Source organism: Leguminivora glycinivorella, unplaced genomic scaffold, assembly GCF_023078275.1.
Source record: "Leguminivora glycinivorella isolate SPB_JAAS2020 unplaced genomic scaffold, LegGlyc_1.1 Scaffold6, whole genome shotgun sequence".
In the NCBI taxonomy this organism is placed as follows: Eukaryota; Metazoa; Arthropoda; class Insecta; order Lepidoptera; family Tortricidae; genus Leguminivora; species Leguminivora glycinivorella.
In genome coordinates, this window is record NW_025952831.1 from 1,961,016 (window position 1) to 2,033,104 (window position 72,089).

The 72,089-nt window shown below is 37.8% G+C and overlaps 1 protein-coding gene across 1 annotated transcript; it reads right to left on the reverse strand.

Annotated features, from left to right (window-relative positions):
- Positions 1-724: 724 nt before the first annotated feature.
- Positions 725-60,229, reverse strand: LOC125242105 (orexin/Hypocretin receptor type 1-like). Its single transcript, XM_048150816.1, has 7 exons — positions 59,490-60,229; positions 41,869-42,016; positions 37,403-37,553; positions 35,684-35,808; positions 34,854-35,010; positions 26,825-26,937; positions 725-1,075 (listed from the first exon to the last, which is right to left on the reverse strand). The coding sequence occupies exons 1-7, from the start codon at positions 60,168-60,170 to the stop codon at positions 747-749; spliced, it is 1,704 nt and encodes a 567-aa protein (XP_048006773.1). The 5' UTR covers positions 60,171-60,229; the 3' UTR covers positions 725-746.
- Positions 60,230-72,089: the final 11,860 nt, after the last annotated feature.

The window sequence follows — 72,089 nt, forward strand, 5'->3', positions numbered from 1 at the left end:
AAAACTAAACGAAATAAACTATTTCGATATTGTTTATATAGCCAACCCATCATAATTATCCAGAAACGATTTTCGGTTATAATTATTCTGCATATTTAATTTTCCAATTTAAGTTTCAAATTGAAATTTACTTTTGGGTACGTAATTGGTCTCCCAATAATGCAGCAAGGAACACGATTAATCACTTTCTTTTTTTTGTGAAATTCTTGTATATTGGTACGGTTTGGATTAAAATATAAATTGTTCACACCCTTTTTTTGTTATAATAAAATGAGGTGAAGCAAATTATAATTGTAATATTTGTAATAAAAATAAGTAAAACTGTTAATATTTAATCAAGAATGGAATCACCTGTTATGTTATTTTGTGACTGGATTACTTATTTACGTTGTGAATATATAATATGTACAGAACGCTACAGAGATCTCGATAAACACTAGTATTTAAAAGCTAGAAAACTTACTTTAACATACCGTGTTGATTTTCCTCTTATTCTTAATCTGACAGCTATTAAGACTACGGTTAAATTTAAAGGTAAACCCGTTTTTGTTATCTTTAACAGTGAAAAGTTCCTTCCACTCATTATCATCTTCGCGATAATCAGTATATGTATCGCTATGCCTCTCCTCACTGAGGTAACATTTCTTATCTTTGAAACAATCGTAGTACGGCTTGCAATCGATGCTGTTGGTGCTTCTAGCGATGTAGGTTTCTATTCCATCCTCCTTGCAGAATAGATTCGGTCGTCAATCTCTGCAAGCGTCTGTGGTTAGTGTAAATCTGGTGGCTTCGCTGATGGAGTCATCTCTTAGCTTCGGTCTTCTGCCGTTGATTTGTTCTATGAAGGAGGTGGTGTTTCTTAAGTCCCTGTTGATGCTGTTGTGGTTGGAAGGGGAGAGGTGTGTGAGGCGGTAGGACGCGCATGAGTCGTTTCGACGGACGACAGTGCGGGTTGTGCCAGCACGGGAGCTACCGATGGGGGCGAAGGATGTTCCGTTTCGGTCTGGGGAGAGCGGGGCGTGACAGCAGCAGAAGCATTTGAAGTACGACCGGTGGAACTCGCGACGGAACTTGCCTGCAACAAGGGAGATACATATCAATGTCTGGGAGACCACGATTTGAATGAGGCAGTTGAATATTATGCGTTTTCCTGAAGATAAGACGTCTTTGACCTTGGAATTTATATCGGATTAATTAGAACGATTTCCGAGATCCGAAAAATTCCACCGAAATTCAACGGGGAATTTTGCGTGTTAGGTAATAACTCATGGGACCTTATTTGATAACTAGGGTTGATATTATATGGTTTAATGATATTACTGTTTGATATATGGTTTAATTTACTCTTTATATTTATTAATTGTTACTGGATTATTATATGCAATGGTGTATTTTTTTACGTAATCCCATCATGTCCATAAAATATGGCCAGTTATAAAAATTACAGTCTGTATTGTTACAGTAGCTAGTTTTTTTTTGACATCCTAATTATTCATTGAGCCAAGAGTGTTAGTTAATTCAGTGGCGGAGCGTCGATACAACTCGATTCCCAACGGGTTCCCTAAAATTCTCTAGTATCTATAGAAGTCCATACAAAACAGATTCCAAAAACCCCTCCGGCTTTACCAACGAAAATTTTCACGCCCCGTCACTGTTAGTTATTGATACGTGAAATGTATATTCCTCAATGATAATTAAATAAATAAATCGTAAGTTTAGTGTGTGTTAGAATAGGTACCTTTTTAGATAACCTGGCTCGTTTGTATTCTGAGCTTTTACACCCGTTAATATCTTTAGAAAAGTTATGAGATATATTTTTGTTATTACGTAATTTGTTTTGCACCATCTGTTATATTTAATATAACTTAACACATGAAGCGTACAAAGCATAAAGTAATAAAAAAGCAAGTTGTAAACAGTTGAGAAAACTAGTAGCTTTTATTTTAGAAAATATAAAAATAACATATACAGGGTGGGGCCTGTAACAAAAGCAAAAAATCAAACTGTAGGCTACACTCCTTTAACTGACCAACATTAGTTCAGTGACTTTTAAAAATTATGAAGTCTTTAAATTTTTAATTTTTCATACGAAATAAATATTAGCTTCAATGTACGCCATTATTGTTGTCATTGACGTTGTCTGTCACACTTTAGACTTAACAGAATTTGCAATACATTACCTCTTAGAAAAAACTTTCAAGGGTGATAAAATTCAAAATACAAGTTATTTTTAAAAGTCGCTGAACAAATGTTGATCAGTATAAGGAGAATAGCCTACAGTTAAATTTTTTGCTTTTGTTACAGGCCCCACTCTGTATATTATGCTTATATAAATATTATGGATGTAACAAAAAAATGTTGATTTGTGAAATCCTCGTACAAAGTTCACGACATATGAGATATTATTAATTTAAAAGTTTTTTTTTAATAAAAAACACTATTACAATTTCACTTAGATATTATAATTTCAAATGACATAAATATTTCATAAAATACAGGATGCAATAAAAAGGACCGTCCAAACCTTGCATGGTGACTTTTGATTTCATAATCATCATAATCATCATCATATCAGCCGAAAGACGTCCACTGCTGGACATAGGCCTCCCCCAAAGATTGCCACAATTACCTGTCCTGCGCCACCCGCATCCAGCGGACTCCTGCGACCTTCACCAGGTCATCAGTCCACCTTGTTGGGGGCCTACCCACGCTAATGAACAACGGATTTCATAATGAACAACTTTTTATATAGGACTAATGCTGAAATAGCGAAAAAAATTTGGCTGTTCTATAAAAATGAGCGGCATTACGACAGTCGAAGTGTATGAAACAGCCATTTTTTGTGATTTCAGCATTGGTCCCATAATAAAAGTTGTTCATTATGACCTCTGCACTCACAAAAGTCAAAGTCACTATGCAAAGTTTAAACGGCCCTTTTTTCATCGTGTTATATTGCTTACAGTGACTAAACACTGATTTTTCGCCGTAAATTTGTAATAAAATCGTGTCTTCAAATAATTAAGAGAAAAAATATTTTTTATTCGTCTTCCTCATTAAAAGATTAGGTGAAAGACATGATTACGTACTTAAAAGTTTGTTTTATAACTTTTCTGTAACAATTTGGATCATCCAATTCAGAGTTTGGATCCCTTAAAGCCGGTCATCCACTTCATAATGCAATACTGCTAAAAATCAAAATTTTGAAAAAAAAAACCGACATAGTAGACAGATTTTCATGAAACTTGGCTAAGAACACTCCGGAATAATTTTGCTTTCAAACAAAAAAAAAACTAAATCTAAATCGGTTCATCCGTTTGGTAGCTACGATGCCACAGACAGGCACACACGCAAACAGACAGACACGTCAAACATATAACACCCCGTCGTTTTTGCGTCGGGGGTGATCCACGACGCTGTCTGAACATAACTCGTCTTGCTTTAACACGTTCGACACCAAGAACCCGCCTAGTGGGCACTCGTGAAAGTTCAGTCAGATGCCGGTGAACCCGCCGGGCGGGTTCTCGTCATACAAGCGGGCGGTTATAAATAACGACCGATTTACGACGTAGTGCGCCATTTTTTGTCTGTTAGTTGGGACTGTAGTTAGTCTAGTAATGTGAACGAATTAAAAACACTAACTATAGGTGACCGAAGACACTAAATAGGCTACCTAGACTTATCGAATTTGGCACAAGAAATGATTGTTTCCTGTAGTATTTGACATAAGAAACCAACTTTTATAGATTTTGGGTATTAAAAGTGTATGGTGGCTACGTATTTTCGATAAAAAATGTGTGTTATATTTATTTCAACTTTGGCAACCGAAACCGCTGTCAGACGTGTAGTGACGTCATAGAACCTAACTTAACTTCATGCCGAGTCAATCACAGACATGATGAACTTTATGCCTCATAACTTAAATGTCAGAAAATTTTGTGCTCAATTCGATTTGCGTCATGCGTAGACAATCTATAGATTAACATGACTAATGATGTTTTTGCCTAATTAAGTTAAAGTAAACTTAATAAATGTTTTTTGTGGTTTTCAAGTCGTAATAAAATATGGTAGTATTTTTTTTTTTGGTTCATTGGATAGTAATAAATAATTTATAATAGACTTCAAAAAAAGGGTCAAGTAGCCTATTATGAACCATTTAATAATAAAAATTAGTGATTTGACATATCGCTTTATAAAAAGAAATATAGCTCTTTAGCGATAAGACCGCCTGTTGTCTGCCTCTATTTATAATCATTTGTTTTGTCTCCGCTGTATCTTTTTTCTGTATCTCTTGCTGAGGTGTGCCAATAAAGAGTATTCTATCTATCTATCTATCTATCTATAGCATAAGAATAAATTTACAATAGTTAACAGATTAATTCAACTGAAAATAATTTTTAATCGCATTTTCCCTACGCACGCTTTACAGTTCTAATTTGTAACAATAAAAATTAGGACAAAAGGACCCAAAGCGCTTAGAACATTTCTCACTAAGCTCTTTACAGATTAGCTCTGGGCACTTCCATTCTTTAAATCTTTTTGCAGTTTTTATGACGCCTTTAATCTGTAATTTTATTCGGCACGCGACGAAAAGATATTGCGTATTGTAATAAAATAAGCTTAAAATGAAATATTATTATTGCATTTACAAAATCATTGTAAAAATAATTCTATTTCGGAATAGCATTTCTTCCGCAACTTCAATTCTATACCTGTATAAAAAATCTACTTGTTTTACTAGCTTTTCACGCGCGCCTTCGTCTACCTAGAATTAGTAACATAATAAGCGCCTGATGAAAAATAAAAGGCAATAATAATTAGGTTTGACAGAATGCTTTCATCAATTACCAGGCGTTGCCTCAATTATCTCTTTTTCGAGGAGGAAGTGAGATAATTATTATTACCGTCTTAAGGGATGATATATTGAATAAAAATATCCTCATTTTGAAATTTTTGTAATATCTGGTTAGCGGTTTAAGCAAATCTATAGACAGACAGACTTATGCTTTTATAAGTAGTGCTGTATGTAAAAATATTATGTGTTTAACTTGTGCGTATGTTTAATGGAAAGTATAATATGTACATTAAAATACGAACTTTTCAAGATTACAAACATAAAAGAAATAAACGTTTTCAAATAAAAAGTGTCTCACGAAATCAGAAAAAGAATCTTCGTGCGTTCAAAGCACAATGAAATTGAAACAAGGTTGTTGTTTATACACAAACAAAGCTGCTCTAGGGAGAACATGGTCCATAGACTACACAGACACCGTATTTACATAGAGCCCGTGGTTACCAGATAGATATTAGTAAGGGCATTTAGTTGTGTGATGAGCACAGATACAATTTTTTTTATGTACAATTTTACTGGAAAAATACTAGAATTTTACACCATTACATAGTACCTAAGTATATTGACATCCCAGCACGGCTAAGATGGACGGTTGTCTATCATTGGTCATCATATCTGTCACGTTCTAATAATTATGTAAGTGCGAAAGTGACGCATGCTGTAACAAGTGATAAAAACACGATCATGATAGGCACTGTACTGGTTCAACCCTAAAACTTACTTCTTATACCTACCTAAATATTCCTTATATATAAATATTAATATTATACCAAAATTACAGGAGTGCGAAGTATAATTAAATACACGGTGTAAATAAAAAGACCGTTCAAACCTTGCATAGTAGCTTTTGAGGTCATAATGGACAACTTTCATTATGGGACCATTGCCGAAATCGGAAAAAAAATTTGGCCGTTCCATACATGCCAAATTTTTTTTGCGATCTCAGCATTGGTCCCATAATGAAAGTTGTCCATTATGACCTTAAGGACCCATTTAGATGGTACGAGAACTCACATACGAGTTTTATTACATTGCGGTATTTGATGGCTGTGCAAAATTGTATGTCAACCTCAACAGCCCGCAATGTAACTGAAATCGCATGCGAGTTCGCACACCGTCTAAATCAGGCGGATCAGGCCTAAAAGTCACTATGCAAAGTTTGAATTGGTCCTTTTTATTTCACCCTGTATATGCATGTTGGCCTGAATGCTCCGTCTAGTAGTTGAAATGGTCTGTGGCATGCTCTCGAACCAGGAATGTTAAATTACAAAGCGTGCAGAGCCTTTGAGCTAATATAATGGAATATTTATACTTGTCTTCGTTTTATTTTTATATTTAGTTGCAACCTCAGCCATGCCTTCAAAATAATATAGATTTTTGGGCAGATTTTACTCGAAATCGTTTGTTTTTTTTTTATCTTGATGACAGGTTGCACTTCAGGGAGTGTGCTCAAGAGCTCCACGAGCTTATTCCACCACCCCATTCTACCATCAGCCTCTTAGACGCACGGCCGGTTTCCATCCTTACTTGGTAGATATTCCGCGAATTCGCACGAAGCGCTTTGCTTCTTCTTTTCTTATGCGCACTGCCAAGAAGTGGAATTCCTTGCCGGCGGCTATATTTCCGAGCTGATATAACCCGGCAACCTTCAAATCAAGAGTGAACAGGTATCTTCTGGGCGAGTTCACTCCATCGTAAGCCACGTCTTTGCTTTCGGCTAGTCAAGAGTAAGCCCATTTATAATATTAATAAAAAAAACATAATATGTATCCTGTCTAGTGCCACGTTCATGTAAGTAAAATACTTCCATACAAAAAAAGATGATTTGGAAAAAAAATTGGGACCTACTTTAACATGTTTAATGGTTTGACGTAAAAATATACTGTATTCTCTATATGCTGTATACTGTCAGGGGCGGCTCACTCCGCGACTTTATCGCCGCGCTACAAGTACATGCTGGCGGCCGCGAGTTCGCGGCCTAATCAGGGGTGGCGCGCGTTCTCATAGAACGCACGTTCGCACTTTCTATTGTTACTTTACGTCGCGAGTTTTTTTAAAGTTTTATATGCGATGTCCAGTCCACGTGTGAATGGCTAATAATACTTAGTTAAATAGACATCATGAATAAAATAGGACAATCTTACACAGATTTACTATTGATTAAGTCCCACGGAAAAGTTCAATAAGGCTTGTGATGTTGGGACTTACACAAAAATATATAAATACTGTATATATACTCAGAAAGTACCCAAGACTGGAATATAATAGTATAACATTTTATCTGAGTAATAATTGGTTTTAATAGGCAACCCTATCGTCCGAGGCTGCGCACGTGCGGCTCGTTTCTTTGTTAGGATTTTGTAGGCATTTAAAAGGCGGCATTTCGTGAACATCAAAGCAGTGGGCCTTCTGTACTTGTACTATTATATATTCTGTGATACTGTACATATACTAGAGATGGGCCGAATACGGACTTTGCCGAACCGAACATTCGGCCGAATATTCGGTTCCACTGTATTTAATACCTGGCTTAGAGTTAAAAAAAATTTCAATGGTTGGTAATGGGTACTAACTAAGGCTCTTAATGTTCCTATAATTTAGTGCATAAGATCATTTTGATTTTTGTTTCTTAAGCTACGTTATTTTTACTTTTTTACATAATTATTGTAGGTACTTATATTTAACGCATTTTAACCCCCTTTGGTCCTTAGAATCCTGAAATAGGATGTTATTATCCCATGAATTACGAAACAAGTTGCGCTATTTATTTATTTTTTTATTCGGTAAATATTCGGCAATGTAACCGAACTATTCGGCTGAATACGAACATTGAAAAATTTGCCGAATATACCGATATTAGGGATAATACCAGGTTGATGATGAAAACTATTACTTGTGGCAACACTTCTACTTTATTCGTTTATAACAAAGATAATAACAACCAATTTCCAATAGATAATTCAAGACTTCTTCACTACAACTCGTTTGTACACGAACTGGCCAGCCGACACTGCATTTCCCGTGTTTTATAACGATCCAAGATGGCGGGAACCAGTGACTACACTGAGAGAAATTTGCATTGTGAATTTAAAAAGTTCGACTTGTTACGGTTTATCCATTTGAATCAGCCAAACGTATGTTTAAAACAATATGTGTCAGGTTGTTTTTATAAAATCGACTTGTTGGTTCAAATATATTGCCGATTCAAATGACAAGTAGCTTGTTGTTTGAACCAAAGAGCACGTAGGCGCTATTTTAACCAAAAAACTTGTTGAACGAACATGAAAACTGGTTGTATTTTCTCTCAGTGTAGTATGAGTCAATTGATATTCTTTAATACTTCCTCATATATAACAGTAAGATAAATCAAAATATAAGGCACATTAATAAACAAATACTCTTACACCGAATACCGAATATTTACCGAATGTTCGGCTCATCTCTACTGTATACTGTATTCTCTGTATTGTCAATTATCATGCATATTATGCGGTCAATTAAATACAAGGCAAAAATTAAGTAGGTCTGTTTTGAAATCAATTTATTATAAAACAAAAAAAAGACTGTCCATAATTTTTTATAGTGTAAATTAAGGTGAACTGATTTATTTTAGAAGCTAGTGAAAACATAGAAAACTAAGGAACATTCACACGCACAAGATTATGAAATTTTGAAGGTTCTTTTCAACTGGGCCATCTTAGTCGCTAGTATAGTTATCATCAAAAGTACAGATTTAGTGCGAAATAGGTTTCCTTCGTGTTTTTCCGGAAATGTTTGTCATGCTAGTTCGGTCAATGTCAGTACATCTTGTACTGAGACTGACTGAAATAGCATGACACGTTCGTACTTCTCTGTGATAATAAGAAGGCAAATCTTTTCGCACATCTGTACACTGAGAGAAAATACAACCAGTTTTCATGTTCGTTCAACAAGTTTTTTGGTTAAAATAGCGCCTACGTGCTCTTTGGTTCAAACAACAAGTTACTTGTCATTTGAGTCGGAAATATATTTGAATCAACAAGTCGATTTTATAAAAACAACCTGACACATATTGTTTTAAACATACGTTTGGCTGATTCAAACGGATAAACCGCAACAAGTCGAACTTGTTAAATTCACAATGCAAATTTCTCTCAGTGTAGGGGATCACAAACGCTTCAGAATTCAGAAGTATCTACACATTCATAACCGCTAATGATAAAGAGATGTGTGCCTTTATATGGAAAGAACAATTAAAGTTTCACATCTCTGAGCGCTAACTCCGATTTATCTACAACGTTTTTTTATTGAATTCCGTTAACTTTAAGGGAAGGTTCTTTTGATCAAATAAAATTAATTTCTTTAAGAAACAAACGACTTAACTCGTAGGGATATCGAGTTATTAAAAAATAAAGATAATTACTGAACACTTGTGTGACAGCCTTTACCAATTCCTAATAATATATTATTTTGTGTGGACATGTGCCGTCAATCACTTGACACTAACTTGAATGTTATTCTTAAGGGTCTCTCACACTAATGAATTCGTTTATTATTTACGAAAATGATGATTTTTTTCGGGAATTTAACTAAAAGTGATATACATGGGTGGTTCCTGATAATGAACCTATACGTGTCGAATTTAACGGAAAACAAAAAAAAAACACGGTGTAGGTATATTTAATTAGAAAAAAAATCAGGATCACAAGTACTTTTGGTGCGTTGTTTCCAACTACTGATACTGACTGTACTTTAAATTGTGTAATAACTATAAATATTTTTGTTTCGAAACGCTTTTTATTTGTTTTAAAAATTGTTTCTCAAAAAGTGTAGGTATGGTATTACGAATTTAAGAAAAATCGTTCAGAAACCGTGTTTTGAAACAAAAATGTTTATATTATTATAGTGTCCATGCACCCACTTCTAAAGTTAAAGTGAAATAGGGCGCATTGAGGTAATTTGGAAGCACAAAAATGCTCGGGTAATTTCGAAAGGTGATTTTTATGTAACTTTCAAAATTACCCCAAACTGGGGTGGAAGTAGACCTCGCTGAGCTCAGCATCGGCGAAAGCTGTCGCGATACCGCTCAAGACCAAGCAAAGTGGCGTGCTCTTGTGGCGGAGGCCAAAACTCATTTTGGGTTATCGCGCCAGCGAAGTAAGTAAGGTGAAAACTGAAAAGTCTAATCTACAGGTGCAAAGCAAAATACTGACCTGAAAAGCCAGGGAAGCCTGTAAGCAAAATGGTTTATGATGCATTTGTATGAATGGCCCATTTAAACAACTTTTCTTTTTCCGAATGTTGACTAAGAAATGGGTCCAGTCTGACCAAAAGACTAGAAAGTAAAAAGTGGCAACATTGCAGTGTCATTCCTTTGAAATCAGTATGTGTGAGAAAACGAGACGACACTATACGATGTTGCCACTTTTTTTACTACTATTTTTGGCCAGACTGTACTTCTATTAAAGTTACTGGGTGTTTTTTTCAATTTGATTGATTGATTAAGCAACTATAAACTAGTTCAACACATTACGATAAAAGTGTGGAAAAGAGGAAATTCGAACCGAGTGGCGACACGTTAAAACACGACAGAAAGGATTTAAGTGTTTTATTTCAATCGACGCGAGTTAAGATTTGCTTCTTCGCACGTGACGTTTTTCAATATAAATAAGGTCAAATACGGATAAATTTTTATCAGTTTATTTTGGGCTATTTGTATTTATCTAAAATACAAATAGCCCAAAATAAACTGATAAAAACCCTGTTTAACTACAATTTCCGAACACAGACTAAAAAAATTTATAAAACTCTTAAAATTATGAACATTCAGCAGTCATATATCTACCATACATGCATATTGATCCGTAAAATACTTCAAAAACATATACACTCACAAATAAATTTTACAAAAAAACACCAAGTACAAAAAATGAAATTACGAAATGCGGACAATTTAATACTGCGGCCGCCACGGACAAGTTACGGAAGAAAGAGCATCATTTATGAAGGCGCGCAAATATATAACAAGCTGCCGAAAGATATTAACACGTTCGCGGACGCGTATTCTATAGCATACGTTTTTGTACTCCTTCTGGTGACGCGTATGCTATAGAATACGTTATTTGGTTTGAATTTCTGCGTCTGTTTGCTTAGTAATCTGCTTGTTCACAGTATAATATTATTCACCAACATTTCCTCTACCATTCACTAGAATCATAGTATGCATACTGCAACATTACATAGTTTTATCGCAGTTAAAAAATATGCTGTGGCGTCACAGATCGAGTTCACCTTTTTGTGACGCGTATGCTATAGAATACCTCTTTGTATGGAAATTTGCGCAGTAGCCCCGCGAGTGTCACCGGGAGTTGGCCCGTGAAATGTGGCCAAATTTAGAGCGCAAACGTAATTTACGGATTGTTTAAAAAATCATAAGTAATTATATTTACAGTTTATATATATTTTTGTGTTGCGGTTTTGTTAACAAACATGTCCACTGTCGTTTTATAATGATACACCGTGATTTTGGTTACGATAAATTAAGAAAACCGAGGCATGTTTATACCTATTATTTGAGTAATTTCCTTCGTACTTACTCATTGCTTTGCTCATATAATTGTGAATAAACCCTATTTCTGGTTGATACTGACTGTTTACGTTAAATTATGTCTTTTAGAGTGAATTTTGTTGGTGTTTAACTACTTGAACTTGGTTTAGATGCTTGTAAAATAGTATATAAAGCTGGGCGAATCATCGCGTAGTGAGAGGTAGTGGATAAGTTCTACCCAGAAATCATCGCACCAAACGAAGGCCTTTAGCACCTATACAACAGCAGGTTTGAACAAACATTATTCTAGTCTCAATGACGAAACGGGTGACTACAGTTCTGACGAAAGTTAGGTACTCCAAAAGAGTCTGTAGGAGATACACATTTAGACAATTATTCTTGTACCAAAAAACTCTGTATTCGTGAACAAGCTTTATACTTTTATTTGTGGGCATCATCCCCGCAGCCAGAAACACTAAATGTTTTATTTGATATGATTTTACAGAATGAATCTGCTGTATCACCATCTACGGATCGTATGCTATAGCATACGGTGTCATATAAGATCACATTTTGACTCAGTATTGTGTCACGGTATGCTATAGCATCGTATGCTATAGCATACGGTGTCACATAAGATCACATTTTACCTCTGTATTTTGTCAGGTATGCTATAGCATCCGAATGCTATAGCGTTCCTCGTCACATAATAACCCTAATATAAGCTGTCTAAGGACAGGTATGCTATAGCAGTCGAAAAATTCCCATACAAAATATTGGTGTCCCAGAGGGGTGACTGAGCGTCCGCGAACGTGTTAAGGAGGCCAAATCTATAATGACATTCAAAAAACTCCTTAAATTCCATATATTCAATAATCTACGTCTAGAATAGGTAATAATATCAATTTAATTGTTATATTAAGTATAATAATTAACTAATTTATATTAATTTATTATTAAAAAAAAAACTAGTAAAAAAAAAGGCCACCAGAACCTTTAAAATTATAAAAATAAAAATTATAATTCTGTAAAATAAATAAAAACATTAAAAGTATATATTATAAAACTAGTAAAAAAGCCCACCAGATCGCGAAATATTTCATTTATAAGAATACCTACTTATATGTAAATATAAAAAATATCTATTATAATTATGTGCAATATATAAAAACATTTAAAAAACTTATAATATATAAATAACTATAATAATCTTAATAAATAATTAAACAAATAAAATTGTAATAAAATCATGTTAATAATATAAATAAATGCTTAAATACATATATTAAACATATATTATAACAAACGAAATTACTACAAATAAAACCATCTAAACAATCAACAAATAACATCTGTAGTGTGCACAGCTATGCCGCATCCACTGACATCGCATTCATTATAACTCGTCAACATTCGTATTCTTGCTTGTTTGTTATCTACGCTGCGACGAATCTGAACAGAACGGTCAAAATAATGTGAATTTAACAAGTTCGACTTGTTGCGGTTTATTCGTTTGAATCAGCCAAACGTATGCTTAAAACAATATAATATGTCAGGTTGTTTTTATAAAATCGACTTGTTGATTCAAATATATTGCCGATTCAAATGACAAGTAGCTTGTTGTTTGAACCAAAGAGCACGTAGGCGCTATTTTAACCAAAAAACTTGTTGAACGAACATGAAAACTGGTTGTATTTTCTCTCAGTGTACGTTTACCACTAATCATGAGTAGCAACTGTAGCAAGTAACTAGCAAAAGCATGAATTCGCCAAAAAACACGTATGACAATGAGTACAATGGTCAAATGTCACATTTCTCCTCATAACACACTTTCCCATATTGACCTTAGTTTTTTTAAGTTTCGATCTGACTGACTGTGAATGTTGGTAAAAACGTCGAAAAGTCGATAAAAAAGTAAAATAATGTCAATCAATTGCGTTCGTACCACAAATGACTTCCAAGATTTATGTTTAGAAAACTTCCTCCGTACCTATGACATATTTAATTATCGTATTAGGTTAATAACACTATTTTTCATTAAGTATACTTTAGGTGCATTAATTTCAGGGTTGTCTATTGTTTGCCCGACAGTCATTTAACATAATATTCATTTGCCCGAATCTAACTTGCCTGAATTTCATTTGCCCGAATGATTTGTTTACCATAAAAATCATATGACATACTCGTTGTTTATCCGAATATTACCTTCCATAATCATACAATGCCATACTATTTGTTAGCCATATTATTAAGTGCAATAATTATTGTAACCTATTGTTATTTACCGGTTATACGGGGTTAGGCAGAGTGTGGATACCAATGGAAATACTAGTTTACGTGGCGAGCAATATATTTAGAGTGACATATTTACAAACACAACGTACAAAACATAAATATTCAAACTGCTGTCACATAAGTAATGGTTTACTTTATGCCAGTATAATGCATACATATGCAACCTCCAATACACCCTCTTAAACTATTACGTATAATGGACATAAGTATTTTATATTATCAGTTTTGTACACGTTTGAACTCGGTACATAAAATAAAAAATTAAATTTCTAACTTTCGTACCTGACTGTACACAGACATAGAAAAAACCGTTGTAACCTATTGTTATTTACCGGTTATACGGGGTTAGGCAGAGTGTGGATACCAATGGAAATACTAGTTTACGTGGCGAGCAATATATTTTGAGTGACGTATTTACAAACACAACGTACAAAACATAAATATTCAAACTGCTGTCACATAAGTAATGGTTTACTTTATGCCAGTATAATGCATACATATGCAACCTCCAATAATAATATGGTTTCATAGAATATTCAGACGCCATAAGCAATTATTGCCATATTTATTGTTGCCCATATTATTACCTAACCTAACCTACTTTCTGATAGCAGTTTCATTTTCCAGGGGTCACAGTTCTAACCTAACCTAACCTACTTTTCCAGCAGTTTCATTCTCCAGGGGGTCACAGTTCTAACCTTTTTTTTTTTTTTTTTTTTTCTCGGAGGGGAAAAATGCTGTTACGCATACCACTCGGGTACGGGGATGAACCCGAGTGGTTATGTGGGACTCCTTTACCCAAGTTTACCCACTAAACAACCCCCCCGTCTTACACCTCAGTGCTGTATTAGAGGACATGGGAAATACAGCTGTACGCTACCATGCCCCCCAGCAAACGGCTGTTAAGCCCCGACATAAGATATATAGATTATCCGCCAGTAAAGGGGCATCGAAGAATACCCTCACCACGAGAACCTTCATTTTATCAGGTGACAGTCGTCCCCGTGACTGCCACCCAGAGGTCCTCGTTAAGGCGGCAAGCGACGGTCATGGGCGACCCGCCTCCGCCCAGCTCGTTTACGCCGCAACGGGTGAGCATCGATGTCTTCTTCCCGTGCGCGCTCTGCCAATTCTTTTTCGGCCATGACAGCTTCGCAAAATGAGATCATGGCCTTAAAACATGTTTTATTTTGGGTCATTGCCTTAATGGTGGCTTGCAACGACAAATCTCCTCCAACCACCGCAACCAATTCATTCCGGTGCTCCTCCCAGCCTGGGCATTCCGCCAGCGTGTGCTGCGCCGTATCTTCTATACTATTGCAGTGATGACACGCTGGCGTGGGCTCCCTCTTAGATCGCTCACATAGGTATTTGCCGAAACACCCGTGACCCGAAAGCACCTGTGTGAGATGGAACGATACGACCCCGAATTGTCTCCCAACCCATTCTTTAATAACAGGCTGAATCGCGTTCACAGTCCAGTGGCCAGCAGTGGGAAATTCCAGCCTGTCACTCCATTCACGAAGAACAGCATCGCGAGCATCCATTCTCCAACGTTTTACTTCCTCGAACATAGGCTCTTGATTACTAGCTCTTGACTCTGAGATTCGCCAATATATATCTGCTAGAGCTTCAGCCTCTAAGTCCCAGGGTGGGGTCCCAGCCAATGCACATGCCGCCTCACAAGAGATGGTGCGATACCCCCTGATTACTCTTACCGCCATGATCCTTTGGGGTCTCCGGAGAAGCCTTTTATTGTCGCCATTAAGGGCATCTACCCATATGGGCGCTCCGTATAGCGCCATTGATCGCACCACCATCGTATAAAGGCGACGGCAACCAACGTTTGGCCCTCCCACATTTGGTAAAAGACGACTTAAAGCTCCAGCTGCGCCCAGAAGTTTTGGAGCCAGGCGCTTGAAGTGCTCTTTGAAGTTCCACCGGCTATCAAGAAAGAGCCCCAGATATTTCATCGTTGGCTGAATATCGATGGTAACTCCGCCTACCATAATTTGAGCACCAGCTGGAGGTGATTTACGAGGACCGGGTCACAGTTCTAACCTAACCTAACCTACTTTCTGATAGCAGTTTCATTTTCCAGGGGGTCGCAGTTCTAACCTAACCTAACCTACTGTCTGATAGTATTTTCATTTTCCGGGGGGTCACAGTTCTAACCTAACCTAACCTAACCTACTTTTCAAGCAGTTTCCTTTTCCAGAGGTTCACAGTTCTAACCTAACCTACTTTCTGATAGCAGTTTCATTTTCCAGGGGGTCACAGTTCTAACCTAACCTAACCTACTTTCTGATAGCAGTTTCATTCTCTAGTCCTTCTAGTACCTATTATAGTAGTTTTCCATTCTGCCAAAGCACATTATGGAAATTGACTTTTCTGGACGCTAATTTGTATGACAAATGATGGTATGGAATGTGGTAATTACGGATTTCGATGATTCTGACAAATGACATTATGGAAACTGACTTTATGGGAAACAAAGTTTCTGGCACTAGATTAATATAGTAAACAATGATTATGGCATAAGATGTTATGAGAAACAATATTATGATTGTTGAATAGGATGGCAAATAAAATTATGGCAAATGAAATTCTGGCAAATGGGGGTATCCCTAATTTCAGAAATAGAAAAGTTGTTTCTATTTTCAATTCTATGTTCAACATCAAACAAAATAGCAACGCAACGCCATGAAATTTTATTCTGACACAGAAAAATAATAAGACTGTCATTGTCACAGAAAATGCTAAGTACAAAATATATTGTCCTTACGATAAGGAGCAGCAAATAATAGCGAAGTATTGCGAAAAAAGAAATAGGTTTTTGTATTAGACTTTTGGCTTAAGGCATTGGTATCACCACAAGCGACGAAGTGATGAGCTTTTGGCGATAGAAAGGGACAAATTATAGTCCCTCCCGTGTAAATAAAGGAGACACGATGATAGCACGAGCGAGTTAAGACGATACGGTAGGGGTCAATTTTCCATACATACGGTCTCGACTATTTCCTCCCTGGTTTTTGAAGATAGAGCAATGTTTTTTTAAACACAGATTGTTATTATTTTTATCTGTGTCAGACAGTTTTGATTGTTTTGATATTCTACTTTTGAAAGACTCTATAGCCAATCAAAAATTTCCGAAAACGGCCTTTTCCATTGTGGCGCAAAAAAAGGTGTGATTCTCAAAATTGGTAACAATTAACCAAAAAAGCTAAACGGTCCGACATAAATTATTGGTAACCTATCGATGTTTCGAAAATCTTTTGTCCGATTATCACTTGTCCGAAAACGGTTGACAGAATTTTTATAATCCAAATACATTGTTTACCATACTTTCAATATGTCGCTAGTTTGCTATCCCACATTATCGTTTTCCCGAAATTCAATATCCAGAAGAACGGTTGCCAACTTTATCATTTGACAACCGATTTGTTAACCACCTTTTTATAAATCCCATGCCACGTAACATCGAAATGTCATTTTCCCTAATACCATTTTATAGAAACTCAATAACCAGAAGAACGGTTGCCAATCTTATCATTCGACAACCGTTTCGTTAACCACCTTTTCATAAATCCGATGCTAACGCGACATCGAAATGTCATGTTCCCAAATATCATTGTAAAAAAAATTGGTTAGGTTACGTCACGGAAACAAACATTTGCTAGAAAAGTGGGTTAGGTTAGGTTAGAACTGCGGCCATACAGAAACAAACTTGTGCTAGAAAAGTGGGTTAGGTTAGGTTAGAACTGCGACCATACAGAAACAAACTTGTGCTAGAAAAGTGGGTTTGGTTAGGTTAGAACTGCGACCATATAGAAACAAACTTGTGCTAGAAAAGTGGGTTAGGTTAGGTTAGAACTGCGACCATACAGAAACAAACTTGTGCTAGAAAAGTGGGTTAGGTTAGGTTAGAACTGCGACTATACAGAAACAAACTTGTGCTAGAAAAGTGGGTTAGGTTAGGTTAGAACTGCGACCATACAGAAACAAACTTGTGCTAGAAAAGTGGGTTAGGTTAGGTTAGAACTGCGATCATACAGAAACAAACCTTTGCCATAAACCCTTATGGCAAGGATTCTTAAGTCAAGTAAGAACTGCGACCGTGAGGGTCGGCAACAAACTTTTGTTAGAAAATTAAGGATTTACTGAACTTTTGATATAGCGGCTTAATAATATTTCGAATTATAAAACTATACTCCATACAAAATAGCTGTCAAATGATACTTAGGAATTTTAACAAGTGTTAATTCGAATTTCGAAGTTTTGATATAGCGGCTAAATAATATTTCGGATTAAAAACTTTACGCGACAAAAAGTAGTTGTCAAATGATTCTTAGGCATTTTAATAAGTGTTGATTCGAATCATAAGCGAAACAAAATTACAGCGAAATAAGAATGGGGAAAATAATAATAGGGGAAAAGTACTTTCGGGGAAACAAAACTTAGGGCAATTAATAAAATGGGAAGCGTTTTCGGGCTATTAATATTCGACATTACAATTTTCGACTTTTTGATAGGTAACCAAATTATTTCATTGTTATTCAGATTCTCAAAATTCGTTCCGATTGATTAAGTTTTGAAGGAGGAAAGAGTCGAGTGCGGAACTTTGATTTTAAAGATTTTTTTTGCAATATCTTTTGACTGAGTTGTTTTTAATGGACAATTTTTTTTCGATAAATCTAGTTAATAACACTTGTATTTTTAACTAAAATTCCCAAGTTGAAAGGGGGCTCATTTCCATTTTATCATTTTCACTACCGTATCCTCTTAATATCGCTTTCGTAAACCCAGTGGCTACGCCAAATCTTGGGATTAGTTGTCAAAGCGGACCCCAGGCTCCCATGAGCCGTGGAAAATGCCGGGATAACGTAAGGAGGATGATGATGATCCTCTTAATATCATGCGCGGATATTAAGGCGTCATGGACCCCCCCCCCCCCCCCCCCCGCCTGAAGTCTAAGTTGGCTGGTAACGAAGCTGAATCCGCGCTTGGTTAATATTTCGACGCCGACAGTGGCGGATTTGCCATAAGGCCCAGTAGGCCCGGGCCTAGGACGGCCAGATTTTAAGGGCGGCAAATCGTGAAAAATAAAAATCACTGAAGATAACAAGATTAACAACAAAGAACTCGAATGCAAAGTATCTTAATATTAAATAGGCTCGCGTAAATATCGTATCCATTTTTGCGTATCAAAGTATAAATATTTAATTCGTACATCATACATATAATATGTCGGCACAAGGCACCTGTAACCTTATAGTGTCTGAGGCCCGTGGAGGCGGCCTACATTCCTGATCCAATGTTTACGTTAACAGCATTAGCGAAATTGTCACAGTGATGTCTTTGTACTTTGAGACGGGGCGGATATTGTAAACACCGCCGAATGTAGCCGTGGGTCCGATGTGGTACTGTAATGAAATTAATTATTTGTTGTAAGCATTCCTTAAGGTGCCGAGAGGGCATTAAGATTTGGGACATGGATGAATAGAGACACGCGACCGCGCGCTATCCCATAACCGTGCCGTGAGATTACGTGTGCGCTTTAAGTACCTAGTAGTGTACCACTTGTCCCACGGATTCGTTTCCGGTTCTGATAACTTAGTGATGCTAAAGCTTTGAGTTGGTGTGATTTTTTTGTGTTTTGGAACTTAAGTGATTGTGTTTCCCATATAACCATAATCGGTCGCCGTTCCTACGCAAATCCTCCTATTTTGTGTACACACAGGTCTTCGGGTCTCAATGCTTAGTCGCAGTACGGTCGACGTTTAGTCGCGGCGACCCAAATGGGGACGATTGGTAACAGGCACAAATGGTCACAGAAGTGACAGAAGTGTGCATTCGTTCATTTCATTCTTTTCAAATGGCGACTGTCAGAGACGTCAAAGTAAAAAAGAAATAAAATCATTTGACATTAAAATGTAATGGCGTAAGAATGTGTTAAAGATAAAATATTGTTTGCATTTGTAATATAATGTGGGCTAATTACCATGGCCAATTAAATTGCTCGAGTGATTTCATAAAATAAGTCTAAATTTATCAACGCGCCATCAATTTACCTCAGTTTAACCAGTAATAATATTATTGACTACTCGGTGTTTGCGTGTTATGTATATTGATTGGTGAAGTTTTAGTGCTCCGGTGCATATACTATACTGAAATAATAAAAATAATGCCTAGAAAACCAATAAAGTTGTTAAAATATGGATTAAGACGGTAATATTCCATGTAAAAAACAGTCGCCAAACGGTCACCAAACGGTCGACAAACGGTCGCAAAATGGTCGCAGCGTACACGCGTGACCGAAAGCAGTGAATATTTATTATATTTTCAAAATGGCTTCATGTATAATTTTTTCCAGGTATCCTCAAACTTTATAAACAATTAAATATGCCGTCGTACTCAGTTGCCCTCACTAAAGAAGATTAAAAAAAAATTGTAACGTGCGTATCGAGCTGCTGGGTTGTAAAGGATCGGGGATCATATTATTATGGTCTTCTATAGAGCAACTAGTATTTTGCGGCATTTCACAATTGACACTTGTTGAAGTAGTCATCGTTAATATTACTATCAACATTAATTTCAGCGATCTGTACTTCTTAAGTCAAGATTTTTGTATAGATAAGTGTCTACAAATTTGTAATGTTAAAGAGACATAAATAAAACGTAGTAGAGTAAATAATGTGTTTTTTTTTGTAACCCAAACAAAATACTTGTAGATACGAGTGCGGAAAAGAGGAAAATCGATACGAGTAGCGATAAATTAATACACGAACGAAGGGAGTGTTTTACTTCGACACGAGTTGTGAATGTCCTTTTCGCACGTGTATCGTACGACGATTTTTAGTACCTAAATCTAAGCTAAGATTTTCGACCAGACAAGAAATGAATCATTGCTTGATTTGCTCGCACTACTGCGTTAGAAAAAGCAGCATCTGTACTGAAAGAAAACTATCATTGCGCAACAGAAATTCTATTAATATCACAGTAAATACTCTATTTCATTTGATTCCTACTTTTATTGTGTAAAGCAACACTACACTTCATTTTTATCAATAAGAATTAAAAATTATATATTTAATACATTAAGTAACTATAAAGTGCTTATCTATTTGTATTATCATTCTGCACTTTTCTTAACTTTCCCACATTTCTATAAAATGTCGAAGAGTGCTTAAATGGTCGTCGTCGTTTATTATTATTTAATTCGCTCATATTTAAATGATTCAAAGCAACCAGTCCACAACTTCACAAGACAGTTTGAGAAACCTTCGTATTTCAGATTGTCATTTGCGGATACAGTGGTTTAGGAGCAGTTCGGTAATCAGACCTACACATGTGTGTACAAATTCTGTCAATGTCACTGTCAGAAACCGTTCTGACAGTGACAATGACAGCCACAAATTCGTCCACATGTTGTTACCGTTATGTGTGCAAACGTCGACTAATAAAGTGTCGTTAAAAGTCATTCTGACAGTGACATTGACAGCCACAAATTCGTACACATTTTGTTACCGTAACGAGTGCACACGACGACTACATTTTGTTATTGTATCAATACGGTCGCATTGTTTGCACGACGTTACCACGCGTTATGTCACATTTGACAGTTAGTTACTGATTTGAAGATTTTGCGACTGAAATGGTTGTATGGGTTGTTTTGATATTAGTAATATTCGTTACCAGTTGCATAAACATTTTTTGTTGGACTTGTGTGCGTGATATGCCCACCGTTTCCGCCCACCATGGAGCTGGTGCCTGCCCCTTGATGTCGTAGAGCTACCGGCTCCGACATATAAAAGTTAAGTAGTTTTAGTTAAATATATAGGATGGTACAGTCAACCAATTGGAACCCTAGGCCACTGTAGAACTATGTCACAGCGACGTTATAAATCAGATTGTAAGAAATCTCTTACTGCTTGTCATTTTGACATGGTTGTAGAGTGGCCTAGGGTTCCAATTGGTTGACTGTACCTACCTATTGTTATCTATTACGCGTGTGTCTGCGATTTGCGATTGTTTTGTCAGCAGTGTGCGTAAAGTAATTACAGTGAGCGGATTAAGTGTTTTAACTTATTTGCAGTGATTGGGGATTTGAATGGCATAAGGGGTGAATGACAGCAATCATTATGTTAGTATGAATCTGCCGCGGGATTCCAGGCTTAATGTGGTTAGATAAAGGACAGGTTTTTATAACAATATCGCCTTTATAAGTTAATTGTCAGTATATTGCTATTACGGGTTAATGTTTTAAATGCGACATCCAATCATCAATTACTTACTGCTGAATAATGCAGAGTTATTACTTCTGAATTCATTTTGTTTATTAAATTAGTTTAGTATCTAAGGCCTCACTTACAATAAAATATGTAATTTATATAAAAATTACTTAATTATCAATATCATAACCTACACTTGCTTATTTAAGGGTGCTTTCAAGAAAAACGTCAAAATAATGTAAAATTGATAGTTTTAGTCGGTGAAATGTTACACTTTCCGTTATCTAATTGATATAGGTATTTAGTTCAAGTTTCAATTGGAGCATCTTATTATCTTGATTCTTATCAGACTGGATTTTTGAAAATTAGCTCACTAAATTAATTATGATTTTTTCTCTGATGCACGTTTAGGAAAACCCGCGTATAGCGCTGAATTAGTCGATCTTATTTGTAAAATGTGGACAATTCGTAATACTGAAACTGGTAAATTTATAATACGTATATCCTGTACTAGAATCATCTCAGACTACATTTTTATTATAAGATTTTGAAAAAGAGTAAACGAGGCAAATTACCTAAAATTAACTGACAATTTCTTTGAAAATCTACATCACATCGAAGTTATTTTCGTACTAAAATAATCTGCAACGTTTACTTAAATTGCTCTTACGCCTTAGCGATTATAAATTTCTATTATCTAATTTTGGCTATTTTTTTTGAAAACGAGTCTTCACCGTCACAATTATTACCACTTCTGGACATTTTCTCATATTTTGTCAGACTAATTTGAAAAAGTCCCATAATATGTCATATATTTGTAAACTACTCGCAAAGCCCTATAATTTGATACCACACACGGTATGATTAAGCGTTCGGTTACGATTTCACAATTTTTCACGTGAAAGCCCTCTTAATATCGTTTATTTTATAAATATAATACCTACACGGGTTAGCGTTTATTTTTCGAGCAGTTTAATTCACAGTTTACTTGTAACCTCATTGTTCATGGGCGATGGTGGTTGCTTACTATCAAGCGATCTGACTGATCATTTGTCTACTACTTATGACATTAAAAAAAATTACCACGGGCCAGACGACGTATCCATATCACTGTTTCTACTTGACATCCCGCAGTGTAGCATCCAAATCCCCGATCACTGCCAATTTGGAAACGACATTCGCAAATCGCAACGCAACGTGTACGCATCTAGTTTATAATTATGGGTGTTGAGAAAGGGGCGGCACATGGCCTGGGGCCTAGAGCGGCTAGGACTGCAAATCCGCCACTGGACGCCGACCTACTATAAATTGCTCGCTCTCACTTTATTTACACTTGTTCGTTTTACCGCTGATGATGATGGCTCATTGCTTACTCGTTTTTGCTGTGGCCGTCTTAATTTTCCTGTGTAACAGCACCTTTAGAGCTACGTAGGCGGTTGTGACGTCGGCGAGGGAGGTATTCTGTACCCAATTAACTAAGCCCGAAAAGATTCAGATGGATAAACTTTTCGTACACTTAACAAGCCCCTTTTATGTACGGATTGGCCACTCAAGTCATTTCCAATTAAGAAGATGATAATCTGAAGTTTTATACTTGACCTCTTATATTCAATACTAATTGTCAGCACAAAGGTCAAAGTATAATGGTTATTACAAGCGAATCATACTCTTGAATGGATTGATTGCCTAAGATTAGATATTGACAGCTTGTCACATTGCTAATCAAAAAGGCTGCCAATTAAAAAATTTGGTAGTTCCAAGAAAATCGTCTTCCAAGATTTTAAGCTCTAACTATGGCAAATTAAAACTTGTAAAAAGCGAATGATATTCCGCTTTCTGTGGTAGGGCACAGCACAGCGGATAATAATATCATCTCGCTCGAATCTATTTGAGCAGGGCTCTGCTAGGCTGCAGGGCTGCAGTTAGGCTTAACTGGGGAAGTACTTCCGCCTTAGAGAAGACCGCAGCCAAATAGCGCTAGGCCCTACTAGTAGCGTTGTGTTCCAGTCCTGCCAGTGAGTATGACTGCAAGAGCTCATCAAGTAGGGTGCAGTCTGCTGACGACTGGAGGACCTTTTTTTTTGTTAGCCTATTTGAGTGTCCCACTGCTGGGCAAAGGCCTCTCCCCAGGCTCTCCATGACTCCCTGTTCTCTGTTTCCTCCGACCAGTTCTTCAGAAAGCCGTCAAGATCGTTTCGCCATCTTTGCCTGGGCCTGCCCGGCCCACGCTTCTTCGTCGGAATCCACTTGGTGGCTATGTTAGCCCACCTATCCGGATGCATGCGATAGACGTGGCCGGCCCAGTCCCATAGGACCTACGGAACTAATTTGTTTCGTCTATTATAATTGTCCTTTGAGTCGTCGGCAACCCGAACCCTTAGAGCTTGTACTTGTACACTTCTTTTTGCTGTGTAACTTGTACACTACTTAATATAGATTCGCTTAAATTGGAACGAATACAAAAGGACCAGTGTGTGTAGCCGAAAATGCTCACGACACGCTCACGATAATATCTCTTTCGTAGCTATCTATCTCTGTCGCTCTTGCGTATTGGTGTGACAGAACCAGACTACCTTTCGCGGCGTTTCGTTTTCGTTTCGCGTCGTAGAAATGCCATTCGGCGACAGGGCCTGTTGAGATACTGAAATATAAACTAGCGAACCACCTTGTGACCTTTCGCGTTGGCGCAGTTTTTCTAAGTGCGAGAAGGACGCACTGACGTTAAAGGCTACATCAGAGTCGTGTGCTAAGCCTAGTAGTGAACTAGTGAACTCAAAGAGTTAAAAATGTACGAAATATCTCTTTTCTTTTCGGTGACACATTTTGTGAAAGTCCATTGAAAACCTTCCACCTTCTTTTTTGTCCATTGGAAAGATAAGACTGAGGTTTATCAATAATTATTATAAATACATTTTTCCATAATGTTTTCTAATTACTGGTGGCCTAGCGGTAAGAGCGTGTAACTTTAGATCCGGAGGTCGTGGGTTTGAACCCCGGCTGGCTTACCAATAAGTTTTTCGGTACTTGTACGAAATGTCATCTGATATTTGCCAATCGCTTTTCGGTGAAGGAAAACATCGTGAGGAAACCGGACTAATTCTAATAAGGCCTAGTTACCCTTTGGGTTGGAAGGTCCGATGGCAGTCGCTTTTTTAAAACTAGTGCCTAAACCAAATCTTGGGATTAGTTGTCAAAGCGGATCCCAGGCTCCCATGAGCCGTGGCAAATACTGGGATAACGCAAGGAGGATGATGATGTTTTCTAAAGATTACTATGTTATTGAATACAATTTTAGCTCAAATCCAGCATACTTATTATATTTAACGGCCTAACAATGAACCTTACTAGTTCAATCCCGACTATCCCGAGCCTATATTTTAATAAATTAAATTTTCGTTCCGGGTCAGAAATTCACAGATAAAGTCACCCCTTCAAATAGTTTGATTTACATTTGAAAAGAACGCATAAAAGAAACGTGGAAAAAGATTACTGAGCTTGGTCGGTCGCATGATTCATTTCTATAGTATCTGTATGAATAAATGCGCGACTTTCTATTTGTGTAATGTATGAAATGTATCAGTTATATAATTTAGTTATTTGTTTCACAAGGGGCTAAGTTTTTGTTTAACCGCACGTGCCAGTATTGATACCCAAGCTAGCGAAATAGTCTTGAGCGATGCGAGGGTTTCAAGGCACGAAGGTTAAACAAACTTTGCCGCCGAGTGAAACACAACATTTTTCACAACACCAAAACGAACAAAATAATGACAATAAGACATCGAATTAAATCAAATATATCAATTTATTCAATATCATTATTTATAGGTGAATTCTACCAGCCAGCTCAAGATATCAAGTTACAATTTGTATGAAATTACTTTGCACACAAGTCTTGTGGATAAAATGCAATTTTTCTACCTGTTTTCGAATAGCAAAGTAAGTCTTCAACAGTTGGTGTGGTGAAAAAGTATTTTGATTGACTCTAGCTACCTTCGGGATTTGACTATGCTAGCTTCTTTTCTAATTTTTGATTAGACGAAGGTTAAACAAACTTTGCCGCCGAGTGCAACACAAAATTTTTCACCACACCAAAACGAACAAAATAATGACTGGACGAAAATTGGATACCGTTTTATTAGGCAGGCGTCCGGTTTTTTATCCATAGCCCAGTATTTAGTCCATTACTTTCATCAAAATAGACCAGTTCATTTTAGATTCCATTAACTCTCAAATAGTCCTTACACCTTGGCGGGTGTTGCCTCTGCGTGTGTCCCATGATACGGGCAAGGGCAACATCCCCTCGGTGCACCCCTAACATTTCATTAAAGTGTCGAAAGGGCCTCTACGCGGTGGCTTCGGCCCCGCGCACGCCTCCCAAAGGTCCGGAACACCATTGTTCCGTGATGGGAGAATACTGAATAATAATTAAGCGACTCTAGCTACCTTCGGGATTTGACTATGCTAGTTTTACGAATATATCTACTACCTACATAATATCGGTATGTTTCTTTTCAAATTTTTAATTTAATTATATAAGAACTCTGATACAATTTTTATATACAAAATTATATATGGCATATGTGGTTTCAAACTGTTATAGTTATTGGCAAAAAAAAAAATTTAGAATGACTTGAATATTAGAATTTTTAATTCATGTTGTTTATTATGCTGCTCAGCTGGCGTTGAGACTCAAGGTCCATGATGGGGTCCCAGCCCGAACAAGTTTTTCACAGATATCGCGAAGCATTTGAAATAGGGAACTGGTGACCAAAGAGCTGGCGAATTCCTTACACAACGTATCAGCATTGCGATAAAGCGAGGAAACGTCGCCAGCGTTCTTGTAACAATTGTCTCAAGGGCCTATTTTAGAGCTAAATTTAAGTTTAGTCTTAGGTTCCTAAATATTATGTTGTCACTACTTACCACTCATGAAGTTGTATATGAGGGGGTTGACCGCCGAGTTGGCATAGCACATGACGTGTGAGATGAGCGCTATGCACGTGATGACGTCACTCTGTTGCACGTTGAACGCCACTCTGTGGACGAAAACAGCATTCTATACCACAGTATAATAAATAGTTATTTGTTATACAAGGGGGCAAAGTTGTATTTTAACACACGAGAAGACCCGAGTGTAACACAAAACTTTTCCCCTCACTATAGCGAGGAAACTACAACGCAAAAAAAATAAAACCGCCTTCAAAAATAAGCGCGTTACAAAACACGGAGAAACTAAAAAGCAAAAAATAATAAACCTTTGAATTCAGATTTCTTATCGTATTGCAATAATAATCTAAACATCCAAATTATAAACAAATCAATTATTTTTGTGGTCGGTACCAGACCTGTTCGTCGCCTTGCTATTGCCTGTTTGCCCCACCCAACCATACGCAGGCTGGTACCGATTTATTATTTTTTGCTTTTTAGTTTCTCCGTGTTTTGTAACGCGCTTATTTTTGAAGGCGGTTTTATTTTTTGTTAAAAAGTTTATTTATTTGTTGATTTTTAGTGGTTCCTATTGATATTATATGTATCAGTCCGAACATATGCACACTAGTGAAATAATTATCCTTTAACTCCTAACCATTGAGGAGTTGACCTTCCATCATCAGCTCAGCCACATAAAATTATTACCATCAGGCGTAAATACTGGTGTACCTTTGAAAAATACACTAAAAACATTACATGTGCCTATAACATTTGAAGAGTTCCCTCGATTTCTCCAGGATCCCATCATCAGACCCCGACTTGGTGCCAATGGGACCATCTCGGGGTTATACCCGTACGATCAAAAAAAAATTTTTGAAAATCGGTCCACAATTCTCGGAGATATCGAGTAACATACATACAAAAAAAAAAAAAAACATTCAGTCGAATTGAGAACCTCCTCCTTTTTTGAAGTCGGTTAAAAATGCGTTTATCACTGCTTCCAGTAGTTCCACAGGTGGTAATTAAATCATCTTTATTACTAGATTCACCTACTTTTATCACTTTTAAAGCAGTTAATTTGACTTTATTCAAGGTCAAATTACTTTACCCACAAGTGGATAAAATGCGTTTTCACCCATTGGTATTAAAGGACAAAACACGTGTTTCCGAGCTAGTGAGGGGAAAAATACATAGTGCTATCGTACAGTATGGCCACTCCCGCTCCCCGCTGAAAGTGCCGCCCACCCGCTCTAGGTTACCTCACAGTTACTGTCAGTCGACTAGTCATATCTCACTCATACAAGTATAGTACGCGTTCACCTACACGAGCTTAGACTGTGTGGAGGAACGCGCCTCTTTCTTATACATATTTGATCGTCATTGACCAATGTGTATGTACAAAAATATGTCCTATAAAGGCCCATGTAGTTATTCGGTTTTACTGCCAATCTTTGCAAACAAATGGTTGAAGGAAAACGAAATTGTGACATTGCAGAGACAGGTCGCCAGCCTCTCGCCTACGCCACAATTACCCATATCCCACAGTCGACTTCTACGACACCCACGGGAAAAAAGGGGGTGGTGAAATTCTTAAAACGGCCCTTAAGAGGGAAAATGGTGCAAAACTAAATAAACAAAACGATTTAGGGTTGCCATTTGACAACTTCACGCCTGGTTTCCCAAAAGGAGTAGATAGAGCACTTGAAACTGCTTTTCGGTGGCGTGTTAGCGATTAAGGCGTTGAATGAAAACGGTATCGTGAAACGATATTATTGCTGTGACAAGCAAACTGTCACCCACACCGCAATTTGAACCTAATACCTAATTTTTCTTGAGCTTACCGTGGGACTCAGTCAATCTGTGTAAGATCGTCCCATAATATAATAAAATATAATTTTCTTAGTACCCAAGTACTTAAATTAAAAAGACAAGTGTATAGGCTAAAAATAATTTTGGCTCTTGATATTTTTTTAAATTCTCGTGCTTCTTCATTTTAGTTGATAATTTACAAAATTGGATTTTCTACCTCCTACGTTCCAGCGCTATCTCAGGATTATAGTTCATCAAAGCCTGGGGTCTACTTTGGTAATAAATCTCAAAATTTCGCGTGGCCATATTTTTTTACGAAAACGAAAATAAATTACACAATTTGTTACTTCGTGGAAACGATCCTTACTAATTAGATCCATACTTCCATACTAATATTATGAATGGGAAAGTGTGTGCGTCTGTTTGTTTGTCCGTCCGTGGAGATAATAAGAACACTCCCGACTAATTCAGCTTTCAAACTAAACAAGAAATCTAAATCGGTTCATCCGTTCGGGCGAGCTACGATGCCACAGACAGACACACACACAGACATAGAGACAAACAAACAGACAGACAGACAATTCAAACTTATACACCCCGTCGTTTTTATATCTATACACCCTGTTTTTATTGAATTCCGTTAACTTTAAGGTTCTTCATATCAAATACAATTAATTTCTCTAAGAAACTTAGCGTCTTAACTCTTACGGTTATCGAGTTACTGAACACGTGTGTGACAGCCTTTACCAATTCCTAATGTTATTTGTTTTGACATGTGCCGTCAATCACTTGACACTAACTTGAATGTTATTCTTAAGGGTCTCTCACACTAATAAATTCATTTATTATGTATGGAAATGATGAAATTTTTTTGTTTGCAAATTTAACTATTAAAAGTGATTTACATGGTGGTTCCTGATAATGAACCTAGCTATGTGTCGAATTTAACGGAAAACAAAAACAAACACGGTGAATAATTTTCTTTCAACAAGTTTTCCGGCAGTCCGCATAATTAAAACGTCAAGCTTCGTCAAGAAATTTAAAACGTTATGATTTTCAGATATTAATTAAATTTTTGTAAAGTAGTTTAGCTTTTACCAGACGCTTTGGATAGCAATTTACTTGGGTGAATAGAGAAAAGATACATCTCGTTTGTTGAAAAGATTTAAGCACTAACTCATTAACGGGTTTAAGTAATTTTGTTTAGATAAGTTTTAAAGAAAGTTCCTGCAAAGTAATGTTTAAATAATTTTTGTTTTTAAAAATATCCAATTAAGAGCGCTATGACAAAAAAAGGCGATATATTGTAAAATGTACAATATTTATCGGCAAAATTGAACACTTTACTCATACTAAAAGACAGTTAAAGTACTTGTTTCAGTTAGAAAATCTAATTAACTGTCGGTTCATTAAAAAACATATTTATGGATGAAAAAGCGTTTTCAATTAGTAATGATTTTTTTTCTGATGCTCGTTTAGGAAAAACCGCGCGAAGCACAGATTTCGGAGCTCTTATTATGTACAATTTGATAAGCTCACTCTCATAAATGCGGTAAATTTAAATTCCTAATATCTTGTACTTTAGGCCCATTAAACAATATTTATCATTTAATCCTTTGAAATTGAGAAATTGAAAGTAAAACGAACTCAATTTTGTCTTGAAAATACATCGAAACAAGTGATCATTTCTCCGAAAATCTACATGTTATCGAAGTTATTTTAGTATATTTAAATAATCTGCACAATGTGCTTAAACTGCTGTTATCCATTTGTCGTTATAATATTTTATCATAATTTTTTGCCACATTTTTGAAAACTAGCCTTCCTGTCGCTATTTTACCGGCGACGGACGCCTGCGATTTCAGTGCCGCGCCGGAGCTCGAGGAGGTAAGACGTATGTCGCTTTGGTCTCCGAGTTTTCATCGCAAACGTCGAGAATATTTATCGTTGTGTGGGTCGGACGCCTTGTTTATACACGGGCTATCCTCGCATTGTGTGTGTGTAAACAGCGACCAACGAATTTGATCCTAGATCCGTAAATATTTGCTTTTGTAATACTTTATTATGTTTGAATGTTAAAGTATTACAACATTGTGATGATAAAAATGTGAAAATTACAATACGGTCAAGATGATAAGACACATCAAGATGGTACTCGGGATCTGATGATGGAGCCAGAAGGTGGTCACCAGTACCAGTGAACCATGTAAGTAAACGACTTCGTGTTTAGGCTCGTTGGGTTCGTCTCAACAAGACCTTTGACAAGAGGTGGTACTCAGGGTCTGATGATGGAGCCAGATGGTGGTCACCAGTACCAATGAACCATATAACTAAACCCAGAGATGGGGAAATCGTAATCGATTCCGGATTACACGATTACTTGATTTTACTTTGTAATCTGACACTACTGGGTGTCAGATTACTTGTAATGTAATCAAGTGAAACGGTAAATTACCATTACATGTAAAGGAATCACTAATCATCTATACAATCATTACTATTACCAATAATTCGGAATCATAGTCGATTCAAAATAACTGAAATTATTGACTTGATTACTTTCAGATTACGAATATGTAGTACCTCAGATTGCTGACTATCACTTTGATACAAAAGTCATCATGGGTGTTGTAAAATAGGTTTTAGGGGGTGCTGATTCCAAAATTAATGACCAATGTGGAATCTGACATTGCTGACTGTCACTTTGACACAAAAGTCGTCATGGGTGTCGTAAAATAGGTTTTAGGGGGTGCTGATTCCAAAATTAATGACCAATGTTCAATCTGACATTGCTGATTGTCACTCTGACACAAAAGTCGTCATGGGTGTCGTAAAATAGGTTTTAGGGGGTGCTGATTACAAAATGAATGACCAATTTGGAATCTGACATTGCTGACTGTCACTCTGACACAAAAGTCGTCATGGGTGTCGTAAAATAGGTTTTAGGGGGTGCTGATTCCAAAATTAATGACCAATTTGGAATCTGACATTGCTGACTGTCACTTTGACACAAAAGTCGTCATGGGTGTCGTAAAATAGGTTTTAGGGGGTGCTGATTCCAAAATTAATGACCAATGTGGAATCTGACATTGCTGACTGTCACTTTGAAACAAAAGTCGTCATGGGTGTCATAAAATAGGTTTTAGGGGGTGCTGATTCCAAAATTAATGACCAATGTTCAATCTGACATTGCTGACTGTCACTCTGACACAAAAGTCGTCATGGGTGTCGTAAAATAGGTTTTAGGGGGTGCTGATTCCAAAATTAATGACCAATGTTCAATCTGACATTGCTGACTGTCACTTTGACACAAAAGTCGTCATGGGTGTCGTAAAATAGGTTTTAGGGGGTGCTGATTCCAAAATTAATGACCAATTTGGAATCTGACATTGCTGACTGTCACTTTGACACAAAAGTCGTCATGGGTGTCGTAAAATAGGTTTTAGGGGGTGCTGATTCCAAAATTAATGACCAATTTGGAATCTGACATTGCTGACTGTCACTTTGACACAAAAGTCGTCATGGGTGTCGTAAAATAGGTTTTAGGGGGTGCTCATTCCAAAATTAATGACCAATGTGGAATCTGACATTGCTGACTGTCACTTTGACACAAAAGTCGTCATGGGTGTCATAAAATAGGTTTTAGGGGGTGCTGATTCCAAAATTAATGACCAATGTTCAATCTGACATTGCTGACTGTTACTCTGACACAAAAGTCGTCATGGGTGTCGTAAAATAGGTTTTAGGGGGTGCTGATTCCAAAATTAATGACCAATGTTCAATCTGACATTGCTGACTGTCACTTTGACACAAAAGTCGTCATGGGTGTCGTAAAATAGGTTTTAGGGGTGCTGATTCCAAAATTAGTGGCCAATTTGGAATCTGACATTGCTGACTGTCACTTTGACACAAAAGTCGTCATGGGTGTCGTCAAATAGGTATCCGGAGGTGTTTGAAAACTAATGACCAATTTGGAATCTGACACTGTTGACTGTCACTTTGACACAAAAGTGATCATGGGTGTCTTCAAATAGGTTTTCATGGATACTGATCTCAATATTAATGATCAATTTGGAATCTGACATTGCTGACTGTCACTTTGACATAAAAGTCGTTATGGGTGTCATCAAATAGGTTTCCAGGGGTACTGTGCAATGTCAGGTTCCAAATCGGTCATTACTTTTTAAATCATTTCATTAATTTTGGAATCAGTACCCCCTAAAAACTATTTGACTACACCCATGATTCCTTTTGTGTCAAAATGACAATTAGCACTGTGAGATTCCAAAATAGTCGTTAATTTTGGAATCAGCACCCCCGGAAACCTTTTTGACGACACCCATGACGACTTTTGTGTCAAAGTGACAGTCAGCAATGTCAAGATTCCAAATCGGTCATTAATTTTCAAATCAGCACCTCCGGAAACCTATTTGACGACACCCATGACGACTTTTGTGTCAAAGTGACAGTCAGCAATGTTAGATTCCACATTGGTCATTATTTTTGGAATCAGCACCCCCTAAAACCTATTTTACGACACCCATGATGACTTTTGTGTCAAAGTGGCAGTCAGCAATGTTAGATTCCACATTGGTCATTAATTTTGGAATCAGCACCCCCTAAAACCAATTTTACGACACCCATGACGACTTTTGTGTCAAAGTGACAGTCAGCAGTGTCAGATTCCACATTGTTCATTAATTTTGGAATCAGCACCCCCGCAAACCTATTTGACGACACCCATGACGACTTTTGCGTCAAAGTGACAGTCAGCAATGTCAGATTCCACATTGGTCATTAATTTTGGAATCAGCACCCCTAAAACCTATTTTACGACACCCATGACGACTTTTGTGTCAAAGTGACAGTCAGCAATGTCAGATTCCAAATCGGTCATTAATTTTTAAATCAGCACACCCGAAAACCTATACTCGTGGTATATGCACTTGAAATGTGAAAGTGAAAATGCTAGAATGACATGTAAACCACGAAGTTGTATAGTCATATTGTTCATTAGTATTGGTGACCACCATCTGGCTCCATCATCAGACCCTGAGCACCACCTTGAAGTAATTAGAATTGTATTTGTCTTATTTTATCATCATATTAATATATACTTTACTCCACAGAACTTAATTTAGATAGAAGAAACAAATTCATATATTTGTATAGGGGCCGAGCGTGTCAAATTTTGTACTGAAGTTGATTCTTGCCTGTAATTTTAAATATGTCTCAGGCTCTTGATTGTTCATAATTTTTGTGTTGTTGCAATTGAATATCACGTAACGAGGCATTTTTTATGTTTTGGTTGACTTCAACTTACAAAAATTGACGCCCGAAAGCTGCAAGCTGCGAGTAAAGACGGACAACTCAGTGGATTTCACTGAGTTCATTTGACACGCTAAGTAGATACGTTTGCTTGATCTATGGTATATATGACATCTGTGCTTTACTCTAATACTTATCATATAACAAAAGCAAATATTTGGGATGGGGTCTACTTTTATAATTATTACTTTAATTTTTTAAATAAATTATAACATAATTGATATTATTTCGCGCTATATTCTCGTATTTTCGTACAAAATAATGTTTATTAGAAACCAAAAGTTTATATCGAGATAGTAGATTGTGGTTGTTATCAAAATTCCATAGAAAGGATCAAGATTGTTTTGTCCATTATTGTAGTGCGAGCGAGTGATAAGACGTGCTAGAAAGGGTCGGCATATTGGGCTCGCGCGGCGGGTAAAATACCTAATTTCGCCCGACGCCGAAATGTTATAACGCTCTTAATCGTTCATGATAACTTACAACAAAACATACTTTATTTAGGAGATAAGAAAAGAAAAACTTACACGATCAAGTCTGTTTGTCTGTCGGTCTATCGGTCTGTCTATCGGTCTGTTTGTCAGTCTGTCTGTCTACCTACCAGATCTATCCGTCCGCTCGTCCGTCCATCTGTGTGTCTGTCCGACTGCCCGTCTATCTGTCGATCGATATCTCCTTCTGTCTGTCCGTCCGTCTGTCTGCCTGTCAGCAGCTTTAATCTCTTAAGGTAGGTACAGTTAAGCTAGGCCACTCTACAACCATGTCAAAATGACAAGGAGTAAGAAATTTCTTGCAAACTGATTTATAACGTCACTATGACATAGTTCTACAGTGGACTAGGATTCCAATTGGTTGACTGTACTTGAAATCAAAATCAAATACATACCTAAGGACTGAAATCAGATGCACGGGGAAGTAGCAAACAGCAAACATGACAACAACGGCCACGAGCATCTTCGCGGCCTTGCGGCGCGAGCGCAACTGTCCCTCTGTTGACGCGTTCGCGTGGATAGATGGCGTTGTGCGCCGCTTCGCTGCTAGCCCTGGGGGACAGAAAACCGTATATGTACTGGGGGACAGAAATTCATATAACCCGTATTAAGAAACCGTAAAATGACGATTTGTCTAGCCTTGTGGCACCCTGCCCGCTAAGGGTTTCCTCAAACCTATCGACGACGCGAAATCGGCCGTAACTGACCAAAATCGCTCGTTATACGTTTCGGTGAAAGCTGATTCTATAGGTTTGGGGAGATCATAAGCCGAGGGCAGTGTGTTCGAATCCAGTGTACAATAATCCAAGGTATTTCATTGAGCGACGAACACATTATTATATTTGTTCCTAAGTCGTGGACGTTTTCAATATATTTATATCATCATCCTCCTTCCGTTATCTTGACATCGGCGTCGCCACGGCTCATGGGAACCTGGGGTCCGCTTTTTGACAACATTACTATGTTTATATATTATTTCGTTAAAAATCCTTGCCTCCAACAACTCATATCTACCTCAAGTCACACCCAACACAAGTATGTAATAAAGTCCTACGTTTTGACTCTAACGCCGTGTCTTGCGTGGGCGACGGTAACGCGACCGTCGCCGTCGCATTTCATACTTCCATATCGATAAGGTTTGATTTCGTATGCGTCGCATCGCCGTCGCACGATCATCGCGCGACCGTCACCCACGCAAGCCACGGCGTAAGAAAAAGTGACTTACAGTTATTCTGTCCAGTAGGCGTTGTGCATAGCTGGTGGGACTCCGAATGGCCAGGGATGTTGTCTGAACGCCACAGCACCCTCACAATTTGGCAGTAGGCGATCATCATCAGGAATAATGGAAGCCTGAAACAATATGTAAGTTAGTACCAAAATAACATTTTTTCTTCCTCCTACCCTTATCCCACGTTTTTTGGGGTCGGTTCAACATATCTTCCTCTTCCATTCTCCTCTATATTTCGTCATCTCAACACTCACATCTTTCTTTCTCATATTCTCTTTCACACAATCCATCCATCGTTGTTTGGGTTTACTCCATCCATCAACATTCATCTCCAATATTCTTTTGCATATAGTATTAAAATAACATAGAATAGAATAGAATAAAATGCGTTTATTCGTTTACACACACAAAATAAACATTACAAATAAGAAGACATAAACAAGAAGGAGGTGCTACGAAATGGTCTAATCTCAGCATATTGCTGGCGACTTCTAGCGCTGACCTTCCGATCAGACCTGGTGAAACAATCACGACAGGTAACAAAAATTATAAAAAATTACAGTAGCATATGGAAGCAAGTTATATTATATAACAAAACAAAAACACAAATTATACTACAAGGCTTTTAAAACTAAAACTGTTATTAAAAATTTTACCACTTCTATCGTAGGTACCATCTTATCGGGTCAGACACCAAACCGTCGGTCGGTTGCACCAAACCGCCTGTCACTGAATTTAGTGTTTGCAATTTTTTTAATGAGAATTTCCATATACTTCTGTTGTGTGACGTTGATGTATCTGTTAGCTAACACCTAACCACAGCTGTGGTTGATGCAAATGGTCATAAGAGTACTGTGTGCGTAGCCGAATGCAAAAACGCTCACGAAACGCTCATGAAACGAAACACTTGTAGATATATCTATCGCTCTTGCGTATTCGCGCGACAGAGCCAGACTACCTTTCGAGGCGTTTCGTTTTCGTTTTGTTTCGTAGAAATGCCATTCGACTACGGCCATGCAAAAAAATCATCAGTCATCGCATTCCGTGCGATAATTCGTACAGGTAGCTAACATGAATAATGAACCTTTGTGAATCAGTTTTATGCTATATGGTTCTTTTAAAAGTTAATACTGTAAATATCAGTACTACAAATATGTAACTACGGAGACGAGTTTTTTTTTTGCTACCTGTCAAAGTATAAATGGTCCATAAAAGGGATGAAATCATTGACCAGGGGCATCTGACGCACTGAGTAACTTTTCTTAATATAGAAATATGCAGTTTTTTTACGAGATAGGAGGCAAACGAGCAGCCAGGTCGTCCGATGGTAAGCAATCACCGCCGCCCCTAGACACCCGAAACAGCAGAAGTATTGGAGGTCCGGTGCCGGACCTTAATATTGGTGTACGCTCATTTCGTGAAAGTTTGAAGGTCGTATCGGTCGGTTTGTGGTTGACAAAGTTTAATTATTTATGTACAGACTAGGTATTATAATATATTATGTACAGAATTATTTTTAGCGGTTACGAAATTGTTTAAACCTCTTAAACATTTTTTGATCCATTTCTTTTGATGCTAATTTCGATATTAAGAACCATAAATCTAATAACCATCTATGAACCTTGAGTCGGAAATAAATGATTTTTTTTATTTATTTATTATAAATGAAACTCTATTACACACATATAATATATGTCTCAGTAAAAATATACTCACGTGTAAAGGAATACCGCCTTTATTATGTTCCAGTTCAGTTCAGATTCGTCCGACCATTTCGCTGAGCACTGCATGAAGTATTGCTTATGCATGTCGAATCTCAGCGGCCTTGAGAGAGTCTTCACTTGTAATACTGCTAGTTCTGGCACATCTGCAAAAATAATAACTTTCAACACATGTGTGATAAGCCGTCTTATTGATCCTCGAGTGCCTTCTCCCGTATCTTTCACACACAAACAATTTGGACTAAAATTAATAAAAAATTACGGCGTTTCGAACAATTGCCATTTTACTAAAAATGGTATCAGGTAAATAAAATGTGTTTCAAAATTTTGTATGAAATAATATATTTTTTCCAGTGCGTTAACGTTAACGTTAACTTCTATGTTGTCATTATTAAGTATCATGAAAATTAACATAAAAGAACTAACTATAAAAATCAGTCCAAAAATAAACATTTCAAAAAATTTACGACCGGTCTGGCTCAGTCGGTAGTGACCCTGCCTGCTAAGCCGCGGTCCTGGGTTCGAATCCCGGTAAGGGCATTTATTTGTGTGATGAGCACTGATATTTGTTCCTGAGTCATGTATTTATATTTATATATATGTATTTATCTATTAAGTATGTATATCGTCGCTTAGCACCCAATTACCAAGCTTTGCTTAGTTTGGGGCTAAGTTGATCTGTGTAAGGTGTCCCCAATATTTATTTTTTATTTTATTTTTATTGTATAATAAAATTAATAAACCAATACTTTTTTTTGTCATTAGTCAACAATATATATTTATAAGTACTATTTTTTTAAGAAAACCTTTCGTTCAAAGAAAGTTGTGCTTAGAACTATTTGTAATGAAAGAACAATTGCTTCCCTGCCATCAAAAACAGACGCTTGGTGGAAAGTTGGTGCAGCTAACAAAATATAGGTTCCTTTCCTAGGGGATATCAAAACTTTCATGATGAAAAATGAATTTCTAGTGAATTTGAATATTTGGTTTATTCTGATTCGTGTTTTTGAAACTTTATCTTGCTTTCAGTGTGTAAGCAGTGTAAGGCACAATTCGAGAATTCCTTCAATAACGTCATAGCTTTTCCCATTAAATAATTTAGAATATTTATGTTATCTCTAATTAACACGAGTCAAATTATATTCTATTGAAAATATTTCAACTTGTGCTATCTTAAAGTAGTCACAATACTATATATGTAAATTAAAACCGAAATAAATTACACATATGAAAAAAAAAGTGACCAAGGCCTAACAGTGCCTGATGCTGGAATCGAACCAGCGTACTCTGCAATCGCGGCAGACCTTGGAGGCCTTGGTCACTTTTTCTTTCATATGTGTAATTTATTTCGGTTTTTAACCGACTTCAAAAAAGGAGGAGGTTCTCAATTCGACTGAATGTTTTTTTTTTTTATTATTTTTTTGTATGTATGTTACTCGATATCTCCGAGAATCGTGGACCGATTTTCAAAATTTTTTTTTTGATCGAACCGGTATAACCCCGAGATGGTCCCATTGGCACCAAGTCAGGGTCTGATGATGGAATCCTGGAGAAATCGAGGGAACTCTTCAAATGTTATAGGCACATGTAATGTTTTTATTAGTCTATTTTTCAAAGGTACACCAGTATTTACGTCTGATGGTAATAATTTTATGTCGCTGAGCTGATGATGGAAGGTCAACTCCTCAATGGTTAGGAGTTTAAGGATAATTCTTTCACTACTGTATATGTATTCGGACTGATACATATAATATCACTAGGAACCACTAAAAATCAACTGAGCTGATGATGGAAGGTCAACTCCTCAATGGTTAGGAGTTAAAGGATAATTCTTTTACTACTGTACATGTATTCGGACTGATACATATAATAACACTAGGAACCACTAAAAATCAACTGAGCTGATGATGGAAGGTCAACTCCTCAATGGTTAGGAGTTTAAGGATAATTCTTTCACTACTGTACATGTATTCGGACTGATACATATAATATCACTAGGAACCACTAAAAATCAACTGAGCTGATGATGGAAGGTCAACTCCTCAATGGTTAGGAGTTAAAGGATAATTCTTTCACTACTGTACATGTATTCGGACTGATACATATAATATCACTAGGAACCACTAAAAATCAACAAATAAATAAACTTTTTAACAAAAAATAAAACCGCCTTCAAAAATAAGCGCGTTACAAAACACGGAGAAACTAAAAAGCCAAAAATAATAAACCTTTCAATTCAGATTTCTTATCGTATTGCAATAAGCTAAACATCCAAATTATAAACAAATCAATTATTTTTGGAGTCGGTACCAGCCTGTGTATGGTTGGGTGGGGCAAACAGGCAATAGCAAGGCGACGAACAGGTCTGGTACCGACTACAAAAATAATTGATTTGTTTATAATTTGGATGTTTAGCTTATTGCAATACGATAAGAAATCTGAATTGAAAGGTTTATTATTTTTGGCTTTTTAGTTTCTCCGTGTTTTGTAACGCGCTTATTTTTGAAGGCGGTTTTATTTTTTGTTAAAAAGTTTATAATTTATGTTATTATTTCGATATAGGGAACAAATCAAATTATTTTTTAAGTAGTAATACTACTATATATAAATTATAAACTGAAATAGATACCATACACTAACGCCGTGTCTTGCGTGGGCGACGGTCGCGCGACCGTCGCCGTCGCGTCTCATATTTCCATATCGATAAGGTTTGATTTCGTATGCGTCGCATCGTCGTCGCACGACCATCGCGCGACCGTCGCCCACGCAAGCCACGGCGTAAAGAAAAACCGATCAAGCCCACTGGTGGCGAAGCCGGGAATCGAACCCGGGTCTCCAGCTAACGCGGCTGACGTGATAAACCGCTACACCACCTCAACCGCCGAGGTACCCGTCGCCACCAGTGGGCTTGATCGCTTTTTCTTTAGTGTATGGTATCTATTTCAGTTTATGTTATTATTTGTTTATTTTTCATTGTTCTAAAGAAATGTTTAAATTTGAACATAGTGGCGATGTAATGGTGTTTTTTTTCGTACTAGTGCACAGATCAGTATTTAATTATGTGCCTATGATGAAACTCCAATAGGGCATAGGTAAGAACAGTCAATCAATTTGAATCCTATGCCACTCTAGAACCCTGTCTCATTGACACCGTGCTGTATTTGTCATAGAAGTCACTTAAACGTTTACTGTGAAAAGGTTCTACACTGGCCTAGAATTCGAATTGGTTGACTAAACCTACTGAAAAACGTCGTTAATATACGTGCGACGAGGAAATTGAAATTGATACTTTCTTCACTCTTCTATTTTGCGCACTTGTAGCGTAATGTACTGAAATACTATCATTCGTATATATTTCGTTTTTAGGGTTCCGTAGCCAAAATGGCAAAAACGGAACCCTTATAGTTTCGTCATGTCCGTCTGTCCGTCTGTCCGTCTGTCCGTCTGTCACAGCCGATTTACTCGGAAACTATAAGTACTACAGTGATGAAATTTGATGGGAATATGTGTTGTATGAACCGCTACAAAATTATGACACTAAATAGTAAAAAAAAAGAATTGGGGGTGGGGCCCCCATACATGTAACTGAGGGATGAAAATTTTTTTTTCGATGTACATACCCGTGTGGGGTATCAATGGAAAGGTCTTTTAAAATGATATAAAGTTTTCTAAAAAACATTTTTCTTAAAGTGAACGGTTTTTGAGATATCAGCTCTCAAAGTCGTAAAAAGTATGTCCCCCCCTCTATTTTTATAACTACGGGGTATAAAATTCTAAAAAAAATAGAGGTGATGCATGCTAATTAACTCTTTCAACGATTTTTGGTTTGATCAAAGTATCTCTTATAGTTTTTGAGATAGGTTGATTTAACTGTAATTTTGGCAGGTGTATAAATTGACATAATAAGTTTATTATATTTGCTGCTACGGAACCCTTTGTGCGCGAGCCCGACTCGCACTTGGCCGGTTTTTTTGAATTTAAAATGATTCATGATTTTTAACCCCCGACGCAGAAACGACGGGGTGTTATAAGTTTGACGTGTGTGTATGTCTGTTCATCTATCTGTCTATCTGTGTGTTTGTCTGTCTGTGTGTGTGTGTGTCTGTCTGTGGGATCGTAGCTCCCGAACGGATGAACCGATTTAGATTTCGTTTTTTTTTTGAAAGCTGAGTTAGTCGGGAGTGTTCTTAGCCATGTTTCATGAAAATCGGTGCACTATGCGGGGGTTTTTTTCAAAATTTTAAATTTGTAGCTATACAATTATTTGGCGTAGGCAAGAAGCTGGCAGCCTATCACTGTAATGTCACAGTTTCGTTTTCTTTCAACCCCTTTTTTGCCTAGAGTGGCACTGAAGCTTTAGTAGTTTCATGTGATCTCCCTACCCCTTCATGAGACACAGGCGTGATTATATGTATGTATGTACAATTATTTGGGTTACAATAAAACTAAACAAATACTTACTGAACAACAGAGAGATGAGCCAGATGATCAGGATAGCGGTCTTCGCGCGGCCCGTGGTAGACTTGAACTTCAGCGGGAAGCAGATGGCGTACCAACGGTCGACGGAGATGAACGTCAGTGTAAGGACTGATACCGTCACGGAGACTGACTGTGGAAGAAAAGATATATTAGACCTAAATAAAATACATGGAAGGTACCTTCTCGCTTACAGTTCTTACAAAAGCGACTACCATCTGACCTTCCAACCCAGTGGGTAAACTAGGTTTAATTTTTTCCGCTTACAAAAGCGACTGCCATCTGACCATCCAACCCAGTGGGTAAACTAGGCTTAATTTTTTCCGTTTTTGAAGATAAGTTGTACTGAATCATATTTGCGCGAGTCCGATTCGCAACAGCTTTACTTACTTGAAAATAATACCGGCCAACCAGCCGGCCTATCCGGAGTGACAATCGTTGACGCTACGTGGCGATCGAATCGCACTCTGTCTCTGTCACGCCACTACAGAAGACCAATAGTGAGAGCTAGCAACGATACGCGTAAGCAACTGTGACGTTGGCTCCAGTAATTACGTAGAAAGGCCTATAAGCACTTAACCTCAGTCCAATTATCGCCAGGACATTAAAGTCTGAAACAAATTTACTCGTCTACGAAGCGTCGGGTCAACACGACAAGCGTTGTTCGCCAACTAATTACTGTCGTTATTCTGGCTATAAACATTAATTTATGTTGATTATTAGCGACGTTGGCTAGTAGCAGGGGCGGCTCACTCCGCGTTTCTATCGCCGCGCTGCAAGTACATGCTTGCGGCCGCGAGTTCGCGGCCTAATCAGGGGTGGCGCGCGTTCTCACGGAACGCACGTTCGCACGTTCTTTACGTCGCGAGTTTTTTAAGGTTCTTATACGATGTCCGCTTGTGGAATGGCTAATAATGCTTAGTTAAATAGATATCATGAATAAAATAAATACCATAGGACATTTTTACACAGATCTACTATTAATATGTACCCTGGTAAGGTTCAGTAAGGCTTGCGATGTTGGAACTTAAACAAAAATATATAAATACTATAGATATACCTAGAAAGTACCCAAGACTTGAATATAATAGTATAATATTTTATCTGAATATGAATTCGTTTTAATCCCCAGGCATCCCTATCGCCGGACACCGCGCACGTGCGGCTCGTTTCTTTGTAAGAATTTTGTAGGCATTTAAAAAGGCGGCATGTCGTGAACATTAAAGCGGTGGGCCTTCTGTACTTGTACTATTATATATTATATTCTGTGCTAGTAGTAAATCCACACCCGCTCAAAGTCGATAGTCAATGAACTTATTCTTTAGTTGACAACTATTGTGCTTATTTTCCGTGAATTTGACGACGTAGCACTACTCTAGCCACCCCAGGCTCCTCTACAAATCCTAGCAGTGTTTTCAGGTTGCTAAATACCTCTTTTAGTGTGTTCGGCGTACCTAGGTACTTGTTCCTATAATTATACTTCTACCTGTTTACACTCCAGAATAAAGTATTTGGTGGTCTCTTCTGCTTCCATGCACGCGCTGCACATGGGGCTATCGGATATACCTATGTTATTGAGGTGTTTGTTCAGTGTATTGTGTCCAGGGTGGCTAGCCGAATGGCACAATCGCTCACGAAACGCTCACGAAACGAAGCGCTAGTAGATATCTATCTCTATCGCGCTTGCGTATTGGCGCGACAGAGCCAGTGGCGTATCGCTTTCGTTTGGCGTCGGAGAAATGCCATTCGGCTACGGGGCCTGTAATTAATCCTTACTATTTTGCGCAGTTGCCGTCTGGGTGTTCTGAGTAGGAACTTATTCTTTATTCATAGGCTTATAATAAGCTCTTTTACGTGTACAATATACAATTATTATCGTAATCTAAATGTCAGAGCAATTATTTTGATGGTTCACAAACTTCTCAATAACATCCTTATACATCCCTTAGGAGCTGTATACAAGGGTGTATACTTGTATAGTGTTTTTTATTAGCGGGTCAGTGACGGCAGCTACCAAATGCCGTACCTACTGCTATGTGAACGGTCTTACATTTAAAACTAATAAAGATTTTCGTTTACAGATTATAATATGCGATGGCGGCGCCTTACATTCTAATGCATATTGGAGGAGATGAATATGTTTTAGTATAGAAAACTGATTTAATTTTCAATATCAAACTTCTAATGGAAATAAAATAATTACAATTAAGACTTATACTATATATACAAATAACTAAATAAATTAATAATTACAAATAAAATTAGAAATAAACTACTCACTAAATCCACTCCGAGTCCCTCAAGCTGCAAAGGAGCCCATCACGCTCGCCGCGTTGCCACGTTGAACCGCGATGGACAACCTTTGCAACAGGAACGACCCGGAGCGGGGGTCATGACCACGCTCGCTCAGCCTCCCGCCCAATTCTCTAATAAAGGTTTTGGCCTCTGCGCACCAACAGCCAGTGGTTTCTACGGCAAGAGGGACAAAAATATAATTGGACAGGACCGCGTTTACAGATTTAAAAAAAAAAAACAGGTTTTGCGAAACAGGTTATTTTTAGGGCTAGCAGCCCTCACTGGCCCATCAAAATACACCCCTTACTTATATTTATAAACATGCGCAAGAAAGAAATCGCAAATCATGCTGGGGGTGTCACACTTTTCCTTTTTCCTTTAATATAAAAATATTAGTAAGGCCTTCGGGCGAGCTTGGTATGTACCTATAATATAAAAGAGTAAAAAATTGTTTTTTTTTTGTTATAGCAACACATACTATTCTAATACAAAAGTGTCACAATAGTTGCCAGATGCAAAACGGTTTACATAGATGGTGGCACTTTATTATTTTGTACACTTTTTTGCCAGACTGTTGCAGTCTACAACCAAACCTATAAATAGGGTCACAAACATTCTATCCGAAAACCGAAGGTGGCCTAAAGTAAAATCCATAAACCTACGGACCAAATTGACAAGTAAGTGTGAACGAATGTTGCCACAGTTTGGCCAGTGTCGTTCTTACCGATATTAAAATTATGATTACATCGTAGATTTAAGGTGCACCCAGACGGGACAATGAAATTGGCAATTTAATCGGCTAATCAATATACCAACTTTTTCTGTGATTTCGACAGATCAAAAGGTCTGTAGACCGCTAATTAGAGATATTTTTTTTATTTCGAAGCAGCAATAATATTATTCGAAAATTATATAGATATTTATGACATACTTGCCATAGCGTGACAGATAATTGATTATCGTCGGACATGGTATTTTATTTTTTACCTACAGGCTCGGAAACCTTTTTATGTTTTAAAACTAGTAGGTAAAAATGCGTGGCATCCATCCACTACCTCGAAGATACATAGAACAAACCAAAATGTGTACCTCTTATTTGAAACTAATATACTTATTCTTGATTTAAACTTGTCTGTTGTATGTACTTTACAACTTGTCGATATATTGTTATCGACATATACCCTTCCCTATTTTAATTTTGCTGTTCCTGGTATCATTTTATCTGTCAGTCATTTGTCAATTTAGTCCGTAGGATTATGAATTTTACTTTAGAGGTAAGAGCGTGCGACTTACTTTCCGGAGGTTACGGGTTCGAACCCCGGCTCGTCGAGTTTATTCCTAAGCGAAATGTCATTTGATATTTGCCAGTCGCTTTTCGGTGAAGAAACCGGACTAATTCCAATAAGGCCTAGTTTGGAATAGTCTCCCTGTCAAAATTAGGCATTGTCCGAGCAGGTTTACTTTTAAAAGCCCTAAATGAGTATTTTGCTGGCAGGTGATGAAAGTTGTTGTTGCTATTGATTCGTGAGTTTCATCTGATTTCATATTATGTATATGTATTTTACATGTATTTGTATTAATATTATGTATGTATTTTGTGTATGTTTATATATTATTTATGGTTGTATGTATTGTGTCCTAATTTAAGTACCTAATTGTTTTGTTTTAATCACGTTTTGCACCGCCTACAACTTTTTCTGCTTTGCCTAATGCTTGACTGGTAGAGAATGCCTTACGACATTAAGTTCGCCTTTTGTACGCTGTTTTATTTTGTGCAATAAAGATTAAATAAAATAAATAGTGACACTTCGGGTTGGAAGGTCAGATGGCAGTCGCTTTCGTAAAACTAGTGGCTACGCCAAATCTTGGGATTAGTTGTCAAAGCGGACCCCAGGCTCCCATGAGCCGTGGCAAATACCGGGATAACGCAAGGAGGATGATGTTGGTATATGACGGCGGCTGTACGTAGCTATTTCTAAAACAGTAAGCTTACCTTCTGTTTACCTTGGTGTGTTTGCTTTATCGCAAGAATATTAAAAAAAAATAGCTTTTCCTCCGTTTAAAGAAGCGGAGGAAAGTTCCAAGAACAACATAGAATAAATCTCGTACATGCAAAGCTTCTAATGATGAATATTTAGTATGTAGATTTAACGCCATGTGAAAACGAAGTGTTAATGTATCCTTCAAATATGTTAATTAATCCTTTGATGAGATTTCTGACTTATGCTGTATTCATTATAAGCTTATTCATATTTAGTAATATTGCAGAGTTGTGTAGAGAGAATTTTATTAAATAGAAGTAGGAAAATTTAGTGACATTATTAATACGGATGTTGTAATAAAGGCTATGTTTGTAGAAATATTAAACATGTAAAAGCGGGTAACTCACGTAAAAAAATTGAGCACGCGCGATGCCCGATCGCGCGTGCGCAATGAAAATGCTCCTCGTTACGGAGCGAAACATGTCGATCGACCTTCGACAATTTTACGTGTTACCCGGTTTTACATGTCAGTGTCTTACGGTAGTTTCATGATTAAAACTGTAGAAATAAATCAATATTATAGGCCATTATTATACATATTGACTGAGTCCCATAGTAAGCTCAAGATGGCTTGTGTTGTGGGTACTCAGACAACGATATATTTATATAATATATAATATTCAAATACTTAATAAAAAAAAAAAAAAAAATATTAGTATGGGTTAGCACATTGTTACTGGTGAATTCTCAATATAACTTGAGACTCCAGTGCCGTTATAAGATGTAATAGTCTGTTGGTAGATGGCGCTAGACGTCACCCCAAGACGTGTGTACATAAGGAAAGGCATGGAAAGATTTGCGATGTCCGGCGTGGCTTCCGTAGCTCAATAGGTTAAGAGCCTTGCACGGATTGCAAATGATGCGGGTTCAAGTTCCGCAGGAAGCGTAAATTTTTAAATTTTTTCCTTTAATATAAAAATATTCAAATACTTATTTCGAACTCAGGACCCCAGGCAGGGCAACTACGCGCTAGGCCAGACCGGTTTTCTAAATGAAATTAGAAGAAATGGACTTAATCAAAATATTAAGCGATATTCCATTTCAAATTATTTTACTCATGTATACAAAATTAGTTTTGGCCGAAAACTTTTGGACTGTATTTCTAATAACAATAGCTAGTTTAAGTTTACATTAGATACTTTAAGTTTATGTACCTCTATTTAACATTTTGAAGACTAAAATTATAAATAGACAAGTTCTAGTCCCTGAGTTTAAGTATCGTTGTCTAAGTACCCACAACACAAGCCCTCTTGAGCTTACCGATGGGACTCTGTCAATCCTTGTACAATGTGTCTACACCCTGTTTTTATTGAATTCCTTTAACTTTAAGGGAAGGTTCTTTAGATCAAATACAATTAATTGTTCTAAGAAACTAGCGTCTTAACTCTTACGGTTATCGAGTTATTAAAAAAATAAAGATAATTCCTGAACACATGTGTGACAGCCTATACCAATTCCTAATGTTATTTGTTTTGACATGTACCGTCAATCTTATCACTTGATACCAACTTGAATGTTATTCTTAAGGGCCTCTCACACTAATAAATTCATTTATTTAACCTAAAAGTTAAAATTTTGAAAAAAACCCCGACCGCGACATAGACCAATTTTTATGAAACATGGCTAAGAACACTCCCGACTCAGTTTTCAGACAAAAAAAAACTAAATCTAAATCGGTTCATTCGTTCGGGAGCTACGATGCCATAGAAAGACACACACACACAGACAGACAGACAAACAGACAGACACGTCAAACTTATAACACCCCGTCGTTTTTGCGTCGGGGGTTAAAAATGATGAATTTTTTTTGCGAATTTAAATAAAAGTGATATACAGGGTGGTTCCTGATAATGAACCTATAGCGAATTTAACGGAAAGCAAAAAAAAAACACGGTGTATAATATTTATATTCAAGGCAAGATTTATTAATATTTCCGGAAAATTTGCGTCTCTTGTCCCACTTGATCGTGTCTCCGATTAAGGATAAGGATCAAAGCGTGTCCTTCAATTAACGCCACCAATTTGGACGACAGCTCTTAGCTTAGTCGTTAGAGCCTTGCCTACGTCGCATCTTCAGAATCTAAGTACATTTATGTGAGGTAACTGCCTAAGCTGCTACTACGAGTTTTAAAGTTTTACATTAGAGATGGGCCGAATATTCGGTAAATATTCGGTTTTCGGCATATTCAGCAAGTTTTTCAATGTTCGTATTCGGCCGAATAATTTGGTGGCATTGCCGAATATTTACCGAATTAACAAAGTAAATAACTAATAAAGATGTTACGTATTCCATTGGATAATAAGCTACTATTTTAGTAGCTTTCTAAGGAACTACTTAAAAGAGATAATTACCTATGCGTCAAGATATAAATACAATTTTTTGTAAAAAAGTTACAAAACCGTAGTTTAAGAGTTGAGAAGAGTTCAGACTTCAGAGTTGTTTTAACTAAGTTTTAGTTATCCACTAAAATCAATCAATATCAATCCCACGCGTAACATACACTTTGAGAACGGCGCCGACTTGGATGCATATGCAGGTTGTGATGAGATTCGATGAGGTGCTCCAAAGCGGTCTGGAGTCCATCCTGAATGTCCGGTTTGAGGAATCCCAGTGGTTGCAAGCTACTCTTCCCATTCGGCATGGCGGGTTGGGGGTGCGTCGCATGCAGGATGTGGGACTTGTAGCTTTTCTTGCATCTTCACACGCGTCTCAGGGTCTGGTTGCGCGTATTTTGTCAGTTCGTGAGATCGATATGCACATGCCTTTTGTGGGTGGCGCATTGATGAGTGGGCTGTTCGCTATTCCAGCGGGGCCAGACCGGACAACCTCGGAGCTCAGAGATCGTGGGATGACCTTCTGTGCCGTCAGGCATACGAACAGTTGCTGGAGAGCGCATCGGGGGTTGAGTTGGCTCGGTTAAAGGCGGCAGTAGCGCCCGAGTCTGGGGCCTGGCTACACGCCTTGCCATCATCGCACTTGGGTACGTTGTTGGATAACGACTCCTTGAGGATTGGTGCTGCGTTAAGGCTCGGGTGTACTGTGTGTGAGCCTCATCCATGTGTCTGTGGTGTAACGGTGGAGGCAAATGGGCACCATGGGCTGAGTTGTGCGCGGTTTGCTGGTAGGTTTCCTCGACATCATGCGATTAATGATATCGTTCGCAGGGCGATGGTGTCGGCGAACCTGCCGTGCGTGTTGGAGCCCCAGGGCCTTAGTCGTACGGATGGAAAGAGGCCTGACGGTCTCACTCTCGTTCCGTGGGCTAAAGGTCGTAGTCTGTTGTGGGATGCTACGTGTGTGAGCACGTTTGCTCCATCACATCTGGCACAGACTACGCGTGCGGCGGGCGGGGCGGCGGAGTACGCGGCAAGGCAAAAGCATGCCAAGTACTCGAACTTGAAGCCGGTGTACGATTCTGTCCCTGTTGCGGTTGAGTCGGCTGGTCCCTGGTGCGCCGAAGCCAAGGATTTTGTGAAGGCCCTGGGTAGACGCTTGCGGGATAGGGGTTGCGATCCTATTAGATCGGGTTCGTACCTGGTACAACGTATATCGTTGGCTATACAGCGCGGCAACGCGGCTGGTATTTTGGGGACGTTTGTTCCGGGTACTGACCGGGTTGGGATATAAGGTTTTTATTAAGGGTATTGTGTTTGCCATTTTTTTTTGTATGTGCTTGAGTTTTGACGATGCGTGTTGCGGATAGTGTATGTTATGGTAATGTTTTATTTTGACGAAACCTTAGGTGGATGGACACTCTGTTATATGACGAAGCCTGCGCTGTGGATCTAAACGTATGTATTTTCTAATTTAAATAAAAATATTATCCACTAAATCATAAGAACATAGTTGTAGTAACATATGTAACCATTATCAATCATTTAATAGTTTTAATCTTAACATCCGCTTTAAAAATATGGCGTAACCGAATATTCGGCCGAATGTTCGGTTCGGTGAGAGCTGAACCGAATGTTCGGCCAATATTCGTATTCGGCAAAGTCCATATTCGGCCCATCTCTATTTTACACCCTTATTCATAAACGTTCAAAAAAAAATCAAAACGGTCCGACACAGATAAAAATAATATTAATCTGATTTGAAAAAATCTTTGCTCTATCTTCAAAAACCAGGGAGGAAATAGGCTACCTTGACCCTTTTTTAAAGTTTATTTTATATTATTTATTACTGTCCAATTAACCGAAAAAAAATACTACCTTATTTTATTACGACTTGAAAACCACAAAAAAAAATTTATAAAGTTTTCTTTAACTTAATTAGGCAAAAACATCATTAGCAATGTTAATCTATAGATTGTCTGCGCATGACGTAAATCGAATTGAGCACAAAATTTTCTGACATTTAAGTTATGACTGTTATGAGGCATAAAGTTCATCATGTCAGTGATTGCCTCGGCATTAAGTTAAGTTAGGTTCTATGACGTCACTACGTCAGCGTTTTCGGTTGCCAAAGTTAAAATAAATATTACACACATTTTTAATCGAAAATACGTAGCCACCATACACTTTTAATACCCAAAGTCTATAAAAATTGGTTTCTTATGTCAAATACTACAGGAAACAATCATTTCTTGTGCCAAATTAGATAAGAGTCTAGTAGCCTATAAAGTCGAGAGCGTTTGTTTGAGCGTCTCTTTCCGACGTATAGGTGTGATAGAAAGGCAATAATAAATGACACGGAAAATGACAATGCCTATTTAGGAAGTGAACAGCGCTCCCAAACTGTTACTCCTTGTCCTGAACCTACTAGATAGAACCAAAAATTACTTAAATTTTTCGTGTTCTAAAAAGTGAAACTTTTAATCTTAGTAGGGGCTGTAAGGTCAAGGTGGAAATAACAAGATAACATTATGAAATAATTAGAATTAGAGTATTAATTAGCCGTTTGGGGACACTGTTCACTTTAAAACTTCATTATTTTGACAAATTAATTATTGAATGTACGAGTACATTACTAGCTTTACTTCTGCACTTTATAGATAAGATAAATAAATAGATAGAATACTCTTTATTGGCACACCTCAGCAAAAGATACAGTGGAGACAAAACAAATGATTATAAATAGAGGCAGACAACAGGCGGTCTTATCGCTAAAGAGCGATCTCTACCTTTGGGTAGCGGAAATAAAAAACATAATCAAGAAGAGTAGGTGCTTCGAAATAAAAAATCATATATATTATTATTTTATATTTATAATATATTATATGCATTATACCTATTTTTTTTTCATGTTTCTCCAAAATATATTATGTTTTGTTTTTGTGTGCCTAGATTTAAGATTCAAAGACAATGTTATATTGTTATTGAATAAATAAATATGAATATGAAACCAAAATTAATTACACATCATGAAAGAAAAAGTGAGTGCTTGAGTGCAAGTTGAAACATTTTCAATAGAATATAATTTGACTTGTGTTAATTAGAGCTGATGCCGTAGCCGAATGGCATTTCTGCGACGAGAAACGAAAACAAAACGCCGCGAAAGGTAGTCTGGCTCTGTCGCGCCAATACGCACATTTACTACCTATCTACGAGCGTTTCGTTTCGTGAGCGTTTCGTGAGCGTTTGTGCCTTTCGGATACGTATCCAGCACAGTGTCACACTTATTAGCTCATTGAGCTACCCAGTTGTCGTTGTGTGCATGCGTGATGACACGACTGCTGGTTGTTCGCATGTTCACAGATATTGAAATGGTGAAAGATTAGAACCCTGAAGTGTGGGGTGCTTCGGGTGTAATGATAACTCAAAAGTCAAGTCAATACTCTATATTTATTCAATAAAAATCGTGCTTATATACTATCCTGGTCACGGTCAATAGTCATTCCCATCTGTTTTAACATTATATTTTATTGTATGTTTTATGACCAATAATCATTACTTTAATTATACCATAAACTTTATGATTATTTATAATTACATCGTAAAACTCTATGATCCATAACACACAGCTGCATGAGCATAGGGTTGTCACTCTGTATGAGATGAGTTATATATCATCAGGGTTGTCACACTACACTACAGCTTTCCCCTTTTTTTTTGAGTCAAAAATAGTTGGATAATACATGACAACTGTTTTTGGCTTTTTACTTTTTTTTTTTTTTTTTTTTTTACTTATTTCTACTGGGATACATTTTGAATTGATTATAGATTCTTAATTGGAAAAAGCATTTATTCAAAAGTCATCGGTACATGTAAAACTAACTTAAAAATACTAATTAATATAATACTACTCTATTAAAACTAACAAGACTATAAAACTAAATTCTATTCACAAAACTCGTTCCGAGCCCTCTCAGATGCAAAGGTGCCCATCACACTCGATGTGTTCCCACGCTGAATTGCGATAGACAGCCTTTGCATCAGAAAAGACCCGGAACGAGGGTCATGGCCTCTCTCGCTGAGCCGCCGCCCCAATTCGATCAAAAAGGCTCTCCCCTCCGCACACCAACACCCCGACGTCTCCACTGCCAACGGGACAAATAGATAGCGCGACAGCAGCGCCGAATATTTGTCGCGCTTCCGTGATGCTGCTAGTTCAGCCGCTGCTCCAGCAGTCCGGACTGTCCGGCCGATGTGCGAGGCGGCAAACGTGCTGACACACGTAGCGTCCCAGAGTAGGCACTTACCCTTCTCCCACGGTACGAGTGTTAGCCCGTCTGGCCTTTTTCCATCGGACCGGCTGAGGCCTGGAGGTTCTAACATGCACGGCACATTTGCCGACACAAGTGCTCTCCTAATAATGTCATTAAGGGCATGGTGCCGTGGAAACCTCCCCATACACCGACAACAACTCAACGCATGATGGCCATTACTCTCCACCATAGAGCCGCAGATGCATTTATGAGGTTCGCAAACATCGCAGCCCAGGCGAAGAGCGACAGCCACCCGCATTGAGTCGTTGTCGAGAAGAGTACCTATGTGCGGAGAGGGTAGTGCTTGTAGCCATGCACCAGCTTCAGGCCTTGCAACAGCCAAAAGTCTCGCCTTATCTGCACCTACAGCATTTTCCAGCAGGCTATCAAAAACCCGTCTCACACCTATTTCATCCCACATCCGTTGTATGTGCGGTTTATCCGGCAACGATGTATTTGGGTTTAAAGTCTGCCAGGCCGCCACAGCATCAGACGCGAAAGGAATCGTGGCTATGTCGTCATTCAAAGATAGTATTTTAGTAACAAGACCCACGACCCCCTCTGACGATGCTAAGAAGGCCGGCAGACTAATATCCCGAGCACGTCGTATACCCAATCCACCCTTCCGTATGGGCAAGGACGCTAGAGCCCACTGATCTGGATTTAGGGAGACATTTAACAAACGTTCCACGGATTCCTTCAATACACCGTCAAAGGAGTCGATGTGAATTGGGTGCAACCAGGTTGGTACGGTGCGCAGAAAATAAATAATTTTAGGCACGGCAAAACAAATTAATTAATTAGGTTCTTAATATAATAAAAAAATCTTATTGCTATTTGGATATACAAAAAAAATCATTATACCTAAGTTTAAGATAGCTATATGTGTATAGTGTATAGGTGTGTATATGAGTGCAGTTACTGTAACATGAGTTAAATCATATCTAGGTTGCTGTTATGGTATTTGTTTGCATATGCGTTATTGGACACTTTCTCGACTGCGGAGGTAATGGCTCCTTATTTGGGTGAAGGAATGTGATCATATGATGGTAGATCTTATTGTTTTTAGAAGATTGTAATTATTAATCTCTAGCTTGCTATCGGGTTAAGTTGTCTTCCTACTTTATCATGGCTACCATCGTTGTGGATTTTGTCTTCAATGCTATCCTGGAGCGCGCGCGACCGCGCGTTTATTCGCCTTAAATTATAACGTAACTCTATTGCTCTCGGCCTTGCGCAATGTGCCCGCAGGCGGGGAGTATGTTTGCGTTTTTGGGGCGCCTATGGGGCACCCCGTGCTATGCCCTGTTAACCCCATGCCCGGCCTTCAAGAACTGATGTGGCTGGAGCTGGGCGTCACTGGTCCCGCAGGCGAATTCTACCACCTAGACTACCAGCTGGGGTCAGGCGGCGAGTTTTGGCTGGTTCGCTGGCGTCGATTCGATTGGCTAATCGATGCCATTGAATCGGCCTTGGGGGCCGATGATGCGAACAACGTTGGAGACGGCGAGGAACCCGAGTGAGGAGGAGGAGTGACAACTCTATGATCCATAACACACAGCTGCATGAGCATAGGGTTGTCACTCTGTATGAGATGAGTTATATATCATCAGGGTTGTCACACTACACTACAACCCAATAGGAGTGTCCATCTCGAAGAGCGTGTGGATTCAAGAACTTTATTAATTTATTATGACTGATAAGCAGAGTTCGGATTTTTGTGCGTCATCTCATACTAAAAGTCATTAAAATGACGTAAGTCACTAAGAATGTCGCAAATCCGTCCGATCTCTGCTGATAAGGTATGTCCGATCTCCTTCCTTCATATATCTTTTTTTTTTAATACTACGTCGGTGGCAAACAAGTATACGGTCCGCCTGATGGTAAGCGGTCACCGTAACCAATGGACGCCTGCAACTCAATGAGTGTCACATGCGAGTTGCCAGCCCATTAAAAACTTGTACACTCCCTTTTGCTGTGTTAAAACGCACAGCAGAAAGGATTGTACAAGTTCTAAGGAGGGCTCGGGTTGCCGACGACTCAAAAGACAGTAGCCGGAACAAAGTAGTTTCGTAGGTCCTTCCGTCATCAGCACACCGCACCCTCGTTGAGCTCTGGCAGCCTTACTCACCGGTAGGAACACAACACTATGAGTAGGGTCTAGTGCTATTTGGCTGCGATCTTCTGTAAGGCGGAGGTACTTCCCCAGTTGGGCTCTGCTCTAGATTCGAGCGTGATGATATCCGCTGTGCTGTGCCCTACCACATGAATATCTGTTCGAGTACCTAACTCTAAAACTTCTATAACTCATGGTAAACGCTTAATGAATTCGTACCAAAATAAAGGCCGAGCTACACTCGCTCACAAGGGACAGGGGATTATGTATTCATGTCTTTTTCAGTCGCGTGACTGTTAAATTTACTGGAAGGTCATTTACGTATAATTAATCGTTGCTAGAATTCAGTTATTACGATTTTAGGCAAATCTAAGAGGATTTTCAGCAATTTAGTTACTACATTTTGTGTACATGAATAGGTACGGTATTTATTTATTTAAAATTTATTGCACAACAAAGAAACTTGTACAAATGGCGGACTTAATGCCAAAATGCATTCTTTATTAGTCAACCATTGGGTTAAACAGAGACATAATATGTTGGTGCAGGAGAAATTAATAGCTAACAGAGACAAATATAATCGTGACATCAAAGATAAAACAAAACTAAGGTTAAATACTAACCCACTTATTCATAAACGTACTCAGTTATCAAACCGATAAAGTTCGTTTGTCCCTTTCCGACGTATTGGTGTGAAAGAAAGGGACAAACGAACTTTATCGGCTTGATAACTTTAGTGTACGTTTATGAATAAGGGGGTAATACTTCTGTAATATTTATATAAAAATAGACTAATATATATAATCCATACTTCCATACTAATATTATAAACGGGAAAGTGTGTGTCTGTTTGTTTGTCCGTCTTTCACGGCTAAACGGAGCGACTAATTGACGTGGTTTTTTTTAAGTAGAGATAGTTGAAAGACTTTTTTTATTTCTTTCTAATCCCCCACTTCCCTAAAATGGGGGGTGGAAGTTTGTATGGAGAATTTCGCAATTTTCGAATTTAACAAAAGCTAGTTATATGTTGGTGGCTAGTAAATATATATATGTTGGTGAACATTATCCGAATTCTTCTCTCAGAAGATGCTTGCGGAGCTTAATAGTAGATATGCATCCAAAAGTCTTCGAGAAACAGCGGTATCCGACAAGTCTGTCAGAATTATTGACAGAGCTCTGTCAGAATTATGAGCTGAGGCATACTTATACCTATGTCATAGATATAAATTTTGTACAACTCTGTCTGTTTTTGAGCACGGACAAGTGTACATCAGGGTGGCTAGCCGAATGGCACAATCGCTCACGAAACGCTCACGAAACGAAGCGCTAGTAGATATCTATCTCTATCGCGCTTGCGTATTGGCGCGACAGAGCCAGCGGCGTATCGCTTTCGTTTGGCGTCGGAGAAATGCCATTCGGCTACGGGGCCTGTACTTTGAAAATAAATATTGTTTACATCCAATAAGAATTTTGAATGATTCACGGTTACTTTTTCATTAGACTTATATTGACCGGGATATAGACCATGATTACCTTCTTGATTTTTGTCGAGCTCCCTATATTTCGACGCAGTTGCATGCATCATGATCATTGAAGTGAACTCATCAGCCGACGCGCGCGAAAAAGGGTATAGTCGCGCGCTGTCTACGCAACTTTGACATCCACCCGCCTTCGTCAGTTTTCCGTGATCATGATGCATGCAACTGCGTCGAAATATCGGGAGCTCGACAAAAATCAAAAAGGTAATCACGGTCTATATCCCGGTCAATATAAGTCTATTGTTTACATCCAATTTTAGTTTTATTCGAGTCATAAACATCCTGCCTGACTCTAAACGGCCGCTTAAAGTCAGTATGTTGTCATTAATGACCCCGAATATAAGAATGGTCTTAATAATTTCACAATGCGCCATGGTATTCTCAGATAAGGGGCACCTTTGTCCTCGTCAGTACCTTCCATGATTACTCAAATTGTATTCAACTTTTGTTTAAAATAAGAATATTTATAATAGAACCCCAAAGTCCAAGGAAGTAACGATCAAAGATAAGGAAAGACGGCCATCCTTCCTTTATTTATAAAAATGCGTACTTTAATTGTGTTTCCAGTCGCGTAGGTTTGTAAACAGAAGAGTGGGTAAGAAGAAAAACCGAAAAGATTTGTCAGACTTGTGCCTATAGAGGGTTCCGTAAAAAAATATCTGGTGACCGAGGAGCACTTCCTGGTACAACGTATCAGGATTGCCAGACAGCGAGGAAATGTCGCCAGCATCCTTGGTACAATGCCTATTTAAGACGCAGCAGAAAAGAAAACTAAATGGAGAGAAGGCACCTTCAATCTGGGAATTTCCATGGAATTTCAATGAAATAATACTTGTGAAAGATTATAAATTGAAAAAGATATCATACGCGATACGCGCGCCGCGGGCAGGCGGGTGGTCTAGTGGTAAAGACGTTAGCCGCGTAAGCTGAAGACCCGGGTTCGATTCCCGGCTCGGCCACCAGTGGGCCTTGTCGTTTTTTCTTTCGTGTATGATATCTATTTCAATTTATAATTTATATATAGTAGTGTGACTACTTGAAAAAAGAACAAATCAAAAAATATTCAATAAAATAATTTGATTTGTTCCCTGGTTGTACTTGTGAAAGATGTTGCGAAAAATCCTTAAAATTGAGGTGACGCTCTCGAATGTGTTCTCCTTCAAAACTTGACCAATCTGAATTAATCATCATGATTAAACCTGAGAATCTGAATAACAATGAAATATTGTCTATATCGCATATGGTCTACTCGTAGAACGCAAAATGTCTACAACATTTTTCCATTTTATCTAACTCCTGCGGAAGCGGGGTCCTTATTCTGTGAAGAGCACAGATATTTATTCCTTAGTCAAGGATATTTTCTATGTATAAATTATTTGTATATTATACACGGTGAAATTTAATCAGGAACCAATTTTTCTTATTCAGTAATCGATGGCGATCACATTTATGTGGCAGTACATGTGGCACTTACAAGCCTTCTTGGGCTTACCGTGGGACTCAATCAATCTGTGTAAGAATGCCCTATAATATTTATTTATTATTCATTATTATATTATTCTGTGCAAATTGGTCTTGGGCCAGCGGTGATGTATACACCGTGTTTCACTTAACACTAAAAACCTGAAAACCGTTTGTTCAGAATCGAGAGTAGAATCGATTGAGCTATATCTTGATGGGGGTAATATTTTTATTTAAATTAGTATGATTAGTTATTTTTTACGTGCCTATTCTATTGTATTCGTAATACAACATTGTGTATATCGCATTGCTAGAGGTTGTTTACCTTTTTCAGTATTTAGGGGTATTAATACTGGCTGGTTACTTGGGCGATTATTTTTTCCGCTACGAGTTTGACAGTTTAATCTTAATGTTTATCATAAGTCATAACAAATTGAACTCGTACCTAATTACAACCTTGTCATTCTGAATATTAGGTTTAAATTTGCTTACTGCGATTACCTGTCCATCAATTTGAAGTTTACTGTGACAAAGCTTTAAAGTGTTTTACAATGACATCTTAGCTGCCTATTGGTAAACCTTATGTCGTTGCAGTAACGTACACAAATAAATAGTTTTATGGTTTATGATTGTAGTTAGCAATTATTTTATTGAATGTAGAGCTAAAAGTCAAGTAGAGCTGTACAGAAATCTAAAAATTCAATTTAAAAAAAAGTAACCATCAGATTAAAAGATGAATACTCTAGATGAGTTAAAAAAAAATAAAAATCTGTTGGGGTGTCTGAGGTTTTGAGTGATACCGGAAACACGTTGTATAAATGTGGTAATACAAAAAGTGGTCATTTTGCGTTCTAGACCGTTTACGACCTAGACTAATAGCGATATAGACTTAATAATTACACTAGTCATTTTGCGTTCTAGACCGTCCGAAATCGACCGCCTAGTTTGCCTTCTGGATGGTTTGAAGGTCAATGGCAGTTGCTTTAGTCTGTCTGTATAATCCTGGTACTTATTAGCAAAGCGAATCCCAAAATTTCATGCGCGTAGACAAATGTAACCAATTTAATATTTGTAGTGTTGAAATTAGCTGGAGCATCAATTTGCTAATGAGAAAATCTTTTTTATTGAAGCCCGAATTCCTTGTACCATGCTAATTTACATTGAATGTGCTATTTGTTTTGTCTGGTTTTAAGATTATTATTTTCACAGAATCCCGTATAATTGTTTTTCAAGAGTCTATGAACATTAAATTTGAAGGGTTCACGGAAAAATACGTATAATCCATTGTTTAGAAAAATAATATTTTAATCTCAAAATTCTTCTTAACTAATTATTTTCTCACTTTAAAATCACGTCTACCTACAAAAAAAAAATATGGGTAATTGTTAAAAGTGTTCTTTTCAAACCGCGATGACTCAAAATATCGAAGTGACTAGATATTTTCTCTCCGTGTACCCTTCGTTTTAAAATAAATTTAACAAATCTACTTGAAATAACAAATTATTACCTGAGAGTACAGCACTATTCGACACATGGCAGTGCCGAAGAACCATGTTTCTGTCACGTCCCACAACACTGTCGGAGGCAGACATATCAAGATCACCATGAAGTCAGCCACCGCAAGATTCACAATAAAGTAGTTCGTCACAGTTCTCATAGAATGGTTCCTGTACACCGCGATACACACAAGAGCGTTCCCGATCAACCCAATCACAAACACTATCGCATGCGTCGTTATAAGAACCCATTCAAAAGGTCTAGGAAATATGTAATCTTGCAGCATTTCCTCATACTCCTCTCTCGTCATATTACAATAGTCCTCTTCTCCAGGACATTCTGTTGTTGAATAGTTGTCAACTTCTGTCGTTGCATCTTCAGCCATGATTCTTGCAAATTCTATATCACTTCGATTTGAAACTATTTTATCTTTATCATTAATTTCGTTTCTTATACTATCTGAATTTACTTCCTTATATTCAGTATTATTAATTATTTCTTTTTCTTCATTCCGCGTTTTATAAAGAGTATCTCTTTCGAGATAATCATTTAGGTCTATTGATTTACTATCTAAGAATTCATTTAACATAGTTAAATTGCTTTTGCCGTTAAGACTTTCTGAACTAACGCACAGGTTCCATAAAAGAATCATTATGACTTTACTAAGCCGAGAATCAGCCCGAGACATCATCTTGAAGTTGTTATCTTGTCATTTTTCTTCCATAATCCGAGTTCAAAGTTTATCTGCTAACTTCTGCGGTCCGCCCATCTGTGAAAGGAAATTCTAATTAAAACAATGGTTCAAGTGTTCAAGTTTGTGCGAACTTTAAATATTAATGATATTAGGAGACAACAGTATATATATTAAAAACGGTTCCCCTTGTTTTGGCATAATTTTACAATCGAGAATTCTTTTTGGCATAATCTATAGTGGCATAATTCACCTTTCGCATAATCTGTTATGGCATAGTATAGTTACGCATAATTTGTCTAGGCATATTTTTGTTTGTCCGAATATATTTCATGCATAAAGGTTATTCGCCGAATGGTTTTTATGCATAAATTATTTCTGCATAACATGGTTTAGTGGAAATTTACTACGCAGAATTTTTATTATAGGTAATACTACTATATTAATGTTGCAGTTCTAACCTAACCTAACCGAAATTCTTGACAAAATGTTTTATTTGTTGAGGTCGCAGTTCTAACCTAACCAAACCGACTCTCTTAACAGCATTTAGTATGGGTGGATATTCTGATTTTAAGAAATATGCCAAATACAATTATGCGAATTAATTTTATTCATAAAAACAATCGGCGTAAACAGAATTATGCGAACTTATTTTCGGACAATGTGTTATTCGTATTATTTTCGATTATGACAAATAAGTTTTCTGCCAAATTAACATTCGGCGAAAATCGATTATGCGAAGTCTGTTATGCGAAAATCGTTTCGGACAATTAAAGTTATGCCAAATAGAGGGAACCCATTAAAAACAGAATCTAGGTCATTTTATTAATATTTTAAAGAATTCATAATTTGGGTAGATATTGCATATATGAAGCAATGACGCTGCTTTAAAAGATCCAAGCTACAAGGACTTATTTGTGATCGTGTAAAAGGGCATTTTCAGATATTGGGACCCAAAATTAGTGACAGTTTTTAACAAAAATTAACTTGATGTCAGTTTTGTGACTACAATTAAGAATAAAATTTGTCTAAAAACCAACTTTTTTTCATTTAAATGTAAATTATTGCTTATACTTTGTGTAATTAATACAAAAGCAATATTTTTATTGAAATTTCATGCTTAATTACTGTCACAAAACTGACATCGAGTTAATTTTTGTTAACAACTTTTACTAATTTTGGGTCCCTATTTTTGAAAATGCCCAGATATCTGTTAAAGGCCATAAAAAGTTAAACATCAAACAATTTATATAGTCACATAATTTTGCTATTAAACCACCTGTCCTCATGGGTATCGTAAAATCCAAAGAAACAAAAAACGACCAAGTGGGAAACCCCACTTACTCGTACCTCCTTATTTCAAACACCCCTTACAGTAGTAAAAAAAACACGGCCCTAGAAATGTCATAACTCCTCAAGGAGAAAGACTTTTATAACTCCCTCGCAGCCATTGCACATTTACCTTGGCAGTGTCATGAAAAAGCATTAGTCTGGCCATTTTTTTTTCAAAGTTGTCCACCCTACTTTTTTGTAACATGAGTATTTTTTACGCGATTCATATTCATACGCAAAATTGCAAGGTCTTTTGATCCTGATAGGAGAAAAAAAATGTCCCAAGATTTCCATACATTTTTCAAACCTTCCATTCCGTTACCGCCATACAAAATGTGTGCAAAAATGGTAACGGAAGCGGAAAATTTTGAAATATTTTGACCAAATTTGAAATTCTTTATTTATTTCGAGTAATGACTCATACAATTTGTTAGTAGACTTACGTTTAAAGTGTTAGTACTTAAACCTATTTATGATTACTTATAATTACAATATATATTCACTGCTGCGCAACCAGCATGGTCGCGCGATAGACGATAAAATATCAGGCCGTCCCTATCGCACTTACAAATAGTGCGATTGGGACGGCCTGCTATTTTATCACTTATCGAGCGACCATAATTGCTTGCCTGGAAACATGCATTTCACAGCAGTGTCGCATATACGGACAGTCCAATCTATCCGCTATCATACATAAGACCTTCGGACACTTTTTTTCTCATATTAGGATTGAAAGAGCTCGCGACTCTGAGTGGAAACCACATAAAAATTTCCAAATAAAAAAAAAAGTGGGGTGAACAACTTAGAAAACAATAGTACGGCCCAGTTAAGGGTATTGATTTGATTTGACTGTTATCACTCCAAGAGTGCATCTGAACGTCTGTCAAGTTACACCAGCTAAGGGTATTGATGAAACTAAATATCGTTACGTTCAATTGGCACTATCAATTATTCCATCCAGCCATTAGAATACCAATTTATACGTTAATTTGCATTTATTAACGTTAATTAATTAGCCGCTAATACCATTCCAATAAATATCAATACAAATGGAACCATCTGCTTTTGTAAACTCTATGTTCCTCTATTGACGAAGAGTTCAAATTTGAACGATTTATAGAACCTCTTGGGGGTTGACTGAAAATTCTTTCTTGTACGAGGGACGTCCAAAAAGTAATGAGAATGGATATGTTCCTGTATCTTGATTTAATTTTTCTTAACTTGTCCATGTAGCAGTACTCATTAAAGTGAAATTGCATAATTCAAATTTTTACTACTTTCATTTGTTTTTCTTTGATATGTAAATAATTGACACAAGGTGGGGAATGAAAATTTTCAGTAAAATAAGAGCATGTTTTCATGAATATTTGACATGTCGTGAGTTCATTTCTGACATGAATATCAAAAATAATCATACTTTAAATTAAAGCTGGGTTTATCCTTTGTTAGTAACATCAATAAAAAAAGTTCGTATAGATACATTTTCAAACGGTATGGTATCCAAAAAAACTCTAGGTTCCGTTTTGGGTCATGTTCACGATTTTTACAGATTATCACGAAAATTGAGAATATAGATTGGAAACAAAATTACGTTAGTATTAAAGAAGAACATACAATCATTTTAATATTAAAAAAATGATTAGTTACAATAAGAACATTTTAAACAAACAAATAATAATGTTTTTGGCCTTCAAAATGACAGTCGACAGGGCCGAACCCTCAAATTGCCGAGGGTGCTGCTCAAGTTAGTGTATTTAAAGCTACAAGTGACATACCTAATATTGAAGGTAATATAAGGATCATTAATATTTTATACCGGACCTTTAAATAAAATTGTAAAATAATCGCTACTCTGAAGTATAATGAAGTGAAGTGCTTACTGACATGGTATTTAGACTATCGTTAAGATTTTAATTTTTAAAGGGGGCAAAAAAATAATAATTGAAAAAATTGAATATGTAAATAAATCACAAAAGAGTTACTTTTAATTATAAAAATATAAGGATACTTACATTCTTATGTTTTAATACTCATTATCATTACTTATTGAACGCCCCTCGTATATTTTGTCTATGTTTAAGTATTAGATATTATATTATAATATAGTACGTTGCTCCTGGAAAGTTATGTATGAAAATCTTAGCATAATTAATGGAAGATTTTTTTTAAATTAGGATATGTACATTATAGACCGAAGTTATTTTTCATCATTATTTCTCCCAAAATGCTAAGGAAATTATCGAAATTTGTTTGATATTACTAAAATATTGATGAAAAATAACTTCGGTCTGTAACGTACATATCCCAATTTAAAAAAAATCTTCAACTAATTATGCCGTAATTTTAGCTAATTTCCCCGTATTAGTAACTAAATATACTAATTTAAGGTAACGGCGGCTATCAACGCGGGTATCAAAATCGACGTCCATTACCGCCGCATTTGCAAATACGCATTTTATAGGCAAACCGACCAATTTCTTAAAAAAAGTTACTCACACAAAGGAAGCCTGTTTAGTTGACTAACGCACATATAGGCGATAGAGAGTGCGAATGAAAGAAGACGCTCGCTATTTGACAGTTTTTGCCACGGGGCCGCGAGAAGAGGTTGTGTCATACTGACGTGTGACCGATGTGACGCTAAACCTAAGTGAACTCCAATCTCATTTAGTAGTTTACGTAATAATTATGGCAGACAGGTGAAAGTTATGCATTTCAAATTATTGTTTATAGTTTTCTACATGACTTCTGAGTACTTTTTACGTATTGTTTAGCCTGGAAATGTATTTAAAGTGGAAATTAAAAGACAGCGGTGAAAGGCGCCATTTCGTGAGTAGATTCTATTACTGTGGTATACCACAGTAATAGTTAAAGTAGTGATATTAGTTCTTTTTGCTTTATTTTAAGTATATGTGATCAGTTATATAATGTCTTACAGTTGTTTCAATCTTGATCTATTCACGCTATCAAAGAACTATTTACGCGGTATGAAAATTATTCAACAAAACCTTAATTTTTAGCAAAAACTTCATGACTGATTTCGTAGTTTCTATGAAAACCGTTAATTTGTCAATTTTTTAAACATTGACATAAAGTCTGATGCTTACTTACCAGTTATGTAAACTTGGTTTTAATATAAGGTTGCAATATTTTATTTTGATTTGTAATGAAAATAAATCTGTATGACTTTGTTTTTATGGGTCGGAATTAGATTTTATAATACTCCAATTTATGCCTATTACCGATGGTACGATCAGATATCCCTCGGTAATAGAATATATAAGAATCTATTACCGATCCATGCAATATTTGTTTGGGTCGGTAATGGGTTCCTATAGAAGTATCTATTACCGAGCGACATATTAGTCTTGTATCAAAATATGACATTTAGTGTACCGTAAGTACAGATTTCTTAGGTGAAACTGAGTCTTCTGTGGGTATTCATAAAGGAGGATAGTATAGGTATATGTATTTGTCATAATTTGTATATTCAACCGTCGGTATTAAGCTCCGAATTTTGAGATGGGTTTCTATTTACCGATGGTAGAAAAACACTGTCATTCATACCCTCGGTAATGAAATCTCAATTCGCGTTAATAGAACTGCAGCCTGTTCATTACCACGGTAATATAAAATTTAGGTATGTTGACTTCAATAATCATTTTATGACATATAATAAACTAAAATGATCCTAAAACTCTTCAAAACTAATAGTTCAATAAATACTCTTCCATAAAAAAAATATTTGTGGTCGTTAATGAGCTTTGATACCCTTAATTTTTTGGTATCTTTTGAAATCTTCCTTAAGTACCACGTTAATAGGCGCCATTACCTTATAAGGAGAGTACTAAATAAATTGTACATAGACTATACTGCAATAAACCAACATATTATTTCCGCGACTTAAAAATAACTTGTCATCAATTTAGGAATATTATAAAATAATCCATATGCTTTTTAGGGTTCCGTAGTAAACTAGGAACCCTTATAGTTTCGCCATGTCTGTCCGTCCGTCCGTCCGCGGATAATCTCAGTGACCGTTAGCACTAGAAAGCTGACATTGTGTACCAATATGTATATCAATCACGCCGACAAATTGGTAAAATAAAAGTAAAAAAAAATGTTTTATTAGGGTACCCCTCCTACACGTAAAGTGGGGAGTGATTTTTTTTTTTCATTTCAACCCTAACGTGTGATATATTGCTGGACTGGTATTTAAAAATGAATACGGGTGTACAAAAGTCATTTTTTGATATTGTTAATATTTTTGGAAATAATCGCTCCAAAAGCAATGAAAAATGTGTCCCCCCCCTCTAACTTTTGAACCATAAGTTTGAAAAATATGAAAAAATCACAAAAGTAGAACTTTATAAAGACTTTCTAGGAAAGTTATTTTTAACTTGATAGGTTTAACTCAGCCTCCTTTGAGAATCATTCATCCATGGTTCACGAAGGAGTCGGTCACAAGCCCGACAAAAATGAGGAGTGCATAGGGCCGTGTTGTTGTCTTGGGAATACTCGCATCATAACAACACGACCCAAAACCCCCAGGGTCAAGGTGGGAGGACGTGCCGAGGACCCTCACAGCCGGCTGTGGGCAGCGGGGGGTGGGTGCGGATTGGGCTCGCAAGCGGGAGAGGGGTGGGGGTTAGGGACTTCGGTGTAGATCTGGCTGAGGGAGGGGGGCGGTTGGCGGGGGCCCCGGAGTGCCACGTAGGGGCGCTCTTGGGGCGCACCACTTCTAAATCCCTTCCAGAGGTTGGATAGATGAGGGTTTTAAGCGGGCAAGGGTTGGCCCCGGGAGGTCACGAGCGACCTCCTTGGGGTAGGCTGACGCACGCGACCTCATCACGATAAGCAGCGAAGTAACTAGCCTTTCCAAGCTTGCGAGCTCACTCTGCACAATCGCTGCATTTAACGACTATGCGTAGGGGGGTGGCGCCACTACGTAGGTGCAAATGTTGCTGGGTGGGAGTAAGGGAGCACTGCAACCACTCTAGTTTTTATTTCTTCCCACAGTTTTAAGTAAATATGAATAGCGTAAAATCAAATGAAATGTCCACCGCGCAAGCGGAGAAGATACCCGAAAGGGTTGTAGTGTGGAAGGGGGAGATGCCGACAGGCGGGAACCCAACCGCAACCCAGAAGAGGAGTGAAGATGGCGAGGTGGGAGGTCAGAGGGGAGGCACGTCCAAGGGTACCCCGGATGTCCTTACACCAGGTCTGTCCAAGAAGGAGGAGGAGGAGCTGCTGAAGTCGCCGTCGAAGAGGGCAACCGAAGGGGAGGCTTCTTTGGCGGGGGGGAAATTCACAAAATACACCTCCAAGGCGGAGAAGAAGAGGGCGAAGAGGCTTAGGAGGATGGCTGCGATTGCTGGGGAGGGGGGTGGCATTCCCGAGATAAAAATGGGGGAGGCCAAACCTGGCCCGAGCAATCACGGTCAGAAAATGAAGAGGGAGAGCACGGAGGAGGGTCGCTCGGAGCGTCCTCCGGCGAAGCGCCATAATCAAGGCAGGGCGACTGCAGACGGACCACGGAGCGTTGCCAAGGCGAATCGGGGTCTGGCTGTGGTTGTGTGCCGGGAGGATGGCGTTTTGGTGGATGAGGCTCTGGCGAAGCTCATCCGTCGTAAGCTGACGCAGCTGATTGAGGTGGTCGTCCTGGGGGTTATTAGGGGGGAGCCTGGCTTAGCAGCACCGAGGTTCGCCACGTCGGGTTTGGTGTCAGAAGGATTCTTCCTCGTGACACCGAAGTCGGCGGAGTCAAGGGACTGGTTGTTAAGCCAGGACTTCGGGGAACTGGACGGCCACCGCATCATCTCGCGCAAGCTGGAGCAGTCCCGAGTGCAGGTTTGGATTCCGGGCGATACGGAGACTGAGTATGTGAAGGAATTCCTCCACACTCAGAATCCAGATCGTCCGGAACTCAAAATCCTGCACTGGAAGGGGGTAGGTAGGGAGTCTCTGGAACTGGGCACTAGGCTCACTTTTGTGGTTCCAGAGGCCGTAGAGGAGAACTGGGGCGAGGAGAGGACCAAGGTGCTGGACTTCTCGGCCACCAGTGTCAGAGTAAGGATTCTGAGGGCAAATACAAATCCACATCCCTCAGAATCCAAAGTTAGTGCAGGAGTCTCCGAGCCTAAGCTGGAGGGGCGGGACCCGCTGATGCTCACACAGGAGGGGAGGAGGGTGTGGTCATCAGCGGTGACGATCTCCTCGAGTAGAGGCTCGCGAGAAGACCACAAAACACTTACACACGAATGAACACGAAAGGAGACACACACAGAACATCATACACACACAAACACATAAACACACACATAGACATATGCCAAGTAAACCTCCAACACTGCAAAGATGCAATGTCCGAGCTAGGACAATATGTTAGGAGGGCCAAAGTAGACATAGCACTGCTGCAAGAACCTTATGCATGGAGGAATCAGGTGACAGGCCTGGGACATCTGGGGGGAGCTCTTTACTATGAGGGAAATGGTGAGCTACCTCCTAGAGCATGCATATATGTGAAACGCACATAGAATAGAATAGAATAGAATAGTTTATTTTCTAAAAGTTTTACAATCTTTAGTTACCAGAGGCCCCCGCACTATAGTTACACCTGTATCGCTTTAGGGGAACCAATTACAATTTTGTATCTGAGTTTCGTTAGGTACATGCAAACTATATCTAAGTTAATACAAACATAATTATATTAAGGCTTATATTCAAATATTCTACACTAGAATTACAGATTGAAAGGTGAGTTGTTAAGTGACTCTATACAAAATTGCTTCTGTCTCTATGTAACTCAGTGACTGGAGTAGTTTAAAAGTCGTATATTTGGCCTCATTTACACTACTGCCTTTTATATCACAGTACTTGAGAATAGCGTTGTAGGCTGCTATCTTAATATAATCCCCAAATCGTCTAGCAAAAGCAGAGGATACCTTTGGAACCGGTAACGTAAATACTCGTTTCTTAAGGAGCGAATTGTAACAAGTCAAATGCTTGGAGGAGATATGTGCAAGCAGAACTACTTTATGCAGGAATAATTGACGGACGGTTAGAACTTTTGCTTCAGCATAAAGATCTGAAGTTGGGAATCGGAAGGATTTCTTTAACATTACCTTTAAGACGGAGCGCTGAGCTCTTTCAAGTTCTAGCATTGTTGTCTTAGGTGCTCCGCCCCAAACTGAGATGCAATAACTGATAATTGGTTGACACAGCGCGATGTAGACCATTTTTAGCAACGGTTTGCATGCCGAATTACGGAGTTTTTTAAAAATGAAAATACATTTCCTAATTCTATCAGCGAGATTACGAATATGGCGTTTAAAATCTAGTTTTTCGTCTACTAGCAACCCTAGGTACTTTATCACGTCAGTACGTTGAATGTAATTGCAGTTACAAATATTGCTAGAAAGATCACTACATTGATGTATTTTTATCCTGGGATCAAACGGAGGTTTGGATAAAGCTGTTTTGTGGAAGCATAAGAATTTGGTTTTGTCGCTATTTAGAGTAAGGAGATTAGTACTAAACCAGTGCGCTGCAATTTTCATACCATTCTCAGCTGTAGCGATTACACTTTCCCAGCTCTTGTCATTGAAAACGATTACAGTGTCATCAGCGTAGCATATAACTTCGGAATTTGGAATGTGGAGTGTCAAAATATCGTTTATATAGATCGTAAAAAGGGTGGGACCGAGAATGCTGCCCTGAGGAACTCCAAAATTGATAGGTTCTTCTGGACTTTTGTGTGAGTCTATTTTGACTAGCTGCCTTCTTCCAGTGAGATAGCTTTCAAACCATGACAGCGGGACGCCACGTATACCAACGTTTTGCAATTTGCGGAGCAGTATTGGAATCGATACAGAATCAAAAGCCTTGGCTAGATCCAGGAAGACGCCTATGCACTTAAGATTTTTGTCTAAGTAAGAAGAAACAAGGTTGACTAGAAGAGAAGTGGCGTCCTCTGTGGATCGATTCCGTCGGAAGCCGAATTGTCTGTCAGATAGTAGACCAAAGTTTTCCAGATAATTGACGAGTCTTGAATTCACAAGCTTTTCTATAATTTTGGAAAATGCGCTGAGGAGTGATATCGGCCTGTAGTTTCCGGGAATTTGTTTAGCACCGGCTTTATGAATTGGGGTAACGGAAGCCGTCTTCCAATGATTAGGGAAACAACCTGTGCTAAGACTGAGATTACAGATATGAGTAAGTGGCACACTGATGGTGTTCTTAATATGTTTTAGGAGTTTATTGCTAAACCCATCTAAACCTGGTGCACTATCGTCTTTTAACTGCATGATAATAGTATCTATTTCTCTAAAGTCCGTAGGCTGCATAAAGAATGAGAAATTTGTAGCTTTCTCACATCGAACTTTGCTGGCCAAACTTTCCTCGCTTTCCCCTATTTGTGTAAGAATTTGTTCAGCTAAATTCTGACCCACGGACGAAAAGAATTTGTTACATTTAGTTAAAGATTCTCCAGGGTCTGAAGTGGAGAGAAGAGCGTGAGGTTGAGAGTTAGTCTTATTCATGTTGCATACGTCTTTAACGGTTTTCCAAAGCTTTTTTGTATTGTTAGAACTTGTTGAAAGTTCGTGTTTTTCATATTCTTCCTTAAGTTTTTTTAAGAGATCGTTACAAAAATTTTTGTATCTACAGTAAGAGATTTGAAGAATTGCATCGTTTGGAAATCGCCTAGCCTTTGCGTGCAGTTTGTCTCGATGCCGAATACAACGAAAAAGGCCAGGAGTCATCCATGGTTTCAAAGTAAATCTAGATCTAGGAATCCTAACCTGTCTTGAGTGTTTATCGATGACCCTTCGAACGATGGACACAAAGTAATTTGTTGCTTCGTTTACGTCAGCCGCGTCCAACACTTTTTGCCAGTTCGTTTCTGAGAGCTCCCGCGTTACACTTTCAAAATCGATTAAGGTTTTTAATCTGCTAGGCTTAAAAGAACTGGAAGAATGTGTGTATTTACTATTATTTATTTGGATAGCTGCAGCGTTATGATCAGTTATATTAAAGTCACAGATCACACCAGTAACTTGTGCATTGGCTCTGACAAATATATGATCTAAGCAGGCTTCTTGGCGAGTGGGCAAGGTGATTGCGGGTGACAGACCATGTTCTGCTAATAAACAAAGATATTCTGTTGTGCTGGCTCGTTGGACTAAGGTGTCAATGTTAATGTCACCAGCCAGGATTAACTGATCAACAGGACAAAGGGAGTTAAGTGTATTGTCTAGGTCTCGGAAGAAGCTCGTCGGACAATTGAAAGATGGAGACCTGTAGATACCGAGAATAGTAACTTTTTTTGGAATTTCCACCATCAAACAGCATGCTTCATCAAAACAGGGTTCTGATACGTTTGCCATCCAGCGATCCCTAACAAAAATAACGACACCGCCATTTTGATTAATATTGTGGGTGGAGTAGTGAGAGGTATATCCCGGGATCTGATCTATCAGGACCGGGTTTTGTAGCCTGCATTCCGTCAAAACTAACACATCGAAATCCACTTGTGTACGGTGCAAATTAACTAGAAACATGTTTAAGTTTTTATTTATGCTGCGAATATTATACGTTAAGATTTTTAAGTGTAGGTTTTGGTTAAATACGGTACTAAATGATTCAGGGGAAGGCAATACATGACAAGGTATATTGCAAACTGAGTCAAGATCATCTGCTACTTGTACACTAATATTCATTAAAATAATTAATTATTAAATTAACAGCATTAAAAAAGAAAGACTTGGTTAGGCATATAATAAATACGACACGATACAATTTCGTTGTTAAAACATTGCGTATAATAAAACTGCAGCAATGACTATGATATCCCGTACAGCACATCTTTGACAATGTTTTTAGTTTGATTAGTGTACATGTAGGCGAATTAACGTTTATGAAGCTAAACAGATAATGAGACCCTGTAATTTCGTTTACTTTGCACATAGACATATCAGTACTAATTAAGCCTGATAGGTAACAGAGGTAGAGAATATATGTTAGGAGTATCATGCATTGTCTATTTCTAGCGTAAGTATACTTATTATAGTACATAGTTAGACTTAACCCTAAGTGGTGATTATATATAGAGGTATTGCGAGGCAGGTAAAGCGTATTGGGCAACAGAGGTATTCGAATTACATTTAGAGACAAGAAGTTAGTTATCTTATAGTAAAATATCACAGAAAAGTCAATATTAATCGAACCAATGAATAAAGCAAGTAAAGTCACAAAAAGCATTCCTAGAAGTAGTATGAGATTAGAACGGATTTCAATTAGAGATGTCCTGAAACGGCTCGGGCCGATTCTCAGATGTGGGCTCCTTGCGAAGTTTGTCTAGCATTGATTCCGATAAGACACGGAGAACAGAGCTTGTTTCGGAGCGGCGCATAAAAATTGAGCCGTTGGAGGTCCAGACAAATTTGAATTTTAGTTGCGCGCCTGTAGCTCGAGCTTTACTAAAAAGAATTCGATTATTTTTGTCAGGTGTTCGTTTATATAAACACGGCGTGAGTTCCCAGGAATATCCAGTGCATCAGTAGTCAAACCGCGACGAACTTTTGCTGCGCG

What these genes read in the sequence shown, in the direction of transcription:
- LOC125242105 (XM_048150816.1), bottom strand. Translation starts at nt 60,170, where the DNA reads ATGATGTCTCGGGCTGATTCTCGGCTTAGTAAAGTCATAATGATTCTT. An exon ending in GCTCATCTCTCTGTTGTTCA is followed by an intron (nt 37,554 to 41,868) that starts GTAAGTATTTGT and finishes TTATTTTTGCAG; the next exon opens with ATGTGCCAGAACTAGCAGTA. An exon ending in CATCTGATTTCAGTCCTTAG is followed by an intron (nt 26,938 to 34,853) that starts GTATGTATTTGA and finishes TTTCGTCCACAG; the next exon opens with AGTGGCGTTCAACGTGCAAC.